At 46.5% G+C, this 70,572-nt stretch overlaps 4 protein-coding genes across 13 annotated transcripts in view; 2 read left to right on the top strand and 2 right to left on the bottom strand.

Annotated features, from left to right (window-relative positions):
- The window catches only part of PUM2 (pumilio RNA binding family member 2), a 67,288-nt gene extending 55,220 nt beyond the window's left edge, over window positions 1-12,068 (bottom strand). For 3 of the 8 annotated variants that reach the window (XM_021393164.1, XM_021393168.1, XM_021393167.1), the window contains exon 1: window positions 11,798-12,066. In XM_021393164.1, coding sequence (XP_021248839.1) covers window positions 11,798-12,064 — 267 coding nt within the window. In that variant the 5' untranslated portion in view covers window positions 12,065-12,066. Of the gene's footprint in view, window positions 1-6,431; window positions 6,579-11,610; window positions 11,671-11,797 lie in introns of those variants that run through there. The other 5 variants (XM_021393165.1, XM_021393172.1, XM_021393171.1 and 2 more) reach the window with 5 other exon arrangements.
- Window positions 20,392-34,319, top strand: LOC110396565 (b(0,+)-type amino acid transporter 1-like). Of its 3 annotated transcripts, none has more exons than XM_021392263.1 (9): window positions 20,392-20,529; window positions 20,684-20,884; window positions 23,960-24,090; window positions 25,045-25,811; window positions 27,260-27,393; window positions 29,110-29,239; window positions 30,908-31,032; window positions 31,443-31,530; window positions 32,445-34,319. In XM_021392263.1, the coding sequence occupies exons 4-9, from the start codon at window positions 25,068-25,070 to the stop codon at window positions 32,676-32,678; spliced, it is 1,455 nt and encodes a 484-aa protein (XP_021247938.1). In that variant the 5' UTR covers window positions 20,392-20,529; window positions 20,684-20,884; window positions 23,960-24,090; window positions 25,045-25,067; the 3' UTR covers window positions 32,679-34,319. The 3 variants fall into 3 exon arrangements, with proteins under 3 accessions (XP_021247938.1, XP_021247937.1, XP_021247936.1); XM_021392261.1 differs by having other exon boundaries at window positions 20,402-20,529; window positions 25,061-25,811; XM_021392262.1 differs by lacking the exon at window positions 20,684-20,884 and having other exon boundaries at window positions 20,401-20,529; window positions 25,061-25,811.
- LOC110396513 (ras-like GTP-binding protein rhoA) lies at window positions 45,481-48,502 on the bottom strand. Its single transcript, XM_021392160.1, has 2 exons — window positions 47,527-48,502; window positions 45,481-46,917 (listed from the first exon to the last, which is right to left on the bottom strand). Exon 2 carries the CDS (start codon window positions 46,913-46,915, stop codon window positions 46,322-46,324), a length of 594 nt encoding a protein of 197 aa, XP_021247835.1. The 5' UTR covers window positions 46,916-46,917; window positions 47,527-48,502; the 3' UTR covers window positions 45,481-46,321.
- Window positions 52,738-55,130, top strand: RHOB (ras homolog family member B). Its single transcript, XM_021392161.1, has one exon. It carries the CDS (start codon window positions 53,031-53,033, stop codon window positions 53,619-53,621), a length of 591 nt encoding a protein of 196 aa, XP_021247836.1. The 5' UTR covers window positions 52,738-53,030; the 3' UTR covers window positions 53,622-55,130.

Below are 70,572 nucleotides of genomic sequence, written 5' to 3' on the forward strand. Positions count from 1 at the left end.
ACCTGAAAATCAGTAGCATTTTTTGAGCACCATCTATGTCAGTATTGGAACTGCAGGACTAAGTGCTTCAAAATGAATTACAGGACAGCTTACAGAAGCAGTCCAAGTAAACAGCGCATGACCAAGACACTTAAGATGATCAATATTGAACTTTTAACTAATACTCTGAGCTCTAAATCTTACTTCTACCCTATATGATCATTAATGCACTCAGATGCTCTATCAAAAATCTAATTCAAATTTGTCAGCCATCAGCCAGCCCAGGTCAGCCAGCACTGGACCTCAGTGCTCCTCAGAGTGCAAGTTTCAGAAGTGATGAGAGCAATAAAAGCAAAAAAAAAAAAAAAAAAGAAAGTAAGACTTTAGAGCAGTACTTTTGTGTCATGTAGCAAAGAGATCAGCGCTGCTCAACACCTTTATCAGTGCCCTAGGCAGTGGGATCAGAGTGCACCCTCAGCAAGTTTGCTGAGGACCAAAGCAGAGTGGTGCAGTTGATACAAGAGAAGGAAGGGATGGCATCCAGAGGGAGCTGGAGAGGCAGGAGAAGTGAGCCCGTGTGAACATAATGAGGTTCAACAAGGCCAAGTGCAAGGTGTTGCACTTGGATCAGAGCAATCCCAGGTATGAGTACAGACCAGGAGAAGAAATCCTTGAGGGAAGTCCTGCAGAGAACTTGTGGGTTCTGGCCTACTAAAAGCTTGCTGCAAGCCAACAGTGCGTGCCTGGATCCCAGAAGGCCAATGGCACACTGGACTGCAACAGCAGAGTGGTGGCCAGCAGGGACAGGGACAAGATTGTCCCACTGACCCTCTGCTCTGCCCTTACGAGGCCCCATCTGAAGAACTGTGCCCAGGTCTGCGGCCCCCAGTACAAGAATTATGTGGAGCTGTTGGAGCGGGTCCAGGAGAAAGCCATAAGGATGAATGTAGGGCTGGAGAACCTCTCTTACAAAGAAAAGTTGAGGGAGCTGGGCTTGTTGGAGAAGGCGCCGGGGAGACCTCATTGAGGCCTTCTGGTACTTGAGGGGAGCTTACCAACAGGAGGGAGAGCAATTCTTTACATGGTCCGATAGTGACAGGACAAAGGGGAATGTCTATAAAAGAGGAGAGATTTAGGTGAAATACTAGGAGGAATTTTTTTTCTCAGAGGTTGGTGAGGTGGTGGCACAGGCTGCCCAGAGAAGCTGTGGGTGCCCCATCCCTGGAGCCTCTCAAGGCCAGGTTGGGTGGGCCCTGGGCAGCCTCAGCTGGTGGGGGGCAACCAGCCCACAGCAGGGAGTTAGAACTGGATGATCTTAAAGGTGCCTTCCAAGCCAAACCATTCTACGATACTGCAAAGAATAAACGTTCAACAAAAGCACTTTCCAATCTGCTAAAGAAGGCAAGTCACAAAAAGAGTATGGTCACCATAACATCTGACACTTGTATACACAGTAACCCAACTATTCGCTTGCTTGCTATTCTTTCTAGTCAGTAGGAGTGTCTGTAATCTGGTACCATGCATGCTGGAAAAAGGAACTTCCCAGACTCTCACAAACAGGAAATAAATATGTATGTACGTACTCGAGGCCTGCTCCAAAATAAATGCCTCCTGTTTCATTACGTTGGTACACGACATCAGAGGCGGATGTTGGTGGTATGGCGGTAGAGGCTGAACCTTCCCACCAATATCTCATTACATTTGTTGCCCTGTGACGGATGGCAGCAGAGGGGCAGGCTGACAGAACGGGGTCTGAAGCAAAGGTGTGTCACTGAATTCCTCCATGCAGAAAAAAAACTGCACCCCACTGACATTCATTGACACTTGCTCAACATTTATGGACACCAAACAGCGGATGTGAGCACAGTGAGGCAGCGGGTCACCTTCACTGGTGCCCTTTTTACAAGCACAGCATGCAGGCCCTCGTTCATTGCTGGAGAAAATGTACAGCTAAGGGTGGTGACTGTGTTGAAACACAGTGTTTTGTAGCTGAGAATTTGCTCTATCAAGTAGTGTTGTTGTGCTCTTTGTATCCATTGTAGTCTCCATGGAAATAATTAGGAGACATTACTTTCCGAGCAATCTACATAACTACACTGGATGTAATCTCAGAAGGCACTGCCAAAGCTGGCAGTTACAGACCTGTTTCCCAGTCCTCTACCAACAGACCTCACAAACCAAGTTTAACAGGACAGCACCTCCCAGGAAGAGGCAGAGGAAAATGAAACATCTTTCCACCCACTCCAATCCCATTTGGTGGTTACACAAGCCCAGCACCATTCAGAAACCTTGGGTTCTCTTCCTGGTTGCCAAGTGAAACACGCTCCAGGAAACACAAAACAGCACTCGCTCCTCACAAACAGCTCTTCTGCCATCCAGAAACTGCTCTCTTCCTCACACAGACTTTTACACCCACCTTTCCACCCAACAAGTACTGCTCAGAGAGCAGCACATCTGCCTGGCGGTTTTCTTGGTACGCTGGTCAAGCAGCATCACCTTTCTGTAACACAGCAGCAAGTGCTACAAGTGATGCAACAGCAATTGCAGAGGGACCTCACGAGGCGTTTCCAACCACCAGTATTTAATTCCATACTAAAAAGCTTTGTTAGGGAAAACCAACACTGTGCAGCTACCTCTCTTAGGAAGTGCGACATAACATTGCTGCACTGTTTGAGACATCAGCCTTCATTACTTTAGAGTTAGCTTTTATTGAAAAAAGTTCAAAAGTGAAGTATATGCTATAGAAAACTTAAAATTTGTCTTTTTTTGTCTTGTTTTCTTTTTCGGAAAAGTGATCTATGTAAGAACTAGAGATAATTTACACAATATAGTGTGATATTTCATTAATTGTTACTACTTCCTTCTCACAAAGAGGCAGTAACCTTTATTAAATGTGTTAACAATTGATAATGCATCAGAACAAGTAAAACGAATAAGATGTACACGCCTAGAATGAAGTAAAACTTTCTGTAAGTCAGCCTTCTGCACTGTAACCAAGACTTCCATCAGCTGATGCGTTAAGGCTGCTAACAGAAAAGGGAAAATAACTCGGATACAAGGGAATAAGGAACAGGAAAAACACTGCAGATTAATAACCAACGTACCCAAAGGGGAAAAAATCAAAACAAACCACGCAGAGCTTGGTCATACCTCCACCAATCGAACACCAATGGAATCCAACCTTCTGCGTGGGGTTTACACAGCAAGGGCTTGGCAGCAGGGGTGGCATGCTGCTGCAGGTGGGGGATCTCACAGTCCTTATCTCAACTACAATGCTTTTCTCTTCATATTTTCTCCCCCTGTTCATTTAAGGAGGAGGATCGAGAGAGCAGAGTGACTGAAAAGAGTTCCATCGGTGTGAAACCACCACATTTTCTCCAAGAGGATGCTGAAGCTGGAGATGAAGAAAGGGATCTGCCAAGTTCTTACACGGCAAGTTGAATCACAAAAGAGTACAAAGAGATTTGGAATTGTGAGCCTTCTAACTCCACTATGGAATTTATGGATAGCTACTTGTTTGAAGCACTGCTGCTGATAGAACACACACCTACTCTGCAGCGCCAACATACAGCAACAGGGAAGAAACAAAGTTTCAAACAAATGCCAGCTTCAAAATCTCCCTTGATTCTTCCAGGCGTTACACTCTGCATAACCTCATGAAAGGCAGAGAAGGTTACGCAGGGAACACAAAACCATGTTTGTTCCAACACTTTTTAAGAGTTACTCCAGGCAAGAGCACGTTTTCTACTTTATCTGTCTGTAGCAGAGAAATGCAGTTACAGAAATTGCCGTTATCAATTTTTTCAGCTGTTTTCTAAGGATGTTCTCTTTGGACGACACACCCACTGAAATTAGCACCAGATTTCTGCAGTCGCAGGGTGCTCGCGGGATAGCCTGAATAGGAAGGGATCCCCAGCGCCCACTGAGCCCAGCTCCTGGCTCCATACAAAACCACCCAAAATTCAACCCCTGCGTCCGAGCGCGTTGCCCAAACACTCGTTGAAGGCTCCCTGCCCTGGGGAGCCCCCCCAGCACCCACCCGCTCCCCAGCATCCAGCCGGGGCCTCCTGACGCAGCTCTGCGCCGTTCCCTCGGGTCCCTGCGCTCACAGCTGAGGTATCCGCTCCACACGCTACATGCTCAAAACACAAATCAGGTATCTGCAAAACTCAGCGCTCTCACTTTCCTCTCTCCAGCTAAGGAAATACATCACGAATTCCAAATGCTTTTCTGCTAAATTACGTATCATAAAAGACCCCATCTCAGCTATTTTCAATGAAGGAGATGGGAACAGTTACCTCTTCCCCTCCGGCAAAGTTTCAAGGCTGCTGCCAGGACTGTGGCAGTCACAAGCCCCTAACACGGCGAGGTCTCAAGCATGAATTTAAACACCGAAAAATGGAGGAAGACGGCACTTGTAACGAAGTTATCACAGAATTTGTTAACTGCAGAAACAGAAATCAATGACCTCCAGAACAGCTTCATAGATTGATGTAAACTTAGCGGGGAGAAGGCGGCATCGATGAGCTAACACCAACCTGGGCTCCAAACACGACGGATTTATGGGCTGCGCAGTTGCTTAGCACTCAAAAAAGCCTTAAACATCTGTTCACACAAGCCTTTTAAGAAAGTATAGATATCTATCGAAAAATTTACATTTTATTTTTAAATGCAAGTCGCTAAGTTAGGAAATCCAAAAATACGGTCTGCAAGATCGCTTAGGTTTCTAGGGATAGTTTTAAGTGGATTCTATAAATGGATGAACAAATGATCCAGGAAATGTGACTCCCACTCTAAGGTCAGGAAACAGATTATGTTGTTCCCAACTGGAACGATGAGACGATGTTCGTTGTTCCAAGGCATGTCTACATGACTGTCAAGTCTCATATGGGAAAATTATTTCCCAACTTCCATTGCACAAACGTATCTTATTTGAACAACAAGAACAATTTTATTGTTTAAAATCAAGGCAAAGTTTTTGCTAGCAATTGTCCATTTTATACCGGAGGCAACGATGCTAAACATTTGCACATTTTATTAATTTAATAACACCCATGCATTTGTTTTGGGGCTACATGAATTCTAACAGATTCCCATGCGAGTCACACTGAATACTTGCACAAACTGACCTACAGATTTCCTCCTCTGTACCAAACCAGTGCTAAAAAGCTCCCAAAGTCAGTGAACTTCTTAGCTCTCTGCATCCCCCTCCCCAAAGGACTGCGTGCCCCCAGCTACCTACAAAACTGCTCCTAAATCCTGCACCAGAAATGACTTACAGACACCGAAGCCTAACTAAAGAGTTGGGCAAAAATGGTTTATGTTCTGTTGAGTACTGCACCACTCTCATTAAGAAGCCTGAAAAAGGTTGTGGCATTTCTCAGAGACAAAGAGGTTGGAGCACACCGAGCTGCAGGATGTCAGTGTTCTCACCATCGGTTCTCACCTTCCTTCTCCCCTTTCCTGGGGGCAGACAGAGCAGGGATGGCTAACCTCGTATTCACATTTGTACCTCAATGTAACTGAGTTTGGGAACTGTCTATAAAGCTTTGCTGTGAGGAACTGTAGTAGACAGGACAGACGAGGAAGAAGACAGAACAAACATCGTGGACAGTGTCTCCTTGATGTTCCCCTTTGTTCAGCATGCAGCAAGAACATTTGCAAGTACTCTGACATCCAAGAAAGTATTTCCCAAACTTCCAAAAACCCACATCACCATTGTAAATCCAAGTATTACTGACTGCTGATCACTAAACCTACGTATCGTAGGCAGCTCTTCACACAGAAGCGAAGTGAATTAATGATGAACAGATTGCTAACCTGCCTGAAGCCCCACAGGGATGTTAAGGAAAGGATGATGCCACCACAGTGGCTAGTGGTCTTCCCCAGTGCGGGGCTATCAAAGAGCCTGCAGTGTTTTTTGGGTCTTGAGGGAGAGGAAGAAAAGGCAAAAGCCTGAGTGAGTCTGTGTGAATTCCAGATCAGCATCCATTAAGCCTCAGTACTGCCATGGAACTCCAGCATTCCTGCACTGTGAACGGCCTCTAACACTCACGGACACCTTCACTTCTCCATGACCTCTTAAACAGGACGCTGACAAAAGTTCTTCAGCATCAACAGGAGCAAACATTAAATACCCTATACTAGACAATGTTGTTTTGCCTTACGCTTACCAAGAGGCTCAGCTCTTCTGCAGACATTTCAGATGGCTTTCTGAATAACATCGCCCTAGTCTTACCAGGAGTTACCGCCTTGGAACTAATCAAGCATATTTATTAACTTATTATTCTGACTTGCTTAGAAAGGGTTTTTCAACTTCCACCAACCAATAGGAAGATTATTCAAAATCCACCAGTAAATGCAACCACGCTGGCAATGCTCCCGAAAACAAATCACACACAACCACAGCAACTCACTTCCACGGACCGCTCCATCCGTCAGAACTCACCTACCTCCTGCTACAGAAGGCAAAACACGGCTTTTCCGCACGCTGCATTTCCCTTAGCCTCCTCCTGAAGTCCTCAGGCTTATGCCAATTTCTTGCCACCAAACCAGCAGGGTTTCACACAAGCTAATCCCAAAAAGCAAGAAGTTTTCATCTGCTGGAAATAAGGATGGCTTCAGTTATTTTTACATGAACAATCCCTGCTGAATTGGCAAACTTACGCTTTTTATTTTACTTTCTATACAGATTAAGTTCCTAATGGAATTAAAAGAAATGGTTCACTCTTCCTATTTATATCTAAAACGCATTTTTACAACATTTTGGTAGTCTCACATTATGCGACTTCATTACAATGTGCTAAAAAAAATAACACCAAGTCCACAGTTTTAAGACACGCTTAAGACTACGCATGCTGAACAAGAAGATTTCAGCATCTTTATTTTTACTTCTTAAAGAACCTTTCTTCATCTACTATAATTATTTCTATTAATGCTCTTTGCCACCTCTCTAAAAGCATGGAAACACTTCATACTTAGTGAGCACAAAGGTGAGCGGTTCAGCTCCTGCCACAATCTGCACAAATCCAAGTGTGAGCAAACACATTCACCCAGCGCTTCCAAATAACACTGCTCAAACACTACAGCAAGATAAGAGTTGTTCCCCTGCACTCCCCACCCAAGTTACTAGAAAACACACATCTCGTTCATGATGTTCACCTGCTGGAGAAATGCAGCAATGTTTTGATGGACCTAAGCAATAATTAAACAAGGGCCCTGCTTACAATGCACCTCTGCCTCCCGCTGGGGATGGAAAGCAGGTGGCAGACAGAAGTGGGAAAATCTGCACAGTTGCCTGTATGAGACAGAAGACTGGCAAGAAAGGAAGAAAAAACATACCTACGTTTTTGCACATTTAAGTGGACAAGCAGGATACTGCGGCAATTTGTATTTGCACTGCACTAGAGTTTCAGTATTAATGCTATATAGAACATGATATAGCAGAAAGCCAAACGTGGGCAAAAACGGAAGGAAAAATTGGAATAGTAAAACCAGAAAAAAAAAGTCAAAAGAAATTCAAGAGTGAGAAAAACAAACAGATTAGGGAAAAACAAAACAACAGAACAGACAGCAGATAGCCCCGCATGTAAGAAGAGCCTTCTGAAAGCAGAACTATTGCTTTGGAGACACTCAAACCCAGCGGTACGACAGCCTTCCGATGGACAGCAGGAGCTCCGAAACACAAAATGCTTACAGACGTTCTAGGTTCAAATTGAGCATCTTGAAGCTTTTGCACGCAGTGCGATTTCTAACCGCTTTCAGCAAAGGAACATTTTCCACTTTAGATTACTGCAGGCTTTGAAAAAGTAGCTCAGCTCCTTCTTCAAGTTACGGAGCCTACACCAAAGGCAAGTGTTTCAATGACAAACACACGACCTCCCAACCATCCACGGCAACTCCTGTTCTGCCTGTGGAAGAAAGACCCAACCACAGCACAATCCTGCAAGGACCTGGGCAGTACCCGCCACTGCAGCAGTGGGGATGCTGTCACCAGTGCTCCCACATGCACCGGGCCCCGCTTTTTTTTTTTTACACTGTTACTCAGCACGACCTGTAAAGCCACAGTGGGTATCACCGTCTGATTTTCTGCATTTGTAGGCTATGAAATGAAACAGCGCAGGAACCTCGTTATCTGCAACGCATCTCATTCTTGCACGTCAGCTTCGGTTTTGCTTACAAACTTGGTATGCTATGCAAGATTCTAACAAAGGAATGGACATAAAACTTCTGTAGCCCGTGCTGATGCATTTTTGGGTTTTCATGAAACAAAGATTTCAAGCTCAGATTAAAATGAAGTTTGCCAAGTCATTTTCGAAGCATTTAACTCTTGGCTCCAAACAAGTATGGATGACAGCAATAAAAATCTCTCTCCAATGTTCAAAACTTCTTCTGCAGGTAGAAAATACTTATCCTCAGACATCTGAGCATCTCCACACAGATCCACTGTAACCAACGCATTATCAATCTTTTAGTAGGTCTTGAGGAACTCGATGACGACACACATAAAACCCCAAATCTCCTCTGCAGTCTTTAGCCGTGTACTTTTTGTGGCAACAAGTTGAGTGATTTCCACTTTCAAGGCCAAGAAATGTCTCACTTTTTGTGCTAAACATGAGTGTTATGTCCAAACAATAAGAGCTGACATAAGTGGAAAGCTGCTGAGTCGGAATAAGGACACTTAGATGAGAAGATGCAGACAAAGGGCAGTACAGCCCTCTAATCCCTCTACAACTTGCCTCTTCCACTACTGCATGGCCAACACTAAGGGAATATACGTGTGTGCATGTGCAGATACATGCTAGGAGGATGGATGTTAATAAACTTGAATAGAAGCGTCCATGTCACATAAGAACTACTTTCACTGCTGCAGTACGTATATGCTTTATTGACAACAGTTCCCAAAATCAGTTCTGCAACTTCTTTACACCACACGACAAGCTCAGCCCAGTATCCACAGAACTAGTTTAAGCAATGCATATCGTAGAGGATACGAACAGCGAGATACTTCACAAAAATCCTCCTCAAAATAACACGGGTGAAAACTAAGAGAGACATCCAAGAGCACGGCCTGGCACCGCCTGTACTTCCAGCGGGACTTACATGCTTTGCAGGAGAAAGACAATTAAGGTCCACCAGCTGCAACTGAGAGCTTTGCCAGTGACTCTGTGAAGCAAGAGGTAACCTACCTTAAAGCTATACAGTACAATCAAGCTGAAGAAAGATTACAAAATCGGATTACTTGTATCAGTGTAGACAAATACATGCCAAAAAAACAGCACAGCCTGTACAGGACAGATCCCCGCATTAACACTGCAAAGTTTAGTTCCAGAGTTCAGTGTAGAACTAGATGCAGAAATTTAGTTGGGGTTACTACAGAGACACTTCTCATTTCAGAGACTGTCACTGTAACACCTTCAGACACATTTCCTCTGGAAGGCAACAACTGTTCTTAAACAGGCACATTTAAGAAAAGAATCTGTTAACCACTAATGAAATCAAATCTTTGAAGATATTTCTAGGGATAACACCTGGCCCTGATTTGTAAGGCAAACATTTCCCAAACCAGCTCAGAAAGCACTTGCCTGTTAATCTGAAAGGCACAGCAGGTATTCTGAGTGGGATTTACACTAAACCTTACTATCATGCTTCGGTATCCAAGCCATTACTGTAAAAGAAATTGCATGCAGCTTGTTTGAAATTACACTGCAGACGGTAGAACTGAATACATTCTCCTGTTCTGATGCCATTTAAAACTCTTTGCTACCGAAGGATGGTGAAGTGCCTCAGACTTCATTGTTTGAAGCTCCGCACATGACCGCACAGCTGTATTTGTTCTTATGGGGGGGCTCTCGCATACCTACACGTAGGATACATGCAATGAAAAGTAATAAAGCACAACTACTCTACAGCTTTAAGAACAAAATCCAGTGTACTAACGCTCACTTCACAGGAGGGCTCAACCCAGAAAGAACACAAGAGAATGTAGGGTTCTCTTCACTGCAACGGGCAGTGCAGTGTTTTGTCCTTAGGCATGAAGATATACAGGCAGGAATTTAAACCATCTCCTGGGTTACCTGCCTCTGTGTATAACAACTTGCTCTAATCACGGCGGAGATTTATAAACCACTGTGCAAAGAATGGAAGTCAGCAAGGAGAAAGCTTTTACAAAACCCTACACTGCAGATGATTCTATGTGCGCTCATATATCATGTAATGGAGCAAAAAAAAAGCATCTAAAAGCAAACTAGAAAATGCTGTCATAAATCACATCCAGCCCCCTGTACACAATAAGCACATGTCCTGCTCGTGTGCCCATCCCAAACACCTGCCCAAAGAAACTCTCCTGAGAGCAAACTACGAGGCAAACACACACACACAGCTTCCCGTGTGCACCACAATCCTCCATAACATTTAATACGTGCTGCCACAGTAAGGGAGAACTTCTCATTACAACACAGGCAAGTCCAACTTTTTCAGCCAACCGCCTCGTGTGGAACCAACCACGACATCAGATATGGTTACAGCGACCTCAGCTCTGTGTCAACACCACAAACGTCGGAGAAAAACATTAAGTAGTGGAGCGATACTACAGAAAGAAAAAGAAAGCCATTTCCAATTAATACCAGGAAAAAAAAACAAACCTATTCAAATCCTATAGGTGCAACATCCACGTATTAAACTGCAGAACGTGCCCTATCAAGCAGTTTCTCACACGCATTTGCCTACTAACCACTCTGCTGGGCCAAATTCCAGATTTTGAACTCTCTGAACACTTGGGAGAGCTGTCAGGTGATTCAGGGCCATTCCTACACACGCAACCCAAAGTACACCGCCGAATTACCATCTCCCTTTTGCTCCACGCCTCCTTCTCCCACCAAGCGAACGCATCTGCGCTCACACAGGCACGAACTGAGCTGCTGGTCGGAGGGAGGCAGAAAATAATTCCCTCTGCTTCTCAGCACGGTGGCATGTGTCGGCAACGCTTCAGCCCCAGACGAGGCTGAGTACACCGACACAACGCGTCTTATCTACGAAAATGGGAAAGCGAGGTGGTAAATATACGTGAAATGCGTCTGTCTCCCGCTCATCCGAAGCACAGAGCCTCATCTCAGCCGGGAGGCAACAAAGAGAATAAAAGAGAAACTAAAAGAGACCTTCAAGCGCTTTGTTCGCGCGCCACACGTCAGTGACAACGATAAGGCGGACAGGAAAAGTTTCGCTCGTTCTGCAGCGACCGACACGGCTCAACACAGCGTTCCGAGAGCGGCGGACAAAGCCCTTCACGGCACCGTCCGTAAGAGCACGGGCACAGCGGCCGCTGCCGCTGCCGGGGGCGGGCAGGAGCGCACCGAGCGCCCACCGCAACGCCGCGCATCCCCGCACGACGACGGCCGCCTGCCCCAAGTTCTGTTAGCGCCGCCGGGTTCGAAGCAGAATGAAACCCCGAACCCTGGCGGTGCGGAAGCCACGGGAGCCCCGTCGTTCCGCCCTCAGCGCGGCCGTTCTCCACGCGCGCATCAGAAAGCCCCGAGCTCCCAGCGCTCCCTCGCCCCGAACAAAGCCCCCGCCGCGCACGGCCGCCCCCGCCCCGCTCCGCTCCCATCCCACCCCGCCGCCGCCCGCTCCCACCTCGGCGCCGCGAGCACACAAAGGCGGTGAGCCCGCCGCGCAGGCCCCGCGCCGCCCCGCCACAACATGGCCCCCTCCCGCCCTCTCTCCCCTCCCTCGCCGCAGACAAAAGGGGGCTGGAGGAAGGGAGAAGGGGGACGGCCCGCCCGCTCCGCGGCCTACCCCGCGCGGCCCCGCCGCTACTCACGGGCTGGCTGGCGGCGCCGCTCGCCGCGACGGAGCCGGAGCGGGCCCTGGGACACCGCCGCCGCCCCCCGCCGCCGCCGCCGCCGCCGCCTCCTCCTCCTCCTCTCGGCGCCTCTCCTTCCGGCCTCCCCTCCCCCCCCTCGTCCGCGAGGGGCTCACAACAACATGGCGGGAGGGCGCGCGCGGAGGGAGAGGGAGAGCGAGAGCGCGGCAAAGCTTCCCCCCTCCGCCACTGCCGCCGCTCGCCCCTGTCGCCACCACGGCGCATGCGCGCCCCGCGCCGGGAGGAGGCGGGGAGGCGGCCGCAGGCCCCTTCCGCCGCTCACCGCGCATGCGCCGCTGTCCGGCTTCCCTCCTCCCCTCAGAGCGGCCCCTGCCGCCGGGCCCCGCGGCTGAGTTCGCGCCCTCGGGCTCCGTGGACGTCGGTTCCTTTAGACTGTTTTCAGCGTTATCAGCTTCCCAGAGGGAAGGCCGCGGAGAGGGACAGGGCGTGTTGTTTCTACAATAAACAGTAAACGCATGGCCGGAGTTACTAATTAGCTGTTGTGCCTGTACGTGAGAGTCGTGGAAGGATTGAGTTCTTTCCTTCCCTGAGAGCGTGAAATACATGATCTCAGGTACAGCTGTTGATAAATACGTCACTGGGTGTTAGTAAGCACTGCTAGAACCACAGAATTGCAGGGATTGGACCTCTGGAGGTCATCGAGTCCAGTCCCTTGCTACAGCAGGTTCCCTAAGGCAGCTCGCGGTGGGGTTTGTTATCCACGCTGAATTCCAGTTCACATTCTTCTCAGTAGTATTTCTGTACCAGGGGGAAGAGCCCAGCCTGTCCGTGTCACTTCAAAACTCAGATTCTGTGCGGAAATGTGCTGTTTGTCTCCTGAGCAGGTCCGCTAAGCCTGGCTGGCTGCAGGGCACTCAGGAAGCCATCCCTAGATCACACCTATGGGTGGGACCCCGTTATCAGTCCCAGCAGGCAGCATGGTGCTGCTGCCCCAGCTCCTCCTGCCTGCAGCGGGCCTGCCTGCCGCCCCTGGGCTTGTGTGGTGTGCAACAGGACAGCAGCACATCAGTAGGGAGCACGGACTTTGCTGTGGCCTGCTGGGGAGCAGTGCTCTGGCCACCAACTGCCTCCTTAGAGGCATCCCGAAGGAAAAACTCGCTGTTGGGAACATAGAAGTTCCCAGTTCCCGATAAATGTTTTCCTAAGAAGTGAAAAATGATTTCTTCAGCCTAACACTAAGCAGCCGGACGCCTGGCTAATCCCTGTGATCACTCGTCCTGTCCCACTGCCACCTTTGTCTGCAGGGCTGCAGAGCCACTTCCTCTGCTCACTGGAGGAGAAGGCCTCCAAGTAGGCCTCTGAGTCACAGCCTTTGCTGCAAGCAGAGGCTGAAGAAAACCCTGCTCATGTTCTTGCTGTCCCAGGCAGATGCAACAGCTGGTCTGTATTATACCAACCCAGACCCTTCTGGGGGCCCGGTCTGTACTGGGTAATTCTGATCAGCAGCAAACTGCGTGTATAAAGCATTCAGTGTTCAGGAAGAGTTTGACGTGTATATGATAAGCTTGAAGGACTTCTGCATCAGTCTGCTCCTCAGCGCTGGAAAATCCAAACTGATCAAGAAACAGAAAAATGTTTAAGTGCAGGCAGTTCAGGATTTGATCTGAGAAATGTGATTGCTTTGTTATTTTCTTAATTATTTTTCTAGAAAGTAAATTCCATAACCACACACATCACAGTTTAATAATATCACTGAAGTTCTGGCTCACATGAAAAATGTTCAAGGAAAGTCTTTCTCTTTTACCTTTCCTCTGAGTGGAAGATTTAAAATTTCTTAGTACTTGACATACTTTAACTTAGTATCGCTCCATTACAAAATGCTTTTCTTATCTATTTCTTTTTTGTTAAGGAGATATTAACAGCTGACTGAGCTCTGCTCACACTCCAGATGTTTCTGATAAATTCCACCAATAGTCTGGCTGCTTTTTTTTTTTTTTTCTGTGAATGAACATCCTCAATGCCATCCAAATGTACCTCCTACTGTTTAGAAGAGTAGCCAAGGATATGGAAAATCAGAGTGCTGTTGCCTTCCTCCACAGTCTTCCTGTGCCATCTTAGGCAAGTTACCTAATTAAGGAGCTGCAGTCCCAACCACCCTACTCAGCTGGTGTTTAATCCTAATGGTGCCTACATTTTCCAAAACCACAAACATCAGGACCCAAAGTTCTCCATGTGAGCAAAATTTCTTTTGGTGTGCCAGGAGGTGCACGTCCTCTAGCGTCTCTAGCATACCACGCTGTTAGACCTAGCATGGCGGCAAATAATTAACTTGACTTAATTAACTTGGAGACATTTCTCCATGGAAATTAAACAAATTGATATGGTAGACCTTCTCAAAGCATCTCTAGAAAAGACGCAGGCCCCTACAGAAAGTTGCACTCTTTTAAACCAGTGTGAGTCCCACTATGCTTCTAGGACTGGGGATCACCCAGATTTGGTTCCTTTGCTCAAGACCTGCAGGTCTCTACTTCTTTACAGAGTCATGAAAATCAGCAGGCAGCTTTGTCTGTCCTCTACTGCAGGGAAGAACTCAAGAACCTCTGTCTCAGACCTGCTTTCAGTCTAATCACCATCCTACTGCCCATGAGGGGCAGTCATAAAAGAGTGAGCCTTGCTCAGCCTCTGAAATAAGAGCCACAGTTCACTACCTACCACCAGTCCCTCGCACAGAGGGACTTTCCCACCTACACATCCTTTTGCCTCACCTTTGCTTTACAAACACAGACTTTCCACACTAACTCAGAGTTGCTTTTGCCTATGCAACCTGTTCATTAATGCAGTTCCTACTGCAGCTTCTCCTTGCACTAATACTGCTGCCTGAAGCTTCATAGCCTACTCCTGTCCCAGTCCTCCTAATACAGAGACATTTGACCCAATGTATGCAACTGCCTGATTTTAATGTTGAAACCCACACATCTTTGAGCTCTTTTCTGTGAATGTAAGGAGAAGAACTCTTCTGAGTTACTTTAGCATCCTTCAAATTTTCCATTTAGCAGCACCAAAGCTGGCACAAAAAGGCCTTCCTTTAGTGTGATTCCTGTAAAGCACTTGACAGCAGCCATGCTACCAGTGTGCTGAGAGCCTATTCTGCTATCTTGCTCAAAATTGTTCCATTTGTTTCCCTTGCCAGTGCAACAGTAAGTTTCTTCAAGGAAGACCATCTTGGGTTATTTATTTATTTATTGGACTAGTCAGCAACTGGCATGGCACGATAGGCTAGTACAAATGAAAATGCTTCAGGCTAGAACCAACAGAAATGCTCAGCTGAGTAATAATAACTTTTGTTGCTAATCCCATTTTTGGACCTTCTCATTGCTATCCTGCTATTTCAAAATGTAGGGAGGCTGACTTGCTGTTCAGTAAGATGGATGGTTACAGTTGGACTAGGTGACCTTAGAGGTCTTTTCTAACCTTAATGATTCTGTGGTTTTATGATTCTATGACCATTGCTTCTGAAAACATTTCCAGCCTTCCAAAGAAGCTTTTGTGCCAGAGGTTTAAAGGAAACACACGAAAGGAGGTATCAGTGAACTGAGTGCACAGCCCTGCAGCACGTCTTTGTGAACTTGTTATAAGAAAGAAGTATCTCTTGTGGAAGTGCTTTGCCAAGTCTGTGCTAACACTGCCCAGAAGTCAGCTGAACACTGGTTTCACCAGTAAGACAGCTTTCGTCCCTGAGACATTCACCTCCTCCTAATTGGCTGGGGTGTAAACAAGGCTCGTAAACATACCTCAGAGTTGCGACAACCAGAGACAGCCACTGAAACAGGAGTGACTAATGACATCACTTCATGTACATAAATGGGAATAGCTGTGGAGCGGCAAGTCAAAGGTAATGCCAGCTGTTTTTTAGTTCCATATTCATCTCATCCACAACAGAGTGGCTATCAGTCCTTATCTTAAGAAAAAAGCTTGCTTGTCTCATCAGAAGTGTGTTTTTCTTTCCTTTGGAGGAATAAGTTCCAGAAACTTTACGTGCTAAATGCAGATTGTGGCTCTTAAAACTGAGGATTGCCTATTATATTCCATGCAAAGAATGAAGCCTCAAAGATAAGCATTACATTGATTCTCACTCATTTCATATATTACGCTGTAATGAGTAAACACTCTTATTTCTAACAGAAGATAAAGAAGTGCAAAGAACTATCCCGAGCAATGAAGTAATCACAAGAGCTCTTGAAAAAAAAAGGCAGTAATTTGTTTTGTGCAAGTAGATGAAGAAGATCGTTCATTCAGCCACATCAAAACAAAGGATAGGGGCAAGAACATATATTTTTTTTTTCTCCTAAGCAAAACCATTATAGGAACCCTAAGAGCACTTCTGGAAATTGTAATTAGGTTGCATAAAGTTTCACCCATTTAAATGATCTAGAAATTCTCTGCATCCTTACAAGTCAGGAGTCATAGTACTGAGGATACTCTAGAACAAATATCTGCAGCAGTACTTTGTGCTTCTATCACTTCTCTCTTCTCAGGTTCATCAATCCCCCTTACACCTCTTGCTGACTGCAGTACTGACTCTCCTACCTGCAGCAGGATCTTCTGATAGGGACCGAAAGAAGCAGCTCTGCACTAAGTGGAGCTTACCTAAGGTAACATCTGGGGACATCTGTGCTCATCTTTGCTCTTGTGTTGTAATTACTAGGCTATATATTCTTGTTCTTATGGTGTAAAGAGGGCTGGCCACAAGCAGCTCAACGTGTCTACATGACTGAACACATCATTTGAATACCAAAATGCAGCATCACCTCAGAGCTGGTAAAAGCCACCCTTCTGGCTTGCCATTTTGCCATGAAGGCATACCCACTGGCACATCAAGAAAGCAAAACATATTCTATGTCAAACATGCCTTCAGAGCAGCAAGGCACGGCACAGTGAATATGCAATGCCAGAAGGAGACTCAAGAAGGACAACACTAGCTTGCTTCCTGAGCATAAACAAAATGGTTGAGCACTGTAATACTGAAAAGTGGGTGTCAAAGTTATGCACGTATTGCATAAAGTATTGCATAAGTTGTGGCAGCGTGCTCATGCATATGTGGGCTTACCTTTAACTACATCTGCAGGTTTTACAGACTTTTAAAGTACTTCTACTGTTTCAAATGCATTCCTCTTCCTAGGCAGTTACTTAAGCACAGAACAAACCAAAAGAAAACAAAAACGCCATTGAGATTAAATAATGTGTTTTCTGACATTGCAGAATTCTGTTTTGGAATCGGCTCTTCCTCTCTTGCAGTACAGGACCCCTGCCTTCAGCTAATCTCCTATCTGGGGCCAACAGCTGCTCCTGCATCCACACCCCCAGCACACGGGTGGGAGCCCAAAGGGTGAGCCTGCGTCTGTAGCAGAAGAAGGAAAAGGCAGGGTGAGAAGGAAGAGCAGCACTTTGCTTTTGTGTGCATGGGGGAAGAAGCCACCATCCACCCAGCTATGCCTTTGCTGTTCTGTAACAATGGGAGTGAAGAGCTTTGCAAGTGGGAAGCAGAGATTAGCTGTTCAAAGTGGTAGCATTAATTCCCTTTCCCCTGGCACAGGAAAAATAGGTACTAGCCCACACCCCAGAGCCCGAGGCTTGCTTTACCTACTGGCTTCAGCTGGCTCCAGACAGGAATCCAGTTTAGCTGGAAAATTTCTTCCTTTCCTCCCAATACATCCTATTCGTGGACTGCAAAACAGGAAGTTCATATGCACAAATAAAAGTCCCTCTCCACTCATTTTGGCTAAGGGGTAAAAACTGGAAGACAGCACCTGTAGATTTCTCAAATGGCACCCAAGAGAGCAGTATTACTTCAGAGGGATTCTTGGACATCGTCATTATGTCACGAATTAGTCAGCTGACCGCATCACGGACAGGGGCAATTAGGAAGCTGTAATCTGGGACCAGGACGAGTCCTGCAAGCCTTTAAGCACAGTCCTTTTCTTCACGCAATCTCAAAATACCAAATGGAATTATAGCTTGGTAGGATTCTTTTCCCCTCTCCCACACATGCTTCCCCTGTAAGGCCCAAGAAAAGTTGTGTAATTCATTTCATCCTTTTATTCATATCTATTTATAACTTGAACCAAAGCTACAGATGGGAGCAATTACTGTATCAACACATCACTATCTTCCCAAGATCATTAGTTTTTCTATTGGTAAAGCTGTACAAGATTAAACATTAACTGCAAAATGTGTTTGTTGCAATTTCGTAATGCATCAGTCAGAGGTACATAGCACAGCATCATCACCTATGTGATTTTTCCAGGCAAACCTGTGTTTGTTTGTTTTTTCCCTTGACATTTGGCAGATTCAAAGTGAGGTTACAATTAAATAGGCTGTTAAAATTAAACCCTTATCTCGGCTCTTGGAGAACGTAAGCAGTAATGGCCATGGAGACAGGATGACCCCCCTTGTCCGTGCCTAAGCTTATCCTAGGAAATCACCTCCTCTGTGCCCAGGTACCACCTGGACCCCCTGGTGCACCCATGCCCACCCCACGCATGAAATGGTCTGGGCACGTGGGGGCAAATTCTGCCCTTGTGCTGTGCCTGGTGCTGCGGACATCCCACTCGGTGCTGCGGAAGTGCGGTATGGACCTGCCCCACATGTTGATGGCAGTAAGTGTGATGCAGGGATAAGCCTACCCAGCCCCACCCTGCGCTTACAGCATGACCAAAAGAAGGTACACGGGCAGAGAGGCAGCCCACAACATTGCCAAGAGCTACTGCAAGCCATATTGCCCTACTTTCCTGCCTGGCTGTGTTTCTCTGAGTGTCTTTCCAAACGGGCAGGCGGCTCCTCAGCCACTTGGGCTGCTGGGAGGAAGATGCCTCCCATGGCTGTGGCTGGCCAGGAGGAGCAGGCACAAAGTGCAGGGGTTGCACTGAGTGCAGGAATGGTCTCTATATGGGTGTAAAGCACAGGGCTGTAATTCATTTAACAGGCTGCACTTAGCCAGTCCTCTGGCCTGTTTTCTAATGGCTGGTATAACCTGGAATGTTGCTTGTGGTGCAGGGTTTTGTTAAAAAAATAGGCATTGGTTTTGGGAAAGTCTTTAAGACTTTGAGTTATATGCACGTGCTCACTGTGTCCCCTTTGAATCTAAGAGAAGCTGGCATGATTTGGACCAGTGACATTATGATATTTTTCATAAGAATTGTAGAGATGACACTGCTTTATTACAGAGTGGTACCTAACACAGTGAATCTAACGTTATAGACTATTAGTGAGTGTTGTAAAAGTTGGTTTTAGAAATAAGAAACCATTTAGTATTAGTAAAAGTGCAGTCTATTCATAAATGTAGGAATGCATTTTTGCCCAGGGAGGTGGGGGAGTCACCTGGAGGTGTTCAAGAAACATGGAGATGCGGCACTGAGGGACGTGGGCAGTGGGCAGCACTGCTGGTAGGTGGACAGCTGGGCTAGATGATCTTCGAGGTCTCTTCCAACCTGAAGGATTCTATGATTCTATAATTTCAGCGATTAAACAGCATTTGGGAGTTGAAAATGTATCCGTGTTTTAATTCTTTTTTTTTTTTTTTTAATCTTGCTTAATGAAAAGTTGTCGATGAGAATGTTAGTTGTTAGTTAGTTAGTTAGTTAGTTAGTTGTATTGTGGTACTTAAAATGACAGCAATCATTTGATAACGATTCTTCAAAACAGACTTTATGTAGGAGAAGTTAATCTTCAATTAAAGCTAATAAATAATTAAAAAAGAATTTCAGAATTTAAAAGGAATTCTTACGAGTACAAAGAAATGCAAAGAGATTATGCAGGCAAATGTAATGGTGTTCTAATGTGAGAAAAAGAAAATGGGACAGGTTTGGAAGACTCTGTGTATATACGTGTATAGATATATACAATCAGGAAATGTGGATATGAGCAGGAATGAAGGAAAAAATATTTCCTTAGTGGATGAAAGAAAATATAGCAACAGCACTTGGTACAGCAACTGTCTGCAATGCCAAAATGGGGAATCCTGGAGCCAGCATCAGTCTAAGGCTGCTACTTTTACTATTTGTTTTGTTTCGGTGATGTCGGTACTCCCCAGGCTGGGCAATGAACACTCACACACGTACTCTCCTGTTGCTGTCAATGGATCTCTTGGGATCTTCTGTGGTTGTACTTGTTTCTAATGTATGCAGCATCTATCGGCAAAAACACATTCTTTATTTGCCTGTTTAGCTTCAGAATGCTACTCTAATCGTATTAGAAGCAGAATTCTCTTTTCTAATTTTATTATAAACCTTTTTTAATGAAATTGTCTATTTTTATTTGATGTTTGTAAAATTAGGTAGCAACTCCTGACCTTTGCATGCAGCAGTGGGATCAGTACTGATGAAAGTTGTAATTATTTTCTTTTCAGCTATGATTCTTGTTTTGTATTACTCTATTGCTATTTTCTATATGAGTTCTTTTACTTAAGTGTCCTTCCATGCAGCACGGAGGACTTGGACTGTTACTGCCCGATGTACAGCTCTGTACATGTGGGCAGCACAGAACGTACAGTACGACACTAACAACTTCCTCCTGAACGCAGTTAGGCAACTAAACAAAATGTTCAGTATCTGACTGGCACTTCCTCATGCAAAACAAAAGCCAATATTTCAATTTAGCAGTTGCAGAACCAGAATGTGCTGAGGTCTTACCGAGTGACAGCGGCAGCCTGGAGCTCACCGTTGGGCCCCTGGGTGAGTGCAGGCTGGCTCCGGTAGCTGGAAGCCAGCAGCGGTGCTGGCTGGGGTCTTGGGAGGCGGGCGCCTGGAGTCCAACACCATAGGGCACCCCCTCCCCAGGGAGACCCCCCTAAGGGAGTCAACTTTTCCTTCTCCTATTTTCACACAGGGCACATGGGACACGTTTTCTCTCTGCCCCATTTTCTTCTTCTGGGCTGAAAATCTATTTCAGAGTTCCACTTTCCTGGCTTTTGTTGCCTCCCTCCTTTCAACAGATATTTCTACTCATATCACAAGTACAGAAGGTGCTGAGGCACTGGCACAGGTCGCCCAGAGAGGTGGTGGATGCACTGCCCTGGAGACGCTCAAGGTGAGGCTGGACAGGGCTCTGAGCCCCTGGTGGAGCTGTAGGTGTCCCTGTTCATTGCAGGGCAGTTGTACTAGATGGCCTTTAAGGATCTCATCCAACTCAAATGATTCTATGATTCTGTACCAAGATCTGCCTGCAAACACAGCTCAAAGCCCGCATTTTGGAGGTGAGGGCATTCTTGGATTTATGGCTTCCTGCATTCTCAAGTAGAGAAGGCCATGAAACCCACATCTGAAGTCCTGGATGAGTTCTGTATCCTGGATGAGTTCTCTGTTAGCTCATCTCAAACAACTTGATTATTGTTTTGTTTTGTTTTCTAAAAAAGAAAATCTTGATCTTTGTTCATTTTTGTAGGTATGAAGAAATGCTTGCCTCAGAAGTAAGTTACATGCTTTGGCCATTGACCTCAGATTGTGGGTTGTTTTTACTTCCCGTTGTGAGATTTGTAACTCTTTCCAAAGTACAGTACAGAGAGGAGACAAACCTATAACTGTGTTCCAAATGCAGCTCCTGGGGCCTAAAATTAAACACTGTAAAATATTTGTCTACGTGTTTTGTCTAGATCTCACTAACTGACATTGGCCTTTATGTTAAATTATTTTTCTATAGTCCTTGTAGCTATTGCTGGAATAAAACCAGCCCTATTGACATTAAGGACAATTTTCATTCATGAATCCAACATGCTTTCAATTTATGTTACATTAATATTTAAGAACTAATATTTGTTGCAAGGTTCCTGTTTAATCAGTAATGCAAGATATCAAACCCTCAAGTAGAGCGAGCTGTAGTTCACTGGACAAAGCTGCTTTATTGCTTAGAGACCAGTAGATGGCAACCACCCACTGCAATGTCAAAGGTACATGACTGGGAGAGTTGCTTGTGTAACTGATACATTAATTACATGACAGCTTGAATAACAAAGTTTTGCTACTCCCCAGAAGGAGAAAGCAGCACTTTATTTCTTACTCCTGTTCATACACATTTTTTGAAGTGGAGCAGTGAGATGCAATTTTACGTATCCAATCCTGACAAATGCTTTGATAATGGTGCCAATCCACTCACCTGCAGTATCTACGGCTACCTGCTCCCCACTGCTGATACCAGTCAAAAAAAAGAACAAAGTCAATGGAAAAAAAAAACCAGAGAAGTCATACCATCTTGGCTTCAACAGGACTAGCCTCAGGTTCTTATCTTATTAATTAGATTCATTATTACCTTGGGTAGGAGTTAGAACTGAGTGACAATGATCATGGGAATAGAAATAGACTCCCTTTAGGAACTGACTGAGGCTACTGACCTACCCATTAATAATCCCTGTTATCTGAGCGGCCTTACAGAAATTTTTTAGACATGATCATGTTTGAAGAAATTCTGTTTCTACAATATTAGATTAGAAGTTCGTTATCTCCTAGAGTCATTGAATGGCTTGGGTTGGGACGGAGCTCAAAGATCATCTAGTTCTATTTCTAGGAGCCAGAACCATAAAGGTTTGAAAAGATCCTCTCAGCTCCTCCACAGAACCTTACATTTACGCTTTGGAAAGGAAACTCCTTCATTAGAACAGAATAGTTATTGAAATACTTCTGTAACCTGACCAGGATACTCAACTACCTGTAGTCACAGTAAGTTCTCCTTTAATGTTGGTCTACCCATGTTCTATGAACACATTCTCAGATATGATTGGTATACATAATATATGTATGGTTGCACACAGAGGTCATCTATAGTGCAGAAAAAAACCTCAGATCTTTAGACCTCTGAAGGATTCCAGTGTTGCCTAATTGTAAAAAGATTATGCTACAGAGAGTTAAACGAGTTAACAAGACAAGCACTGTCACTTAGTAGCTGTAAACCAAAATATTCTGCATTACTGGGATGCCTGCTTTCGACTTTTCAAGCACTTTGCAAACCATTAACTCAAAATGAATTAATTTGCACCCTGGCAGTACAGGGAGCGTATTTTTATTCTTAGAACTCACACCTTTACTAGGGAGACTTAAAAAAACTTCTTTGATACAGACAAAGCAACCTTTCGTTTTTGTTAAAGCTACGCCTTGATCAGCTGTGAATGTTTATAAATGACTTTGAAATTACAAGAATCAAGCTGGGATCCATTTCCTACTGAATACTAGTGAGCTGGTATAGCAGACCAATGGGAAACACCTTATCTGTGGCATGCCTGGAAATGCCTCAAACACTTGCAAGATAAGACCATCGCCATGACAATAGGTGAACTGCGCAAGGATGTGGTCGGGGGAGATGGGACGCCTTGCTCTGGCCCAGACTCCCTGTTTGGTGACAATGCAGGTTTAACTGTGGGTGTGCTGGTCGTACAGAACCCGCAAATCTAGTGGGCAGAAAAGGGCGCTCAGGAGCAGCTCAGGTGGGTGAGCACTTTCAGACCAAGGACCCCCGCTGGACGGACCAGAGCTGCAACCCAGAGCGGTGATCTCTTGTTCTGTCTGTCTCTCTCTTTCCTTCTCTTAAGTTGCTCAGTTATACAAAGCTTATTTTGATTTCCTATAAAGCCGCATAGGTTAGCTGCACAGCTTAGACTTAATTGTAAGAGTGCCGATACTTGTAATTGTATTACAGGAATTCTCATTAAAATTGATGACCATGTTTGGACCTTGAATGTCATTTCACCTTAATCTAACCCAGGGGAGTTGCAAATCTGGTCACTCCTCTCCCTCCTAAGGGCTGGGACACGGCACTTGGTGTCAGGAATAACTCCTAGCGTACCTTACAAAAAAGAAAAGCTTTTCTAATGATCTCCTTCATCTGATAATAAGATTTATACTTTTTAATGAGATATCCTTTTTTTTCCATCTTTGAAGAAACTAAAACTTGATGCTGAAATTTGTTCAACTTTATTTGCTTTAACGTGAGCAATTGTATGGCTTGTTTACCTCCTTTTTCTTACGGGTGCATGAATTTTGCTAAGAGTTCAAGACTCGTCCATAGAAAGCTGCAAAGCTAAGAAGATGATTTAAGACTGAAAAAAAACCAACAGGGAAAAGGAAGGAATTTTTTCACAAAAAAATAATTCTGTTGATATTCATGCTCTTTTTTTAGCTCAGATGGTTCAGGAGGACAGGTCATTTTAAAGAATCAAGGTCTGCTGTGTCTGTGAAGCGCTGAGGAAGGTCTCAACCCCGTTTCCTGTATTCATCCCAGCAGAAGGCTGACAGGGACCACCAGGGACAGTAAGTCTCCTTCCTTATGGTTGCAGTCAGTAAAGTTTACTTTACATCAGAAGGAATCCTTCTGGACATCCCCTTCTGCTCGGTGCTTCACGTGTGTCACAGATCACAAAATACACCCTCATGCATTGTAACAGTCTTCTGATTTCCAGCAGAGCCCTCCCCAAAGCCTGAAATTTTGTTAGATAAATAGGAGGCAGAAGCATTGCCAAAAGCTGGTGCCTCTGCATTTCTCCTGAGTGCGCGCATTTCAGTGTATCTGACGAGCTCTGACAACATCCTCTGAACACTGTGGTCTGCTGTGAATCTGCACACCTCGTATACACTGACAAAAAGGGCCCCTAAAATTGTATTTGTTCCTTCTTCACTCTTCTCCTCCTGTGCTTCCTAAAATTTGAAAAAGCCAGAATTTCCCCCTACTGTTCTGCAAGAAAGCGGAGCCAGGGCTGCTTTTAGCAGAACACTTCTATGTCTTTGGTGAAGGCACTGGAAATATCGCTTGCTGAGCAGGGCTGGGTGGCAGGCTGGTTTGATCACTTTATAGTGGGGAGTGAAAATATAATTCAGCACTAAAGCAGGTACTTGATCCTTGACTTTAAGCCGAAGAATAAAGTACAGATTTGCATGGGGATTTTCCCTATCTTAGATCTGCTTCAGATGCCATTAGAAGCATAATTGGAAGGAGCTGTGACCAGAGGAACAGTTTGGTAAGGTGCTGCGTGACTCAGGTAGTGCCAAGCGCAATCCATTGCCATTACTGTAATGACAGTGAAAGATAATCAAACCTGGCATTATCTGAATCATTATGAATTAGCAAGATAAGATAGAGAATGGAAGAATGCAAAACAGGGGAAGAGCGTGTCCATTTCTTAACAGTGTGACTTATTAACTTAACCTTTAAGACCTCAGGTAGTTCTTATTCAAATGACTCAGTCTTATTCTGTATTGCCTCTGAAGAAACATCTCCTAACAGGTCCACAATGAGGAGAAGGCAAACAACAGATTCGCCTCATCCATCCGCAGATACGAGTGAAGGAAGGGAGAAATTAAGACTGAAACAAGAGGTCGGCCTGATTAGCGGCGTGTCATTAATTGCAGGCACCATGATAGGCTCGGGGATCTTTATGTCCCCTGAGTGGGTGCTGCATCACATGGGGAGCCCCGCCAGCAGCCTGCTCATCTGGGCAGCGTGTGGTCTGCTGGCCACGTTTGGAGCCCTGTCTTACGCTGAGCTTGGAACCATGATCAAAGAGTCTGGAGGCGAATATATTTACATCTTGAGGATTTTTGGTTCTTTTCCTGCTTTCCTTTTCGCCTACACTTCTGTCATCCTGGTGAGACCAGCTGGGTTGGCAGCTGTCTGTCTGAGCTTTGCCGAATATGCCGTCGCACCGTTCTACCCAGGATGCTCATCCCCGCAGATTGTCATCAAATGTACAGCTGCTGCCTGCATCCTGGTCCTAACTATCATCAACTGCCTCAACGTGAGGCTGGCAATGTCTGTTATGAACGTTTTTACGGCTGCCAAACTCTTGGCTTTGCTGGTGATCGTGGTGGGCGGATTGGTGCTGCTCGCCAAGGGACAGACTCAGAGCTTTCAGAACGCTTTTCAAGGCACGAATGCAGGTATCGGGACGATCGGAGTGGCATTTTATCAGGGGCTCTGGTCCTACGATGGCTGGAACAACCTGAACTACGTAACTGAGGAACTGAAGAACCCTGAGGTGAGTGAGCCGGGTTGTATTTGCCCAATGCTTCTCCACATTTGCTGCTATGGGTAATTGAAGGATTAGGGCATCAAGGAAAAATTGCCGAGCTTTCCTCCTGTTTTGTTGTTGTTGCTGTTGTGGGGCCGGACACCTATGGATGTGTCTGGAAATGTGACAGGACAGAAAAATGAGGCCCAAAGCACAATAGCAGCCTACCCGGAACAAAAGCACTACTAGACCCCTCAGTAGCTGGAGAAAGAGCTTCTAGACAGCACTTAATGCTGAATTTTGATCAGAGATCAGAGCATCTCACCATAGACACCCAGATTTATGCAGAGAAGTGTCACAGCCACCCTACTGCTAAAATTCATAAAGGTTTCTCAATACCACATACTCCTCAAAAGATGTAATCTGTAATGTGTGCTTCAGAAAACACTTGTCCCTTCTCATTGCACGGAGGGGAACTTCAGAGCAAGCCAAGCCTCACTGACAACGGAATCTAAGCCTCTGAACAACCCTTGTATTTAATCATCTACTTTCTAGGCATTGTTTAGTCCATGCTATAGGCACTGAAGTAGCTCAGCTGCATCTCACATCAGCCCTCCCTGTGCCGTACAGATCAGGGATGGGACACCACAGCAGTGTCAAGCTGTGTGAGAGCAGCATGTATAGCTTGCACTTTCTACCAGTGCAGTGTGCAAGATTTTACAGTTTAAATGAAAATGCACAGTTGAATATTAATCTAAATGGAAGCAAAGATCCTAGAATCACGTGGCACTCTCTCCCACAGGACTGTGCGTACTGATATTCAGAGCTAGACAGGGTGGAGGTAACAACATAAGGGACTGCCGTATCTTGTCATGTTAGAGTGGGGAATACAAAAATGGATATTTCAGGTTTTTTAAACATGAAATTGCTCTGAGATGCCTACGAGGTGCTCTTTTCTGGTGCTTTCAGTTGGACGAAGCAGTGTTTTTGGTTTTGGTGAACCTTAAAGTAGTCTGTGGGGCTCAAAGATAGTATCCTGTCATTAAGTAAAAAACAATTCATTCCTGGAGCAGATTTCCCTTGTGCTGTTACATGGGATGCAGCACACACACGTACTTCACCTATTTCTATCAGATGTTCATGTGGAGATGCAGCACACCAGGACTCATAAGCAGCAAATAAACCAATACGAAAATAATCAACACGTGTGCAATAGACTTCTTGGGCATCTGTGCAGCAAAATTTTTTGAATATGATTTATTTTATTCTGAGGAACAGCTTTTGAATTGTATGCCTGACACCTTTGGGAGTATGGTGTGAAAGCTTCCTGATGAATCTGGGTATAAGTCTTTTGTGGCCATATTCTGGGGAAAAGCATTGTGAGTGAATGAGTTTCAGTTCAATGTGGGTGGTAGCAAAGACAAAACTAACTCATAAACGTGCTGCATCTAACACTCTTGTCATCCCTTTCCCAGGTGACCCTTCCCAGAGCTGTGATGATTGCTATTCCTTTGGTTACATGCCTGTATTTGCTGGTAAACGTCAGCTACTTTGCGGCCATGGCTCCGTCCGAGCTGCTGACTTCAGGAGCTGTGGCCGTCACTTGGGGGTGAGCTCTGCCTGTGGTAACACAGCCTGTGTGGTTTAGCAAAGTGCAGGTTCTCTCCTGAATTTTGGGAGATTTAGATGCTGTTCCCATGTAAGCCCGATACAGTTGTATACCCAGACCTGAGGAGTGGAATTTGTCCCACATTTTAGGCGTTTCCAGAAAAGTGGAGAGGACAGTGTGCTGCCCCAGAAATGCAGTGGTTGGGAGTTAGACAAAAGCGTGTTGGTTCAGTTTCCCCATCTGCTTACAAACTGTTTGCACCTTCCGTCAACCCGAACTGTTGCGCAGAATCGCTTTGGTGGTACTGAACAGGCTCTGTGCACAGGATCCTGTGCAACAAGGATTTTAGGATAGGAGGCAAAGGACCTTCACGAGAGATGTAGGCAGCAGTGCCTTCGAACCAGGGGCTCCTCCACCAGAACAGCCAACTTCAGTCTAAGTATTTCTAAAGACAGAATCCATGATACCCCCAATGAGTTGTCTGGCAGAAACCATGACATATTATATCCAGAGATTATGTTCCTGCTCATTCTCTCATTAAAAAGTAAGTAGTGGCTTTGCCACTGTGTGCATTTCTTAGCATCTTCAGTTTGAAGATCCAAATGAGCTCTAGCTAGATGTGTTCTCTAGCAGCCTTTCATGTCATTACAAACAAGAGCTTTGAAAGGCCCAGTGCCTTGTCTGAACAGGTTACAAAGCCTCACTAAACTGCAGCGTCACGAACTTTCTCTGCACTTCCTTTCTCACCACTCCCAAATAACAACTAATTTATGAGCTCCCTCCTTTCTGACACATCCCCTTTTCCTTCCCAATTCGCCTTTTCACCGTGAGAGCACAACTAAGAAGCAGCACTGAACTAGCAACCGGGAAGCTCAGCAGCATGCTGAAGCCCTGAGGATGGGTGGATGGCCACAGGCTGAGGGGTGCGTGCTCCCTGTGGTTGGAGGGCAGCAGATGCAGCCATTCCGGCCAGTGAGGGAGGAGATGAGAGGCAGAAAGAAGCCAGAAGAGGACACATCACTCTTAAGTCAATTTATTCCTCTATAAGAGAATTGATGGGGAGAAACATGGTTGACTTGATGGAGTCTTGCGATTGCGGGAGATGGTGAGATTCCATCATTTTGAGAAAAGGAAATGGCTGTGGCAAATAGCTTGATAACCCAAATCCTGAAGGCCCATAACCCAGACAGTAAACTTCTAAACCAAGTTTGTAAACTATAAACTTGTAAACTGTGAAGTTACTGTGGCATGTGAGCAACTACCATAATTTTGGGAAGCCCAGCTCTTGATTTTTGAACATTTGGGATGACTGATTACTGAAAAGCCATACAGTTCGAATGGTGGTAACAGTCTTTCTGCATTTTCTATTCTAATACTGTTGGCTGTAAAAGCAGTACCTGCTGGAATCATGCAACAGCATGTATACACATAAAACAGTGAGTTCTGCGTGTTTTGACAGCTTTGTCCACCACTGCAGTGCGGATAGATTTAGGTGGAAATACACCAGGCAGGAAGAAAAGCTGCCTGTTCTGGGCAAGACAAAGTTCCTAGCAACTAAATATTATGGGAATGGGAAGAAGGCTTTCAATCTTAGAAAAGCTTTGGAAAAAAACGTTCAGTGAGAATAATGGAGTGAAGAGACCTGTTGGGTTCTAGCGTGAATATTTGGTACTCTCGCGAGCTGGATGTTATGCTATGAATTCTTTCCCACCTCAGGAACAAAGTCCTGGCTAGCTGGGCATGGCTCATCTCCCTGTCAGTGGCACTGTCTACATTTGGTTCATCCAATGGCACGTTCTTTAGCGGAGGCCGCGTGTGCTACATTGCTGCAAGGGAAGGTCATATGGTAAGGAATCAAAAAGGAGGTCTGTTTTGCTTTGAGCAACTTTATATTCTTCATAGCAATTGCAAGGTGACACTGATCCTTGAGACTTCCCTAGATGAGTTTTTTAATTAGCCTTGTTAGGCGGGGCTGAATCCAGTGACCTAACAGTGGCCACGCTGCCACAGTCCCCTGCCCCAGCTCCAGCTGATAGTGAAGTTGAGCATATGTTCTCAGTAGGTGCATACATACACAAACACATGTATACAATAGATAAGATACACATACACACATCTGGTACTTCTACCACATCTGGAAATTGGCTACACTTTCAGTGCTCGAGCTGCACTGCATTCAACCTCCTCTGTTTTGAGGCACGTTGTGTTCCTCTGTTCCTCCTGGAGCTTGCTGCTGCTTTGATTCTTCCTCCCCACACCGTCCAGCATTTCTGCTCAGGGGCAAAGGATACCACTCTGCATCAGCTCCGCTCCTTCGGCACAGGAGGGAATCTTTTACATATATAAATATAAAGGTTGGTATAATATATATAAATTATATATATAATATGAAGGTTGGTGGAGCTGACTGAGTCGGTGCCTTCCCTCTGGAGTTGGTGACACTCTCTGGAATTGTTCAGTCTGGAGAAGAGGAGGCTCAGGGCAGACCTTATGGCTCTCCATAACACCCTGCTGGAAGGAGGTTGTAGTGACATGAGGGTCGGCCTCTTCTCCCAAGTAACAGCGATAGGATGAGAGGGAATGGCCTAGGGTTGTGCCAGGGAGGTTCAGGTTGGATATTAGGAAGACTTGCTTCTCAGAAGGAGTGGTGATGCACAGGCACAGGCTGCCCAGGAAGGTGGGGGAGTCTCCATCCCCGGAGGTGTTCAAGAAATGTGGAGATGTGGTATTTAGGGACATGGTTTCATGGACCATATTGGTGCTAGCTGGGCAGTTGGACTAGATGATCTTAGTAGTTTTTTCCAACCTTAAGGATTCTATGGTTCCATGACAGCACCATTTGCATTGTGGCAAGCTGTGTGCTGAGCAGTTCTCAGTTTGAATTTCACCGTATGGGACTTAAGAGCTGACCTCTTGCGCAGTCCTGTTCTCAGACTGAGCACTAGCAGAATTACTTGCATGATAGAAAAAATAAGAATAGAAATTGAAAAAAAATCAACAAACTTTCTATTAAACACTCCCAATGAACCAAGAAATAAAGAAGCTAGTCATTCTCTCCATGCTCTGGAACCAATCTTCTTTTGCATTGTGAGTGGTTGCAAGTATATATTGGGAATAGTGACCCAGTTTTCCAGTTGGACCAGGAAATTCACAGAGCAATGTGACAGAGGGCAGGAGAGTGGGACCATGACAAAGCCACCCTGGTTTCCTGGTGATGGTCAGGAAAGCTCTGATTTGACTCAGTCTTCATCTGTCACACTGGTAGCTTGAAAACCTCATCCTGTCTGTCTAAACCCAGCAAATTTGTTGTGAAATCAGCAAGACACAAAATGTCCTTGCCGGGGGGGGTTCATGTTTACATTCCTCGCAACTGAACAGCCTTTATATCATGATGCTTATTTGATGAGTAAGAGTAGATCAGGCTGCGGGCAGAACTCCCCCTAGCAGCTGTGGGGATGAGCAATAATCTCCACATCCACGACATGACAGCACACTGTTCTGCTTTGGCTTGCAGCCAGACATCTTGTCCATGGCCCACGTGCGATGCCTCACGCCTTCCCCTGCTCTGCTCTTCACATCTGCAATGTCTTTAATAATGATAATCCCTGGAAACTTCACCAGCATTGTGACCTATTTCAGGTAAGTGTGGCCTGAAATCTTTGCATCCCCTGTAGTGCTGGGTTTTGACCTTTTTGAAAAGTATTTTCTGTTAATGCTTTTTTTGAACCTGGCTTATTGCTTTCTGACCAATACTGAGGAGGGAGGAGGAGAGAAGACAGGGCTTAAGAACCAGAATCTTTGCAATGCATGAATGCTTCTGGATGAATACTTAACTGGATGTGATTCATCCTCATCTTGAAATGAATCTGTCATATTCAGATCACTCTGAAGTTTTCATTATTTGTGCTGGAAAGGAAACGAATGCAAGAACTACTGAATTTATATCAATATTATCCTTTTTAATTGGAGATAGGTATACTTGGGACATGCAAAGCGGGACTGACATTGTTGGATGATCTCTCCCCAAATTTAATGTTTTTTTTTTCCAGTTTTATAACGTGGCTTTTCTATGGCATGACTATTTCTGGTCTCCTGTATCTAAAAATCAAGAAACCAGACCTGCCAAGACCTTACAAGGTGAAGTAATCACATAGAACTCCCTAACCCTTTTCCTTGACCATCCAAATGAATAAGACAGCATTCTGTGGAATGAGAAAGCACTGGGGTTTGTTGCTTACAGATTTTGCATTGTTTTCCTTTTTTAATTTCATGTTCTGTCCCAGACTGTGCACTGGCACAGGCTGCCCAGGGAAGCGGTGGAGTCACCGTCCCTGGAGATATTCAAGGAAAGGACTGATGTGGTACTGAGGGACACGGTGGTGGTGGGCTAATGGTTGGACTAGATGGCCCAGGTATGAGAGCCTTCCCAAACAGAAAAAAACCTGGCTGGAATGGCCCAAGTCCTCTGGCGTGGCCAAAGGATGGGTTTGCTCCCTACTGATTAGCTCAGTGGAAAGAAATCAGGAGTTAGCTGCTTTTCCCCCTGATGCCACGAGTGAGTCGAGCTGCAGGGCTTCCTTTTGGGTTTCATGGCATTCCTCCAGGCAGCAGGTGATTCTGTAATTCTCTGAAATGGCCTCTGAGGTTCCTTGTCCACCTATCTGTGAACACATGAAGAGACCTTTTGGCTCGAGGGTGGTAAGATTCAATTTGTGCACATCGATGTGAGTTTTATCTATAGCTCAGGTTTTGGATGCAAAGTAGTATGGAGAGCAAGGGCAGGCCTGGCACTGAAACAGCTGTCTGCATCTTCAGGTCTGGGAGGGCAGGGAAGACCAGGGGTTAGGGCACGTGGTGTAGCTTTTGCAGAGCTGCTCAGCCTCAGAGGAGGAGTGGTCTGGGAAACAGAATGCCTGGATTAACTGTGATTTCTGGGTAATACCTCAGGCTGTGGCAGGATTTCATCTAAAAAGCTTTCTGAACAAGATTCAGGGTTGTCCAGAGCTGGACTGGCCAAGGATTACATGAGTCTTTACATTCTGCTTTCACAGGTCCCAATTGTCATCCCCATAATTGTGCTAATTGCGGCTGTGTACCTGGTGCTAGCTCCAATCATCGACCAACCCCAGATTGAGATTCTCTATGTTGTGCTGTTCATGTTCAGTGGTATTGTCCTTTACTTCCCCCTGGTTCGCTTCAAGTGCCACCCCCGCTTCTTACAGAGGGTCACTTTGCATCTCCAGCTGTTCCTGGAAGTTGCTCCCACCTCTAGGGATGTGAACTGAGTTAACATCCTCCTGGTGTGTGGCTGCTGTCCTTTGTCACTTATTCCAACACTTTGGTTTTCAAGGTGAGGTCTTCTTAAGGGAGAATGAATAGAATTAAAGTGTCACCGAAAGGTTTCAGCTGAGAGGACCTAGACCCATGACTTCTCATGTTTCCTTAAAATTTTGAGCATGTATTTTTCTCATTTTTCAGCTCTGCCTCAGCAGATCTCCTACAGATTCCAAAGAAATGTCTTTCTCAGTTTTCCACCCTGAGAAGAGCTGTCCATCCTGAGCAGATCTAAATTTTAGCCCTAATATTTCAAGGCATCAGGCAACAGAAGACTGACAATGAAGTATTAATCCTGCAGTAGGTGGTGACCTTAAGCCATTCTTGGCAATGCCCTTTACTGTTTCCACCTAGCTCTGCCCACTGTGACCATGGTGCTTCTCCAGTAAATAAAACATGGGCACACATGCTCACAACCAAACAACCCTGGCTGCTCAGGTATCCTTTCTGGGAGTGTGGTTTTCCCTTGTTCCTTCCAGTCTCAGGTGCCAGTCACAACAGCCCTTTCTCTGTCTCAGAACATACTCGCACCACATTTAGCCTAAATCACCCTTAGCAACCTTAGAGAAACCTCTGACATGAGATGGGAAGTGCATGAAAACTCCATTAGTTCCCTCTACTAGTTGAGGGACCAAATAGGCTAAAAAGGTCGAAGTGTTCGTCCCTAAAACATCTTGCTGTCTGTCAAAATACCGAACGTTACGGAGGTCACCTTTCTGTCCGCGTTTGCTCTGCCTACCTGTACTTAACACTCCATTCCTGGAAGAGGGTCACTCGATCCTCCAGCTGTCTCAGAGCTGTGTATCTGATTACAATCTCACTCTGCAGTACCTCTCCTCTTCCCCACAACTGGTGACACCAGCAGCTACACAGGTGCAGCAGTAGTCTTTTTGTCCAAGCGTAGGCACAATGATACCTGGCAGTTATCATCTTTTTGGATTTAATTTCTATTCCTTAGATTTTTTTTTTAATGGAACCTACCACATGAGGCTATGCTTTCTTGAGGATCTACAGTCCATATCCAAAAAAGCAGGAATTTTAAGGCTAATTTAAAGGTTAGACATACACAATATATATGGGTTTGGCCAGTTATCATTGCATACTTAAGTAAAATTAGGGTTTTGTCTGCACAGAGTTCTTGTGGGAGAGGAGTTATTGCCACTATTGTACACTGTAGATGTGTAGTATCCTACAGGTGAGGAACAGACCAAAGGATGAATTATAGGTGGCTTCCTCAAAGTCACCTGAGAAACGTGAGTGTTTCTCCCAAGGCCCAGTCCAACATCATTTTGCCCATTCGTTCTCTCTGTGCAACTGTGACATGAATAATACTGAAGAACACAGATTCAGCACTTTGGATAGGTAGCTTTTATATATTACCAGCTTGTGCATGGATGTGGGGAAGCTGAGAAGCTGCAGGTATCATATTTTGCACCAACTTCATTTTCTGTAGATACCATTGTAACAAGATTTTATTTATGTTGCCTAGCGTTTACAAGCACAGGTGCTCATAATGCCAAAGCAAGATGCTGAAAGCTCACAGAATGGCAAGATGATGACAATAAAATGGACATTAAAATGAAGTGAGTTGATGTGGTTGTTTCTATTTTTCACCCCAGAAAAATAATTCCATAGAATTCTTACTGCACGAACATAAACGATCAACATCAGGCTCATCTCTCCTTGGATGGGAGGTTTAAATACATGCGTGGGTGGTTATACATGCGTACACTCATTTTTCAAAATGTTTGCTTATTTATTTCAACCCAGGCATATGCAAATCAGAATTTCTCTTTCCTTCGTTGGGTATTTGCAATAGAAGTGTCAGGAGGAGGCAGCACATCCTTACTGTTCAGCACAGCAGCCTGAGACAAACGAGATGCCAGGTAGAGCCTTATGGCTGCCTTCGTGTGTCTGCTGTGAGATCATGTTGGTCTGCCCAAGAGCTCCAGATCCCCAGGACCTGTGCTTAGCCCCTTCCTTCCTGGGCTCTGAGGAAAACAGGAGTGCCAGCACTGCCTTCCATTTCCTTCTGGATTGAAGTTCCACTGTTTGGCATGCCAGCCACTCCCTCTAACCCACTGCCATCCACAAATTTGCTAAGAGCACATTATGTCACATCACTCAGGTTCAGCTCTTGCAGCTCTCATCACCAGCTGCTGGCCAGATGTCAAGCTAGCCTTAGCCTTAGCCTTAGCTTCTGAGAGCTTCAACTGACTCAGTGAAAGGCGATGGCAATCCTTTATTTTGTACAGTTGCTGCTAGTATTAATGCTGGATGGGCTGCAATAAATCTACCCATCGGGATGAGTCAGTTTAGCAGCTTAGAGGGAGTTCAATCTCACACTTTGTTGAAGAGGTAGTCAAATATCATCAGGGTCTTTGTGTATGTGACTCATTCCACATGATGGAATGATTTTTGCTAAAAATGGATTGAGACCCAGGGTTGTAAAATAAATGATCATCTTTTTCTGCTAAAGGTTGGTCATTAATTGCTACTGTTCAATTTCATGGGCTGTGCTCTGGTCTTTGTACAGCAAGATGACAGTCAATGAGTGAGCAGAGAAATGGGAAAATGAGAAGTAGATCGAAAGAGCACTCCTGTGTGCACAAGTCTTGGCATGAATGTCCAAATTACCTATGTATAAACAGACACAAACAATACCTAAGCAGCTGTCATGGTGACAGACGCGTGCCCAGAAGCTCAGAAATGCCGGAGTAAGGATTACTTCAGGCGTTCCTTTCCTTTCTGTTTTTGCATTCTGGCCTGTCTTTTAAAACATTATCTATTCAGTGGTCACACTCAAGTTGCAATCAACATCTCGCTGCCCAGGTGGCGATCAGTGATGAGCAGTGTTCCTCAGGGGTCAGTATGGAGACTGGCACTACTTAACATCTTTGTTTGTGACACGGACAGTGGGATTGAGTGCACCCTCAGCGAGTCTGTGGACAAGACCAAGAGGAGTGGTGCGGTCACTATGCTGGAGGGATAAAGGGATGCCATCCACAGCGACCCTCCAGGCCTGAGAGATGGGCCTGTGCAAACCTTGTGAAGTTCAACGAGGCCAAATGCAAGGTCCCAAGCACAAATACAGGGTGGATGATGAGAGGATTGAGAGCTGTCCTGGGAAGAAGGACCTGGGGGCTCTGGAGGATGAGAAGCTGGACATGAGCCAGCAGTGTGCTCTTGCAGCCTGGAAGGCCAATGGGCTGCACCAAGAGAAGGGTGGCAGCAGGGAGAGGGAGGGGATGTCCCACTCTGCAGCCTCCTCCAGCTTCCCATAGGGATGTCTCTCCTCCGCCCCAGCACCCAGCCTTCCTCCTCCTGCCCAGCACCCCCTGCCTCCTTCCCCTCTCTCATTCAACTTACTTTGCACAGAACCAGCTTTCCTCGGATTTGCAATGCAAAAGACATTGGGGCTTGGGGCGTTGCTCTGGCAGCTGGGAGCTGTACAGATGTGCTTGTAGAAGGAATGCAATCCAGCAGATGGCAGTGGCAGACATCTGATGGGGCTCCCGCAGCATCCACCTCTCCCCTGTGCCAGTGGCAGGCAGCAGAGCAGGACTGGCAGCAGAGCAGTACTGCAGGAAGGCCCGGGAAGGCTACAAGTACAGTGAATAGTAGCACTTGGTAAAATGGTGCTGGTTCTTTGCTACTACACCAGGCAGTGAATGCTCCAGAGTTAACCATGCCTTATCTGGCTGTTCTCCAGCCCTGGGACACAGGCTGCCTGCCCTGTCTGTGGTGGGATTCATGCGCTGCAGGATGACACGCTGGCATTTTGTGTGCTGCTTTGGCTTAGGCTTGGGCTTCTTCCTGGGATTTGATGAATATCAAAAGGATAAGAAGGGAAACAAGAACAGAGCAGGGAGGTGAACCTGGGTCTGAAAGACCAAGTGACGGAAGAGCCAGAAGCCAGCCCATCAGAGCAGGGACAACGCTGCAGTCTATGCGGCCCTCAGCTGAGGGGCTCCCAATGGAAAGAAAAAAAGAGTTTGATGAGAACCAAGGTGATAAGGCTGGATGTCGGGAGAAGTTTTGGATGTCAGGGGGAAGTTCTTTACTATGAAAGTGGTGAGGTGCTGGGACAGGCTGCCCAGAGAGGCTGTGGATGCTCTGTCCCTGGAGGTGTTCAAGACCAGACTGCATGGGGCTCTGGGCAGCCTGGTCTAGTACCAGATCTGGAGGTTGCTGGCCCTGCCTATGGCAGGAGGACTGGAACTCAATGATCCTTGGGGTCCCTTCCAACCCAAGCCATTCTGTGATTCTATGAAAAGGTGGAGGACACACCCCTGGCTGGGGGTGGAAAAAACAGCCACAGTCACAAAACAAGGAACCCTAACCCAATGAAATACCTGCCGCATTTTAAGCACAAAGCTTTAAACAGAGCAGGCTGAGGGGAGCAAATGGGATCCAGCATGAGACGTTGCCTTGAGAAGCATTTTTTCCAGATCCTCCCCCAGATTTTTCCACTGGGGTTTCCCTGGCTCCCAGCCACAAGTGTCAGCATCCTAAGGGGACACAGCTGAACTGCTGCCTTCAGCCCTTCTGCAGCCCCTGCCCCATGTCTCCCTCTTAAAACACCAAAGTCCTGATGCATTTACCTACAGTGATGCTTCACAGCCCACAGAAAGCAGAGGAAGGGGATGAGGAAGGAACCTGGGTTTCTTACAGCCTCTCCGCCCCATGCCAGAAATGACGATGAAATGTTTATTGATCGCAGTGAAATACCGCCGCACTGAGAGCCGAAGCAGCAGTCTGCGTGGCTCAACATTTTAAATCCTTCACCTCAATCTTTCCTCCCAGGCAGCACAGTTAGAGGAGCCCAAGGGGCTCTTATAACTTGGACCCATCCTTGGGAGCTGCACCAGAAGCCCTCTGCTGTTGCAGACTCATCAAGGCACTCCTTACAGCTGCATCCTGCTTTTCCAGACACCCCCCAGCAAGAGCACTGGGTGGGTTGCACGTAACCTAATATCAGCGCTGTGTCATCTTCTATGTTTATTCAGAGAAATCAGATTTTCATACATTAGTGCAATAGGAAAATTCAGCTTGGGAATTCGTTTGGGGAAAAGAAATATGCCTGGGACTCCAGCGTTGAGGAATTTAAATCAAAACCTCTTTCAATGAATGCAACCCATTAAGAGTCTCTTGATTATCTATTTGAATATTTCATATGAAAATGCTACTTGGAAAGTGTAAATAAAATTTTCTTCACTTCTGCAAATTAAATTTATCCTCAGCTAAAGTCCATTGAGAGCTACCCCATGGGTGAATTTACCCTACATCTCATTTCTGCCCCGGGGTGTTTTCACAGCAGCCTGAGTCATCCAGCGCTCCCAAGCTGAATTAATTCCTGCTGCTTTCCGAACCTCACAGATGATATCCCGCAGACAAAGCCATGTCTGTGATTCAGAAAAGTGCCGATTAATACTGAGCAGGAAAAAGCTGGCCATTGCTGTTTGCTCCCGGCCGTCACCAGCCGGCTCTCTGGAGCTGGCGTGGCTTTCTGAAGACCACCAGAGCTCCCAGGTGGCTCTGGGGAGAGGCACAGACCCATCGGATGAGACATGGAAGCCACAAACAATACAAACAATAGCAGGAGGGTTCCCTTCCCCGGGACCCAGGAGCCAGCTCCAGCCCAGCAGGCCACACTGGCCAGCACCAGCTGCTCCCAAATGCATCTCCAGGTCTTCAACCTCAGCTATGCCCTCTGCCAACCCAGCCGTGCTCCTTGGGCTTGGCTCCAGGCTCCCCATCCCACCCTTGCTCTGCAGGAAAGGTCCTCTCTGCTTTTTGCCCTCCTGCGGGCGGTGCTGCGGCTCTCCTGTTGTGCCTTGGCACATGGGCAGATGGTGCCTTCAGGATGATTAACAGCTCCCAACCCAGTTTGCCAAGAGCCTATTGATTTTCCAGAAGGGTAACAAATTTTCTCCTTATGTACCAGCACTAAGCCTGACATAATTTGCTGTATAGCAGGAGGGAAATCAGCTTTCAGCATGATTTAGGGAGGGTTGTGTTGCATCCAGATACATACCAATACGATCTTTCTCGAGTGCTGTTACATACCGCCTTAATAATTAATTAGAAATAAATAACATTAATGTACGACACTAATTTGTAGCTTAGTTAGTAGGGCAGGCTGAATGCCAGGATCAGGTCCCGCACTGGGTTGAAGGCTCCTGGTGAGGCGCAGTGAGCAGGGAGTGATCCTGAACTCTCCCGACTAGGGGTCCTTGTGATCAGGTGTATGGGCACACAGAGAAGCACCCATGGCTGGCACTGCGTTAAGCTCTTCACTGATAGACTGACAGTCTGGGAAGAGCTCCCACTAGAAGAATTTACCAGACCTGATTGCTTGCTTTTTGGCTGAAAGCATTTGGGCTGTGGACAGCGAGCAGTACAAGACTGAGACACATTGGCACACACTGGGTGCCGTGCAAACACATAACAAATAGAGTTTGCAATCTCATATCTTGATCCATCAAATCATAGAATCACAGATTCATAGAACATCCTGAGTTGGAGGGGACCCACAAGGATCATAGAATCATGGAATGGCTTGGGTTGGAGGGGACCTTAAAGATCATCAAGCTCCAACCCCCTGCCGTGGGCTGGTTGCCACCCACCAGATCGGGCTGCCCACGGCCCACCCAACGTGGCACTGAGCACCTCCAGGGATGGGGTATTCACAGCTCCCGTGGGCATCTTGTTCCAGTGCCTCACCACTCTCTGAGTAAAAAATTTCTTCCTAACATCTAACCTAAATCTTTCCTCTTTTAGTTTAAAGCCGTTCCCCCTTGTCCCATCACTATCAGACTATCAGATCCTCCTCCTGTTTGTAAACTCCCTTAAGGGTCATCAAATCTGACTCCTGCCTTCTCACAGGACCACCCAAAACTCAAACCCTGTGTCTGACAGCATTGTCCAAACACTCCTTGAACTCTGACAGTCTCAGCTGTCCCAGCATCCCCTCACAGGAGAGGTGCTCATTCCCTTGATCATCTTGATGGTTCTCCATTGGACTGTCTCCAGTATGCCTATCTCTCTCTTGTACAGTGAGGCCCAGGAGTGAAAATTGTACTCCACATTACTCTCTTTCTTACTAGGATATTCTTCTTCATATCTGCCTACTTATAAATCCAAGTCTATCTGGTGATGGCAATCAAGCTGTCTGGATTGTAGAAGAGGAAAATAACAAGTCTGGTTTGGAGATGCTGAATGCCACTCATTGCTGAGCCCTTGGCTTGGGTCTTGGCTGGGTGCTCATGAACCCTGCTCAAGGCTGGAGCACTGGCATGGCATGGCAGGGGCTGACCAATTCGTGTGGGGCTTGAGCTCAGTTGTGTGGGAAGAAGACAGAGTGCTCTTTCCCATGGAACTTGGGTGAAGAGAAAGGTCTCAGCATCCTCTCTCATGTTTCAGAGCACCAACATTGCTGGCAGTTTAGTACTAATGCAGCATATACCACGTTAACAGCAGGTCACTGGAAATGTACCTGGACCCATCATCATTTTTAATAGCTGAGGAGTGCTTCTGTGCAACATTAATTTAAATTTACCCTCCCGCAGAAAACTGGTAGTCAGAGAGCCTTCTGAAAGATACATTTTTATTAGCTTGCTCTTCTCCATATGGCTGCTGATAAATGTTTATGTAGACTCTTCCTGCCAAAGGCCTTAAACACAGCCACATTTCATTTCCTTCCAGGGGAAAGTGGTGGCAAGCACTACTGAATGATGGACTGGGCAGCGGCAGGCAAACCCCAGAGTGTCTTCCCATGGTGGTGAGGGAGCATCGCTTAGCCTGCGAGCACAGTGGCATGACATGGGGAGGAACCTGAGAGAGCTGGGGCTGCTCAGCCTGGAGAAGAAAAGGCTCTGGGGAGACCTGATAGTGGTCCTTCAGTATGTAAAGGGAGGCTGTAAGAAAGAAGGGGACAGAATCTTTAGCAGGGACTGTTGTGATGGGACAGTGGGAAATAGTTCAAAACTAAAAGAAGGGAGTTTTTGACTGGATATAAGGAAGAAGTTTTTTACAATAAGGGTGGTGAGGCACTGGCACAGGTTTCCCTGAGATGTGGTGGGTGCCCCATCCTTGAAGACACTTAAGGTCAGGCTGGAAGGGGCTCTGAGCACCTGATGGAGCTGTAGGTGTCCCTGTTCACTGCATGGGGGTTGGATTAGATGATCTATAAGGGTCCCTTCCAACTCAAATGATTCTATGATTCTATGGTCTACATACATATATATATGTGCTGATGATGCATGCCTGTGAGCATGGGAGAACACACTCAGCCTCACGGACAGCTGGACCTGGGGCTGAGAGTTGTAGCAGCCTCACCTCTGCTGGGGTGCTGGGTTCAGCAGGCTGTAACAACATAGAATCATAGAATCACGCTCTCTTGGGTAGCAGTTGGGTTTGTGCTGAGGGTAGGAAGTCTCTGCAAAGACCCCAGATGCCTGAGAGAAAGGATTTGAAGAGAGAAGATTGTTCTTTTTAATGCCTTCAGGCTTGCAAACTCCCTTTCGAATTTGGATGATGATTGGCAGCTAAATGCCCCTTAGTGCTGAGGCACATCCGCCTTGTGACAGTGCCTGGCTCAGACACACCTGAGCTAACAGAGTTGATCCCAGTTGCACTGAACTACTCAGAAACCAGTCACTGGTGATTCACGGATCAGATGTGCCTCTACCAGCCTGTGTCCTACCAGGCACAGCCCACCGGGTGTGCAGACACTCACCCCAAATGTGGTCTCACTGACACAGGAGGCAGCTGGCAGAAAGCATCTGGTTGGGAACCACAGGGCACAGGGCTCATGCTTTGCTCTGAAGAAGAGTAAGGACTTGAAAACCTCTTGGCCACCAAGTCCTGCCTCCAGCCCTCCCCATTATGAAATATCGGATCAATCAGATATACTTGCAACATAAAGGGCAGCGAGAGGCTGAAAACAGTTGGATTAAAGAATCTCACTGAACCCTTGGCATGAGACTGGACTGTCAGCTGACTGCCACATCAGCAGCGTGACAGTAGTTCTAGTGAGGCACATGTCCATGAGCAGCAACAATGCTGAACACGGAGGATTTAAAGCCTTAATGATACTTAAAATTTAGTTTTGGCAAATAAAATTCCAGTCCTTCTGCCTTTTTATATGCTCCTCTAAGCTGATTTGAGAGAATACCACGATCCAGCTCCCCGTTTCCATCAAAACACAATAACAAATTACAGGCTCTTGTCTCAGTCTGTCACTCTGTGAGTGACTGCAGAGAAACACTCTAAGCTGATGAATTATTTAAAACAGATGCCGTACATCTCAGGCAATGGATTCAATTAAGTGGCAAAACAATAGTATGAAGAAAACTGAGACAAAAGCCTCAGAGAATCTATTTTCATAACATATAGCATGCTTCCTAGTTGATTATAATTTTGAGTAAACAGATGAATTAGTAGGTAAACTGAGAGACTGGCTACTAGAAAGACCAAATATTTACACAGGAAATTAATATTAAATAGTGAATGGCCTTGCTTAGCAAGACGTATTACCCTCCTTCCAATCCATTCCAAAAAAAAGCAGTGAGCAGCCTGCAGACAGGAAATAATGTATAGGCTTTCTGTTATTTCAAACTTTTCTTCTTTCCAAAGCCCTGCCCTGTGCACTGCGCAGCGTGTTTTCCATGTCACTTTGTAGATGATATTGAAGCTTATACGTTCTGCTCAAATCACTGTACAAAACCTGTTCTAGATAGTTATGGCTCTTGTGACTCACCAGAACATGCAGAGCTTTATAGAGAGGAGTCAGGTCCTTTATCTGACCAGATCTGGAACAGCTGTCTGAGGACCTGAGTGCCCAGGAGCTTGACTGCTTTACTTCTTTTTTCCAACCAAGTCAGCGTGTCTACAGAACTTGTCTTGACAACTTTCTTAGCATGAAGGCTAAAGCATCACTATTGCATGAAACACAAAAACTATCTTTGCACTGAAAATGGAAAATGGCTCTCTTATATTGTCTTAGTAGTGCTGTGTGGTGATTTTACTTCTCTGTATTGTGCTTTCTTTCTCTTTCTTTCTTCCTTCTTTCTTTTTCTTTTGAAAGACTTATCATTTATTTGTGTAATTCTTTCATTGACATTGCAAATAAGATCTCATTGAATCGCAGTGCATAGCATCCTGCTTGCATAATACAGTATAAATGAACCCTGCTGTTTTAACTGGATGTATATCTTAAACTGTTGTGGGGAAGAAACAATGTATTTCATCTTTGAAATAGCCCTGTTGAATGAATTATGAACATTCAGTTAATTTCATAGAATCATGGAATGGCTTGGGTCGGAAGGGACCTTAAATATCATCCAGTTCCAATTCCCTGCCAGAGGCAAGGTTGCAACCCATCAACTCAGGCTGCCCAGGGTCCCATTCAGCCTGACCTTGAACACCTCCAGGGACGGAGCATCCACAGCTTCTCTGGGCAGTAGTGCCAGTGCCTCACTGACATCTGAGTGAAGAATTTCTTACTAACCTCTAATCTAAATCTCCTCTCTTTTAGCTAAAGCATACCCCCTTGTCCTATCATTATCTGGCAGCGTAAAAAAGCCATTCTCCCTCCTGTTAAAAGCTCCCATTAAGTACTGGAAGGCTGCTCTGAGCTCTCCCCCAAAGCCTTCTCTTCTCCAAGCTAAACGAGCCCAGCTTCCCCAACCTTTCTTCATAGGAGAGGTGCTCCAGCCCTCTGATCATCTTTGCGGCCCTCCTATGGACTCGCTCCAAAAGTTCCATGTCTTCGTTGTGCTGGGGGCCCCACACCTGGACACAGTACTCCAGATGGGGCCTCACAAAGGCAGAGCAGAGAGGAACAATCCCATTCCTCTCCCTGCTGCCGCCCCTCTTTTGTTACAGCCCAGGATACCATTGGCCTTCTGGGCTGCCAGAGCACACTGCTGGCTCATGTCCAGCTTCTTGTTCACCAGGACCCCCAAGTCCTTCTCCACAGCTCTGCTCTCAGGGAGCTCTTCTCCCAGGCTGTACTCATACCTGGGATTGCTCTGACCCAAGTGCAACACCTTGCACTTGGCCTTGTTGAACCTCATTATGTTCACACAGGCTCACTTTTCAATCCTGTCCAGGTTCCTCTGGATGGCTTCCCTTCCTTCTCTTTTATCAACTGCACCACTCAGCTTGGTGTCTTCATCAAACTTATTGAAGATACACTAGATCCCACTGCCTAGGTCAGTGATAAAGATGCTGAAGGACACCATTCCAAGACAGACCCCTGAGGGACACCACTTGTGACTCACCTTCACCTGGACAAAGAGCCACTGACCAGCTACTCTTTTCTTGAGCAAAGCACCCTTCTCAAGAACAAACTGCTTGTCTTTTTGGATTGAAAACAAGATTCTGGTCAATATGCTGACCCCTATCCTACTAAACAACAGGCAGTGTAACTTCAGATTCACCAAAGTGGTTTGTGCTTTCCAAGCAGTGGGAGCAGACAGTGCTTAGCACCTTTGCAAAACCATCTTTCTCCAGCTCAGTACCCCACAACAGAAGCACATGAGACACCTGTGTTCTTTAACCTATCTGCAGTCTAATCCTCCTCACCCACACATACATATATAAAATGGAAATAACAATTTAAACCTATCTACATAAATACAGCTCTTTGAAATGCACTAATGTGTGTCATTACCTGAATCTGTAGAGCACTTACGCACGGAACACACAGCCAAGGAGGAAGGGGAAAAACAGTTTTAAATTTGGGTGCAGTATCAAGTTGCACAGAGGGGATTATTACAGACAGAGAGGGGAAGAAATTGAGGTGAAAAATTGTCTCTGGAGGGAAAAGGGAAAGGGTGAAGAAAAAGAGCAAATAAGACCAGGAACTCTATGTAGTAGATGGTTCACACTTACTTTAGGCAACAATTTAAGTTTCTCAGTTTTGAAAATGGAAATAACAGTTTTCACAGACAGATAGATTTGTAATTCAAGTTGAATAGCGCTCAGAGATTCTTTGGAAATGTAAAGTATCATCCTTAAAACATTTGTTACTCAAACTTACTACTAAAAAGTAGCAGCAACCCATTCAATAGTACTTGGCCAACTCTAGTACTTCTATCCATGTTACCATCAAGAGAGAAATGTTGGTGGGAAGAATGGGTAAGAAAAATATTAAGTGTATATTTTACTAGGTTTGTCATCTGGGAAAACTAGTTTGCTAAGGGTACAGCTGCAGGTTGCATAATCAGCTTAACATTCTGTGTTTAGTCTTGTTTTGTTTTCCCCTGGGAAACTTTAGACAAGCTGCTGAGTGATGAAACCACCACCAGGTAAGTCAGCAAAAGAAAGTATTACACTTCCACATTCTCCTAGTTCACAACAGTTATGCTCAATTAGCCCTGACCCTTTATCGGAAGTTTACCTTTGAACTTTTTTTATGTTCATTTACTGTTATAGCATCTGTCTCCAAATCCCGTAGTTACATTATTTTCTATCTCCTAGACTTGCACCTATAATGTCAATCTGTAAATCAGTTCCTTGGGCTGGCAGCAAACAGTGCTTCGGAGAAGGGAAGAGAATGGAGATGCACCCAGAGTCTTTCCACCTTGCTTTGTCTCTCTGCTTCTCTGAGATTCTCTGCTGAGGTTGACAGCATGTCTTAGCCTCTTTCCAGATTGTCAGTGACTTGCAAAGCAGAGTGTGGTTGTCGGCATTCCCTTTACTTCATGTCTTCTGCCTGCAAGTGCTAAGGAAAGGTAGGAAGATCTAAGATACATTCAAACCATGGAGACTTCTAAAGAATTTTAGAAATTGAAGCCAGGTCTCTTTGCTTCTCTCATGTTAAGGTAAGACTTCTGTCAAGAAAGGGATCTTAACTCAGAGCCAGGCTGCTTTATACCAGTTCCTTGGTAAACTGATTTACCTGCACCTGAAGAAGTACATAGCACTGCCTTCCTTGCACCCTATACGATACATTGCATCCCTCATGCATTTATGGAACCAAGCCAGGTCAGGTCTATGAATGAATCCTGCAAAAAGTTAGACCTGTTACACCAGTCAGAAAGCCACTCCTATTAGCACAGCAGACTATTGGATACATGTGTATGCGAGTGTCTGCACAGTGACTCTGTTCCCTAAGGGCATGCTTCAAGGAAGCACATGGAAGGGAGTGCACACTAGCAAACCTTTTCAGCACAGCTGCATGCCACCAAGCCTTGCTACCAGGAAGTCAGGATTAGATTCACTGAATTCCATGCAGTCATGATTGTCTCAGTAGTGCTCTTTCAGTTTCTTGTCCTAGTCTGAGTATATCTCCCTTGACCAAGAAAACTCTGTGAAGAACTGTAGCTTGTCCATTTGCATTTCTGGTGCTCAGCTGGTGCTCAACTCAAACCTAGAATTTTGTTCTTCAGCCTACTTTGGAGAAGGAAACAAATCCAACTTTTCAAGTGGGAGATTCTGCAGACTTTCCATCCACATGAGTGATTATTTTTTTTTCATCTTACAGCATAAAAGCAACCCTTATAGCACCCACACAACAGCATCAAAGACATCTACTTACCCTTCCACATAACAAAAATTAAAAATAAAATAATATTTGTGCCTCTTACAAAATCTGGCAGGACCTATAGTGCTTCTTTTTCCTCTTTTCCTCATTTAATGCACATTGGCTAATTATCTTCAGGGCGGTATCAACACCTTCTTTTGTCTTGGCAGAACACTCCAGGTAAGCATATGCCCCAATCCTGGCTGCTAAAGCTTTTCCTTCTTTAGTGTTAACTGGCTCATAGCCTTGAGTAGCTAATTTCTTCCTGATACCTTCATCATCCCTCAGTTCTATCTTGGTAGCCACCAAAATAATAGGAACTGTGGGGCAGAACAGTTTGATTTCTGGAACCCAAAGGTCAAGGACGTTTTGCTGTGAGTCAGGCCTGTCCACTGAGAAACATATTAAAATAACGTTGGTGTCCTCATAGAATACTGAGCGGAGATTTCGGTAACTGACTTCATCTTTCCCTGACATGTCAAACAGAAATAGTTTCATCTCCTTCCCATCTTCCTCTATGTCGGTGGCATACGTGTCACACAGGGTTGGCTCGTAGAATGTGGGGAGCTGATTGTGACGCAGAGCAAAGAGGAGGCACGTCTTACCAGAGCGGTCATCTCCAACTACAGTAAGCTTTCTCCTAACAGCGGCCATTCCTTCAAAACAAAGATGAAGTACAAAATGGGTTATTCTTCTTTTGTGGAGGGTAGATGAAGAGGAGAAGGAATCCCATTAGTTTGGAATTCTTCCCCTTCTCTCCTTTTTTCTTTCCGTACTTCTTTCTTACCCTTGTTTCCTGATTGTTGCCCTTTTCGTTTCTCTAGTATTAGAATCTTCTGAAATTGAGAGCACTTTGCTTTCGATTTTTATTACACATCCAAAAATGAAGGTGTAAACCAAGTTTGGGTGTTACAAGATTCCTGCAGCGTCCTATATTTCTGTTTTATCATCTTGAGCATTACTTATGGTCAATGTTCAGTCCATAACAGATTTAAGTCAGATTCAGTCCATAACATTTTCTACACTGAATGCCTTAATTTTGTGAGTGAGATGGAGCATAGAACACTGTACTGAACAACTATCCAAACTGTCTATGTTTTTCCTGCCACTGTCTGCTAGTGGGATACTACCAATGGTGACATCTATCCTGCATAAGTCCACGCTGCTTTTGCTCACAGATCAGTTGTCATATGAGAGTTACAAAAGTGTTCTCTCTCTTCATATATTCATGGACATTTTACACAAGATAGAAGTGTTAGACTTACAGGATAGTAATTTCCAGAATCAATCTTCTCTGTCTTGATATTCAGTATGAGTCTGGCTTCTTCAAATATTGCTGCCACATCGGCTTCCTTAGGTCATTGTTTCTCCTCTACAGAGAACTTACCACCACTCTTCAAAGACTGTCATGATGAACACTGTATTTAAAGGGATGGGTTGATGTTTCTTAATATAGCCAACCAATCAACAAAGAGAACCCAATGACATTGCTTTTTAAAGAATCTTACTTTACTGGTAACAAAGTGGAAGTTACACAATTCACGAACACATCATAGCATGTTTGCTTTAGAAATTTCCTCATTCTTGTTGCAAAAGACTCATCCTGAGTGAGCATTTCAGTATTAAGTCTGCCAAACTGCTTTGAAGGGCTGGGGCTGATGGTACTAGAGAGTAAAAGAGAAGGAGATCTGTCAGCCAGACCCTCAGGACCCTCAGATTTTCAGATCTGCTGACGCATGCCACAGAAATGAACTGCAGAATCAAAAAAGGGATGAGGTGGGAAGAGATTTCTGGATATCATCCGGTCCATCATTGTGCTCCACCAGGGTTGAGTTTTGAATATTGACAAGGAAGGAGAGACCACAATCTCTCTGGGCAACCATTTGCAGTGTTTTATCATCCTCAAAGCAGCAAAATGAGATACATCAACGGGAGAGTCTAAAGAGAAAGAACTGTCTAGTGTTATGGATACTATCTTGGACCCCAGAGATGGAAACTGAACTCCCTGATACCTTGTCAGCATTGGACAGTCATTTCTCCTAGACTCTGTCAGTTTCCTTGGTAGACAAAGACTGTGAGGTGCTTGCATCCACTAAAACCAGAACCAGAAATGGATTAATTTGGTTTCTCTGCAGAGAGAACTGTTTGCAAAGGCATTACTGGTGATGCAGATACTTAACTACTGATGTGCAATTATGTAGTCAGCACATTAATACCTTAGAGCAACAGAAAAGTTCTTCAACTGAGGGTTTTGCTTTTTTTTAAATTCGAGAGAACTGAGACCAGAAGGCAATCAGTTTTCTATGATGATCTAATTTTACTCTGCCAGAGTAATAAATATAATCCTGCCAGAGTAATAAATAATTCCTGCATCCCATTCAAGTAGAAGTCTGATAATCTTGTCAGAACTTGACAAAACTGAAGTCATTGGATTCTGGCATCTTCACTTACATCCTAGAAGAGCAATGTCAGTGGGTCCTGCAGATTTCTTTTGGACAATAAAGGCATTTCCTGTTTGGAATGATGTGCTTTCACTTGTGTTTCCCTTTTACCTAAGCAAAAATACACAGGTCTTCACCTTCTCCTTTTGTGCCTTGGCATTCCAGTTTTTATGTAGATCAGCCTGGCCTCCCGGCAGACTGCACTGATCACAAAAGAATCTGAGAGTTTAAACCAGGTTTTCAGCAGGGACATTAGAGAGCAGTGAACCTGCTTTGACTTGAAACAAGTGGCCTAGTTGGTATATATGCCAGAAACTGTAACCAGCGTAGAGAGATGGCCACTTACCATTTCTGCCTGTTCTCCAACACCTTCCCAGAGCTTTTTAATGCTAGACTGTCATCTGCTCATATTTAGCAAGCTCTTACTTCCCTTATTTCACTGAGAAGCTTTGCATGAGGACTGCAGGATGCTTGTTGCTAGCGTTACAGTACAAGTCAGCGTGCAGGACTCGGTATGCCGTTACTGGCACATACGGCTCCCTCAGCATGTTATGCCACAGTAGGCAATGTACTTACTTGCCTACTTATTGACAAAAAAGAGAAAGATCACCTTCCCCACTGAGCTTTCATGCTTTTGGTGCTGATTTATTCTTGAACATAAATTATCTGAGTTAGAGACATGCCATTTAGAAAATCTGTTTAGCAAAAAGAACAGGGAGGAGGCATATAATCTGGAAACAATCTCCAGTAAGGAACTGGAATTGCCTTCTCAACAATAAAAAAAATGCCAATTGGATTAGATCAAGTAAAAATCCAAATGGCTGAGTTTTGATCTCAAAACCACTAGCACAAGGAATGAAAGCAAAGATGTGGTGCCTTCTTCCTCTTACTCATGCTTTCTTCATCAATCATACAGATGTATGTGGTGCGGCAGAACTAATAAATTCTCTGCCTAGATACTGCACACTAAGGGATTACTGGAAGTGAAGTTTCAGTTTGCTTAAAGAAGTATAGCTTAGCATATCATGCACATTTGATCAGGAAATATAAAAATTAGAAGATAGAGTTCAAAAATGTGTGAGATGGTTACACTTCTTGGTGCCTTCCAGACCACAGCCATGCTAGAATACAGAATTGATCCTGTAAAAAAACATCCCTTAGGTGAGAAGAAAGCCACCTAATCCCAGAGCCTATTCTCTTATTTTTCTTTCCAGATTTTCCATCTCTGCTCTCGGTAACCACTTGAAGGAAGAAGCCAAGTACTTGAACAGGTTATCATCCAGAATGTTCAGTTACAGGATTGCTGCAGTTCTGTTGCACTCACAGCACTATAACACTGTTCAGATTCCTATTTCCCCTGATCTAAGCAGGGAAAAGGAAAGGATTCCTATGTACAATTCTAGTCCTGATCTCCACTGTTCTCAGAACTGACTCATTTCATGCTTTTAAGTGTGAGCTGAAGAGGATGCTCCAGAGAAGAGAAGCAAATATAACTGAAAAAAATAGAAATGAAGGCCTCCTCGCTCCCACTTAGCTCAGTGCACGTACTACACAGTGCGTCCTGCAACTTCAGTGCAAAATCAAACTGAGGAAATTGATGATGAGGCTTTCTGATATTTATGGGCCAAATCCATTGCAGTGGAAAGGTGTCATGTAGCAAATTTACACTAAGTATGAAACCCAGGCCATCATTAAGTAACAGGTATTACGCATTTAAGACTCAATTAGGGCCCATTGGCTTAGGTGTGGAAGACTTTACTAGTGAATTAAGTAAGCAGTTATGGTTCAGGCCATCACTGAGTACTGGAACTGTGTCTGCACTGTTCAGTTAGAAGAATCCCTGCTGTAGGTATGACTTGGGTTAGTCAGACCTTTTCAGAACATTTCCTGAGCACAGCTTTGAAGTTGAGATGAGCAGACTGTTCAGATAAGGCCACCCTGTCTTGAAGTCTACAACACTGAAGGGGTATGCATGAGGGCTGCTTAAGTTGGCCTTCTGCACACTGAGGCACACAGATAATTGCTCGCAGCACTCTGGGTGAACAACAGAGCTGTGTGCTTTGATATGAATAAGCTACATATTTCCCTACCTTTCACGGCGCAGCACAGATGAGATGATCAACATAACTGCTCATTCGGGTGGCTCTTTTTTTTCTGTTTAATGAAGCGCTGTGCTGATGAAAAGACAACATCAAATATTCAGCCACGACTCCTCATGCAAACCAAAAGTCAAATCATAGATTCATCGTTTGAGTCGGAAGGGAGCATTAAAGGTCATCCAGTCTAACTTCCCTACGATGAATAGGGAATAAAAATGAATAAAAATAAAACCGAATTCAAAAGCATATTTAAGCAGCACCTCCCACGAGCTGTCAGGCACTCGCAGCTTCTCCTGCGGCTCCCTCGGAGGCAGGCCGGGCTCGGCAGCTCCTGAGCCGTGGGGAAGGCGGGCATCCCCGCCAGCAGGGCGGCCACCAGGGGGCACCGAACTCCGGCGAAAGAACCACCGCCGCTTCCGAATTGCTGCAAGGAACTGGAAAACAGCAAACGTATGAAGATTTACATTCTTCAGCAAATTAACGACGCTTGCCTGTCAGAAGGGTTGTACATGCTTGTGATGTTATTAGAGAAAATAGCTGCACGCCGCTCGTGCTTCATCATGAAAAGGACATGCCAGCATGGGAAAGAAGACTTCAACGCAGGTGACTTCCGTTGGGTTTGGGAAGAACTTGCAATTGTGAGCAGTGATAATAAATGTAAAGGGACAACGGAAATCAGAATTGTAGCCTGTTGACAGTTCAAAGGTATCAGAAAACACTGATGACTGTGGCCACACTTTCACAGTCTGCTTTTTTTCCAAACAGAACACTTCACATGAAAGATGCTGTACGAAGTAAGATCAGGTACGCATCCACCCATCACCAAACCGAGACGTGCTCTTCTAACAGGGAGACATGGGAATTACAAAAAATCTCACAGGAGAGGAATTACATTTCAATGCTTAGCGTTAAGTGAACCCTTACACAGGGCTCCATAACACTCCACTGAAAGTCACAAGCTAAGCAGTGTGATGTGCTCAATGGCGTATTTGGTCTTCAAGCGGGTATTTCAAATACAATTTTCAACAGCAAACACAGTGTTCAAATCTCTCCTTTTTGTTCTTTTGCTGTCTAGCAAAAGGATTTGGGCCCAGCCCTGAGCAGCGAGGCGGAAAGTGCTGGGAGACAACAGCCAGCAAACAGCGATAGCTGCACCGGGTGAGCACCAGGAACTGCGCGGTGCGAGCAGCGAGAACCATCTGCTCGTGCTGGGGCACACACCCTGCGCTCCCAGCGATCTCATACTCTGGGGCTTTTGCGCTCGTTTATTTTCCACGTTCATTTTTTCGTGACTGTGACTTCTGATATCTCCGTGAGTTGCGAGCAAAAGGGCATCTCGGTTCACGCCCACTCGTTCTCCCGCTCCGTAATTCCTCAGCCCCTTTCCGGCCAAAAGCTGGCAGGAGAGACTCTCAAACATGATTATTTGTTTCCATTAAAGAGGGGAAGTGGCTGAGCCCTGCGTTTTTTCAACAGTGACCGAAAGCGAAGGCTTTTTTGCACTAAACCGCCCGAAGCAGCCTCAGCTCTCCGCTTGGGTTTGGGAGGTTACACCCGGGACGCGGCGGTTTTCCTTCCTCTGCTTCCAGCCTCTCAGGAGCAGGGCTGCCTTGAGGAACAACGGGTCGGGGGCTGCCCTGCCGCAGAGCCCCTGTGGGGTCCCAGCGCACAGCGCACAGCGCACAGCCCCCAGCCCGGCTCCTCAGCCCCACAGCCCAGTCCCGTGCCCCACAACCACCGCCCCCATCCCGCCCTCAGCCGCCCCTCAGCGCGGGGCCCCTCAGCCCCGCCGCGCGCCCCCTCCTTCCTCGCGCCCCGCCTCCCGCCCGCAGGGCTCGGCCAATCGTGGCGCTCCCCGCCGGGGATGACCTCACTCCTTGCCTTCCCATTGGCTGGCTATATTAGGAAAGTCGGAGAGCCTTTAAATAGCGGCGCCGCGTTCTGCTTGCGGCAGTGGCGGCGCGGAGAGCTTTGTAGCTGTTTTGTTGTTTGCGGGCCGGCCGGCAGCTGGAGCGGGTCCCTCGCGTAGAGTTGGACTGACCGGCGGCTGAAGCGTGTCCCCGAGGCAGCGGACGGAGACGCGGTGCCAGCTCGGGGAGCCTGCCTGCGCGGGCCCGGCTCGCCACGGTGCCCTGTGAGAAACGAGAAGAAGCGGGAGGCGGCGGCCGCGGGGAGGAGGGCCCTGCCATCGTCCTGCTGCACGGCAAGGCCAGCTTGGCGAGCCTGGCCATGGCCGCCATCCGCAAGAAGCTGGTGGTGGTGGGGGACGGCGCCTGTGGCAAGACCTGCCTCCTCATCGTCTTCAGCAAGGACGAGTTCCCCGAGGTTTACGTGCCCACCGTCTTCGAGAACTACGTGGCCGACATCGAGGTGGACGGCAAGCAGGTGGAGCTGGCCCTGTGGGACACGGCCGGCCAGGAGGACTACGACCGCCTGCGTCCTCTCTCCTACCCAGACACGGACGTGATCCTCATGTGCTTCTCTGTGGACAGCCCGGACTCGCTGGAGAACATCCCGGAGAAGTGGGTGCCCGAAGTCAAGCACTTCTGCCCCAACGTCCCCATCATCCTGGTGGCCAACAAGAAAGACCTGCGCAACGACGAGCACGTGCGCAACGAGCTGGCCCGCATGAAGCAGGAGCCGGTGCGCACTGAGGATGGCCGCGCCATGGCCATCCGCATCCAGGCCTACGACTACCTGGAGTGCTCGGCCAAGACCAAGGAGGGTGTCCGGGAGGTCTTTGAGACCGCCACCCGGGCGGCCTTGCAGAAGCGCTACGGCACTCAGAACGGCTGCATCAATTGCTGCAAGGTCCTATAGGGCGCGGCTGGAGCGCGGCGCTGGGCATGGCGCCTGGGTCACCTGTTGGCAGGCGGAGAGGAGCTGGGGCACGCATGCACACAGCATCTGCCTGTCCCCTCAGCTGGGGGCTGGCAATGAATGGGGGTGGGGACTGAGGGAGGGGGCACGCTCCCTTAGCCGAAAAGGGTTGTGCTGGCTCAGCCGTGGGGACAGAGGGGAGGGGGAGGGATTGCATGCCCTGAGTCTTGGGAATCGGGTGGGGAGAAGCCTTCTCCCGCCGCCGGCCCCTGCAAGTTGATCGATGACTCTCAACAAGAAGCTGCTGAGACTGGATTGAGCAAACGTTGCACCCAGCTCTTCACCTGTGCCCACCACCTGCGGCTCCCGGCTCCCAGGCGGCCTCCTCTCTTTTGCAAGAGGAGAGCGGTGGAGCTGAGATGCTCGAAGGGACTTCTGCCTCCTGCATGCATGTGCCTCCCCCCAGGCGAGCTGGGGAAGGGGCAGTGTCTTTCGGGCTGCTTGCAGCATCCTAGTGTCTCCTGCAGGTCTTCTGGCCTGAACCTGACCTGCTGTCGAAATTGGCCCTGAAGACCTGGACTGGGAGGGGAGGGTCATCCCAAGCAAAGCCTGTATATATCTTACTTTTTCTGTCTTGTGCAAACCGGGGTAGTGCAGGGGTGCTTATTTAAAGTGAGGTGGGGTGGGGGTGCCCAGCTGGGACTTCTGCTGTGCAAAGGAACTTTGCCCGGCATGACCGATGCCTGCTGGTAACACGAGCCTTGAATTGTCTCCAGCTGCAGAAGGCACCGGGCTGGGAAGTAAAGCTGGGCTGCTCTGTTCTCCTTGCTGGATGCTGCCCTCCTGATGGATGGGGCAGGGTGAGCGAGGGGGACAGAGCGATATTGCCATATTATGATCTTGGTGCCTGCTCCTTCATTTAATGTTGTCTTCTGCAAATGCATTGATTTGGATTTATTTAAAAGTTTTGTTTTGAAATGAAATGACTTTGCACAACTTGGATTTTTTTTTTTAAATACTCAATGCACTTGTCATCTGCGTTCAAGGCTGTAGCATTGGGAACATTCTTACTCAGTAACCTCATCTGGGCCTTGTTGTAAATTGTGACTTCAACACGAGTAAATGAAATCACCGCATCTTTTTTGCCTTGGAAAAACAAAAAGATGAAAACACTGTTCCTTATGCATCGAGTGTATCAGACTTTAATACTAAAGGGCAGATTAAAGAATTTAGGTGTATTTAAAACTTATTTTCACTGGGTAGAAGACCCAGGTGAAAATAATACTGCGTTTCTCTGGTTCAGAGAACAAATTTACCCATTTGTTTGTTTCCTTTCTCTCCCTCCCTCAACAGTGGTACTGAGACTGGTTCTTTTTTTTTTTTTTTGCTGTTGTTTTTAAAAATTTGACATGGCGAAAACTGAGATGTATATGATGTTTACATAAAAACTATGGACTGTGTATGCAGTTTTTTATGTAAAGTATTAAAAGATTCTATGCTGACTTGTGAGAAAGCGGTGTTGTGATTTCTGGGGGCTGCCTTCAGCAGGGCTGGAGCAGTTGTGGCAAGGCACCCAACGATGATGAGCTAGACGAGTTTGCCCTGTGCTTGCCTGCGCTTACACTGGTATTTTCTCTGCTGGCTGGCAATACCTGTCGGGCAGCTTTCAGGGCCATGGGGGTTTTGTTTCCCTTTAGGGAAATCCCACCTTCAGCTTTTCGGTCCTGAAATGTCTTTTAGCAAAAGAACAAGAAAAACCCTCAATTTGTAATGCTTAAAGGGCCACTGTTAAAGAGCCCGTCCTTGCCGAGAGCTCCAAAGCCAGGTCTTACACACCCTAATACACATCCTAATGTTGTTCCATGTAGTGCCAACAAGGGATATTAAAATCAGCATGGGGAACCTTTGCCTTAAACCAATTGCAACAGCTGCAAAACTTACAACCTCATTAGACTGCAGCGATAAGTCATCTTCTCAACATCCCCGATGAGAAAACATGAATATTTGTATTTTAAACACTAGGAAATGACTTAGCACTGCATCTCTGTATAATTAGCTCTACCAATATTTTCCACTAAGGTGCTTACAAGGTAATTACATTCATTATTTCAAGCTGGACTTTTGCCCAAGTCAAGGCTACAGTGTCTTGCCTGGAGGGGGGGAAACTAAGAAAGCCCATTTCAGCTGTAACCGAGCGTGACCTTCCTGTGCTGCGTGTGGGGCTGTGAGTAAGAGCACGGGGAGGCAGTCCTGCAGGAGTCCACCCATCGGGGTCACGGCGTGGGATCTGAGCAGGGATCCATTAGCCACACGAGGTGTGGCTCGTCCCACCAGCCCTGACTCAGCCTCGCTGAGGTGACCAGGCCCCAGGGCCGGGCTGGGCTTTGCTCAGAGCACATCGTGCTGACCAGCTCCACCCCACAGCTACGTCTGCCCGGGTGTAATACCGAGGGTCTGCCCACCATCAGGGTGCACTCCCTGTGCGCTCAGAGGCTCTCTCTGCTGTGTCCACAGGCCCACGCAGACGTCCCAGGCTGAGGAAAGGTTGCACCTTCCTTCACCTTGTTCAGTTAGCAAGCATTCTCAGTACGGCGTGCCAAAACGCAACAAGTCATCTTTGGTGGAAGAAAGCAGTCAGTAAAAATCCTGGGTGGTTTTGGCAAAAGGGGTTGTAATGCCCTTCTTATGTGCTGAAATAAAACCCCATGATTTTGCCAGTGTCTTTAGAACTCTCACACTCCCCACTCTGCAGTGGGGTTGGTAAGTGGGAGCAGAATTTGAAGCAATGTCTTCTTACTTGGCATCTTGGTTTTGGAGCAGTAACATAATGCAGCTCTGTGTGTCCTACAGTGCATGGAGTGGGTTGCAAGTCTGGTTTTGCAACTCAGTAAAGAATGGACACAAATTCCCTGTAATAGGAGGAAATAAAACAGTGCTTTGAGGAAGATTTACTACAAGCAGTCACCACCACCCTCGTGGATTTTATTCCTCGAATGTAGAAAATAAATGAAAAAAAAGACCGGTTTCATCTTTCAGATTACGGTGAGCTCATTGAGCAAACGGGAAGGGTCAAAGACAAGGCTCGAGTGGGACTTGCTGACGCTGGGCCAACCACCCCGGATCAGGGTGAAGGAAGTTTGTGAGGATGGTTGCAGCCACAGCATCACGAGCCCAGCTGCCCCTGTGTGTAAAATCCCCGTTCCCATTCTAGGGGACCAAGCGGGTGGGATTTTACCGTAAAAGCTCGACTCGGTTGCTTTCAGGCAACCTCATCAGCATTCAAGGGCTAGAGGGAGGAATTTGGAAACAAAGTGGGTTTCCTGGAGGGCTCATTTGCACGATAATGTCCCTTCCCCCGGGAAGGGGAGGGCGGTGGCAGCCTGGGGACCCCCGGGGGTTCCGGATGAGCCTTTTCTCCTGCTTCCAAGCTTTTGTGTTGTGTTTTTTTTTTAGTTTCTGCATCCAAGGAGTTTGGTCCTATAGTCCTTGCTGTGTGGGGCTCTTCCTGCTGCACAATTTGGGATGGCAGAACCAGGTCCTGCTGCGCAGCCTTCTCTGGGGCAGCCTGACCTGCCCGGTGGCAGCTGCTCTTGTCCTCCCATGGAAAGAAAGTGAGGTTCAGACCAAGACTTCTCATGATGTAAATGAACAGCTAAGATGTGGACACACTCTCTGGGTAAAAACAAACAAACAAGCTAAAAAAATGAAAATCCATCCTTTTGCTTTTGAGATTCTTATAGGAGTAAATGAGCAGTTGGTATTTGCAGCCTCAACAGGTCCTGAAGATCATAGAATCACAGAAGCATAGAATCATTTGAGTTGGAAGGGACCCTTAAAGATCATCTGGTCCAACCCCCATGCAGTGAACAGGGACACCTACAGCTCCATCAGGTGCTCAGAGCCCCGTCCAGCCTGACCTTGACTGTCTGCAGGGATGGGGCATCCACCACCTCTCTGGGCAATCTGTGGCAGTGCTTCACTGCCCTTATTGTAAAAAACTTCTTCCTTATATCCAATCTAAATCATTTCCCATTGTCCTATCACAACAGACCCTGCTAAAGAATCTGTCCCCTTCCTTCTTACAGCACCTTTTAGATGCTGAAACACTACTATCAGGTCTCCCCAGAGCCTTTTCTTCTCCAGGCTGAGCAGCCCCAGCTCTTTCAGCCTGCCCTCGTAGGGGAAATGAGGACAGCTGTGGTTGGAAGGGATCTCAAAGATCATCCAGTTTGGACTACATGAAGATATAGAGGAACATCACTGCTTGGTGTGCACATCTACCAACAATAGAAGCTATACAGTCACTCTGAAAGATGAACACACACACGTATACCTAAAGGGAAAATAATTGGCACGTTTCAGGTTTAAAGGAGTGATGCCTCCATGAACATCAGTGTGATGACACTGGATGCTTCACACCGCCCCTGACTGCAGGTTTCCCTTGTAGCACTTCCAGGGATTAACTACACCGAGGTGCTGGCAAGACAAAGACACGCATATACGAGTAAAAAGGTGAGAAGGGAAGCAAACTGTAGTAATTGCCTTGCAGACAGGAATTTTGCAAAGGTCTGCCTAATGCCGGGCTCCGTGCTGACAACTTGCATGGCTCCCACGCCCGGCAGCATCTCCTCTTGGGTGGGCTCGGTGATTCACACTGCCGCGTTAAAATTCGGAGGTAAATGCCAACATTTCTGACTTGAAGTAGGGCTTTGGTGCCTGGGGGCTTGTCTGCCTTTTCCAGCTGAACCAGTGGGTTTAATGAAAAGCCGTTCTTCCTCCACACATTCTTCATTTGAGATTCTTCTTAGTCCTTCATCATGCCAGGGAAGCAGCCACAGTCAAGAGGATATGTTGAGTGCATGCTCTTTTTTATTAGCACTTTTTAAATTAGGCATTCCCCGGTGGCTGCCTCACAAACTATGAGGGCTGCTCCGAAAATAAGGCCTCCTATTTTATTCTGTTGGCCCACTACGTCAGAGGCAGATGTTGGTGGTATGGCAGCAGAGGTTGAACCTTCCCACTACTATCCCATTACATGTTGTTGCCGTGTGACAGATGGCAGCAGAGGGGCAGTCTTACAGAATGGCATCTGACATGGAAGTGCAGATGAAGCAAAGGTGTGTCATTGAATTCCTCCATGCAGAAAAAATGGCACCCAGTGACATTCATCGATCCTTGGTGAATGTTTCTGGAGACCACACAGTGGCTGTGAGCACAGTGAGGTGGTTGGCAGTGAGTTTCAGCAGTGGCAACTATGGGTCACCTCCGCTGGTGCAGATTTTTATGAGCACGGCATGCAGGCTCTTATTCATTGCTGGTGAAAATGCACAGCTAATGGTGGTGACTGTGTTGAAAAACAGCGTTTGGTAGCTGAGAATTTGCTCTATCAAAGTGTTACTGTGCTCTTTGTATCCATTGTAGTTCCCATGGAAATAAATAGGAAGCATTACTTTTGGAGCAGCCATTGTAGGTGGGTGATATTTGTCCGGACAAAAGCGAGGTCTGCAAAATCATATGCAAGTAGCTGTGCTAGTGGCATTGTTTCATCCATAATATCTGCAGGCTTCAAATTTTCCAGAATTTGTAACTTTCATGACCATTCTGCAGAATTTCCTGATATCTCCCGTAATGCTTTTCAGCCTTCTTTTTAATATTTCAAACAGTTCACCTTCTTGCACTTAAAGTTTGATCTCCATCCTATGGGTTGTGCCCACTCGTTAATGTGCCAAGGTTAACGAAGCATTTCCCTAGTATAGGAAAAGCATGTTGCTAAATTACCAGCTGCAATTTTTTCCTGTCTGTACGAACTGAAAGGAGCTATCGGATCAAATCAGTTCTTAAGTGGGAGGCATTCAAATCCCACACCTTGCTCTGAGAAAAGTGTGTTTGTCACTGACATTCTCACATTTCTTGCATACCACCCCGTCCTTCCTGTCTGACTGTTGTTCTCCTTTTTTTTTTTCTTTTTTCGGTAAGAAGGTAAATGTTACTTGTCCTGGCAAGCACTTGGGTTTTTAACCTTTCCTAAATGTTCTTGGGAGGAGCCGTACCCGGTGGATGCTCCGTTCTGTGAATCAGCCTTAATGAATGGAAAATTTCCAGCCGGACTTCTAGGGAAATGTTTCAGTCTCTGCTTTTTTTCTTGAGCATCTCTAGAGGAGATCCACCATCGCTGTGGTGCAGCGTAAGCACAAACAGACAAGCTCTTGGACTATTAATCTTGACTATTAATCCCGTCAAACCCTCTCACCTGGGTTTAACGATGCTTTTGTCACAAGGAACAATACGAATACAAATATAACATGCCCCTCCCAAGCAGGGAAGACAAGCAGGATGATTCAGGCAGCTGCACCCCAGGGCATGTGCGGGGAGGACACAGCCGGGGATCCGGGGCCACGCTCAACACCTGAGCCCCACTCGCTGCCATGCGCCTTGTCAATGCCTGCTGCCAGCAGCGAGGCAAAATCAGGGGAGGGAAGGGGAGAGGGAGCTGAGTCACTGCTGGTGCTCACACTGGGCCTGTTTTTGTGGCCTAAACAGCTGCTTTTATTTTCCATAGATGTCAGTCATGGAAAGCAGCTTTGTTTTTCTGTTCTAAATGAGGAGCTTTTCAGCTGAAAGTCTGCAAACACCTATTAGTGATCAGGACTGATGCAGCTAGACTGTGCTGGTAAAACATTTATTCCTCCTACACCTTCAGGAACTCAGCTTTGCTCTGAGATCAACAAATCACTCATGGGAAGCGTGCTGCCCCCCGAGGCGCGTGCCTCCCTCCCCGCTCTGGCTGCAGGCAGCAGTGTACGGATGCAATGCTTCCTAGGTGAACTAATGAAGTGTGTGCAGAGGATTGCTTGCTTTTTAAGCTTAGTCCATGTTTTAATCAGCTCTGGAAGCAAGTCGTATGAGCTATTAATTTTTTTCAGAGGTCAGCTTTCAGGATCCATATCTTCTCCTCCTCCTTTGCAAGCTTTTCTGCCCCTTAGTTTTGGCACATGTCTGGGTCTGTGATGTCCCAGTGCCCTGCAGTCCATGAGCCTCCTGCAGCCCTCCCTCTGCCCCATGCCAGCGGAGACAAGCCAGGTAACCCACTGAGGCTGAGACCTGCTGCTCTGTGCATCTGGGTCCCTTGCCCACATTAGCAGCTTTAGTGCTTGGTTTGGAGGGCTGGTGGCAAGGTCTGAGCTGGTGGGAGCCAGGGGGCAGGACGCACAGCCCTGCAGCTCTGTGGCGGACTGATTTTCTTGCTTTGCCTTCAGACCAGCTCCTCTCCTTTCTCTAAATCAGGAGAAGACCCCCATTTATCTATCTTGGGCTTATTTATAAGAGCTACCAGAGAAAGAAAAGAGTCTCACTGAAGCCATCGGTGTGGAAGGGGAGGATGGTCAGCTGGGCACTGCTGGGTCTGCAGCCAAGCAGTGCAAGAAGATGTGAGCTGTCCACTCGTTCCACATGAAACCAGTGGCTCACCTGCCAAGATCCCCATCAGCACAATAGCTGGATAAAATGTGGCACCATTTTCACCTCAGCGGTGCTCTTATCTGGCCACAGACACTACTGCCACTGGATTTGCCCTTCACTCATATGATTTCTGTGCAGCTGAGCAAACTCCTGGTTCTCCCTGTTCATGTTTTTCCCTAGTAGATAAGAAGTAAATGAGGTTAAGGAGATCCCAGGTGTCCTTCCTCTCCTCCTGTTCCTTTGTAGATGTCTCACAAGGGATGTTTTTCTCCCTCTAAACATTTATTCTCCTTTTGATGAGTGAGTTACTGTTACTTGCAGGACCCAGAAAATGTGAGGCAAAGGAGATACAACCACGGAATCAGGCAAACAGCTGTAAAGGAACTGGATTTTGCATCCTTCTTTCTTCCCCTTACAACATATTGTTCTCCCTACTGCATTTCTTAGAATCACAGAATCGTTTAGATTAGAAAGGGCTTTCAAGATAAAGTCAACCATCAAACTGACCTGAGTACCATCATGCAGAATCACAGAATCGCCTGGGTTGGAAAGGAAAGGTTGGAAAGGTTCTTCCTTTCAGGGGGCAAGGAGATCATGTAGAAATTGCTGAGATAGCTCTGTATGTGAAGATGCCATCCCATCCACCAGTTAGTTTGTTTCCCTCCCACACGGGTCCAACTACTACACATTTTCCTCTGCATCACTGCCTCTCCATTACAGGGTTTGTATTTCTATTTCAGTGCCACTTTTTGATTGGAGGCTGGGGGTCACCACTAGCAACACCCAGGCTTGTTCTTACCTCCCTGCTCCATGATGCTGCTGGACCCACAGGTCTCTCACTTTCCCTGCTCCCCCCCTTGGTTTTTCCTTTTCCTGAAGGCAAAATTCAGCTGTGCCACCATGCTCCTGCGTGAGTCCCCATTTCTTCTCAGTAGGGCTGTGGCAGCTCAATTACATTTTTAAAGGCACTGCAGAAAGCAGCCATGCTCACTGATGCTGGAAGAGGAGCAGCACTGTGCTGCAATAAATGTTTGGACTCAGGAAACTTGCACAGAGATATTTATAGTGTGGCTCCTTCCTGAGAGGGAGCGAGGCTTATTTCTGAATGCCAGAGAGCAGAAATAGGCCAGCTCTGAAGGTGAAAAGGTATGGACTTCTATTTGGGGAACACTGCATGACTGGAGTTGCAAGAGGAGGGAATGAACGGTGAGCAGAGCCAGTGCAGCCTCTTCTGCCTCAGCCTGAGACTTCTTTGAAACCTTGAGGACACATTCTGTCCCTTTGCGCAGTGCTTTTACCTGACCTGAGTAGCAAAGGTGAATCTGGCCACTCATTTAGGATTTCTCCCCACTTTGTGCATTGAACCAGATCTATGCTGAGCCCTGAGTACTCCTTGAGAGGAAGTAGGACACTCGATGCCAGGTGTTGATGCCAAGGGTTGACCTGCAGCTTGCCGTGGGCAGGGATCTCAAAGTGCTGCACTTGAGTCAAGGCAATCCCAGGGTATGAGTACAGAGTAAGAGAACTCCTTGAGAGCAGCCCTGCAGAGAAGGGCTTGGGGGTCCTGGTGAACAAAAAGCTGGACATGAGCCAGCAGTGTGTGCTGGCAGCCCAGAAGGCCAACGGTATCCTGGGCTGCATCAGCAGAGGGGTGGCAGCAGGGAAAGGGACAGGATTGTCCCCCTCTACTCTGCCCTCTTGAGGCCCCCCATCTGGAGTATTGCGTCCAGGCCTTGGGCCCCCAGCGCAAGAAGATGTGGAACTGTTGGAGCAGGACCAGAGAAAGGTTGAGGGAACTGGGCTTGTTTAGCCTCGGGAAGAGAAGGCTCTGAGACCTCACTGCAGCCCTCCAGTGCTTGAACAGAGCTTAGAAGCAGGAGGGGGAATTAATTTTACATGGTCTGATAATGATAGGACAAGGGGAAATAGGTTTAAACTAGAAGAAGGGAAATTTAGGTTAGATGTTAAGAAAAAATTTTTTACTCAGAAGGCATTGAGGCCCTGGCACAGGCTGCCCAGAGAAGCTGTGGGGGCCCCATCCCTGGAGGGCAGGTTGGCAGGGGCCCTGGGCAGCCTGAGCTGGTGGGTGGCAACCCGCCCACTGCAGGAGGTTGGAACTGGGTGGTCTTTAAGATCCCCTCTAACCTAAGCCATTCGATGATTCTATGATCTCAGGGGCTGTGGTGGGGTTTCACCCTGTACGTGCTATAGCTGATGGAATTACATATGGGATACTTGCTGCCTCTCTATTACTGTTATTATTGACTGGGACCAAAGTAGCCCTTTAAGCAAGGGCTGCTACCCATGTTTTCCAATTTTGGATTTTAGTCATCACCAGCTTATAAATTCCTTCTTCAGAGGCTGAACCTGCTGAAAAGCTTTCCAAGGAGCTGACAGAAATGTTTTATAGAAGCAGCCCCTCTTTTCTCATGGGGAATTACAACCGTATAAGTCTTCATTTTCCTTGACATTCCAATTTGCAGCTTGGATGCCACAAGAAATGCCTCAGTTTTCAGTTTAGCAATGGAACTAGTGATAGGGTAAGCGTAACAGAAAAATGAAGATCTGTAAAGTCCCAGTTAAGCTTTCCTTTGCTAATGTACATAGCCAGACAAGAAGAAAAACCTCTCTTCAGCTGGGATGTATTTGTTGTCTAACCAGAGAGCCATGCAAACATGACTGTGGTGTCTGGTTGCAAATATTGCAGAGAGCCTCGCACCTGTGCCAGACCAGACACTGTTGCAGGCCGAGCACAGGAGGAAGGTGCCACCAGGCTGGTAGGCCTTGTGCCCTTGGCCTGGTGGACATGGCTGCAGGGCTTGGAGAAGAAGTGATGTCTCCACTCAGTGAGCCTCCAGTGCAGCTCAGCCTCTGCAGTGCTTTCCTGATTTTCTGTTAGCTCCAGCTTTTGCCAACTGGAATGACTCCTTGCAGTCTCAGCAGGGACTTGTCATCACTCTGACGTGTCACCATGCCCCGTTAAACATGCTCTGCCATGTGGCAGTGCCGCTCCAATATTTGGTTTATGCTGCACTTGGTCAGTATGTGGGAACAATACATTGCAAATACAGGTGTTCTCTTAGGTTGGGTTGACCGCAGCAGAGGGGAAAAGGAAAATGCAGACAACTGTATCCATCCCCAGATGGGGAGTGATTTGCTGCCTTGTTTTACTTTCTCTGCCTGTGGGCTGCATAAACTGTTTGCCAGCTGGAAGAGCACAAGGTGGCCAAGGGGCAGCTGGAGAGACCAGAGCCTGAGTTTCATACCAGAACACTTCTTTTTCTTCCATCTAGAGGACCTTCCTCGGGCCTGAGTGGCTTGGCTGAGAAAGTCACTGTCACAAAACCATGGCTGCAGTGAACTCAAGGTTGCCTTCCTGGTGTGAGGGATTCACCTGAACATCATTTCAATCTCCCTTCCTCCTCAGACCACGGAAATTTTCACAGGAAATGACATTTAAACTAAAAAGGGTGGGATGGAAACTAGCTCCTTGAAGCCCAAGAACTGTCCATATTTTCTCTCAATTTCTCTGTTACCTTGAGTAAGAAGAATTTACTTTGATCTACAAACCCTCATCTCTCCTCCAGCAACCATGGCTGCTCTAAAGCCAGCTGGAAGGCAGGGACATCTGAGTGGACTTCTGTATTATTTTCTTCCCAGCCACTGGCAATGTTCAGCCCCAGAAGAGCTGACTTTCTCATCAGAGAGGTGCCTGGGAGGCAAGTGTGCTGTGTGTGAATGTTGTGAATGGAGATTTATCTTCCCCCTTTTGATCATGTAATGGGGAGAACCTGATGCATGGAAACACCCTAGATCTTCCATCTATTTAATCCCTTATTGAAGGTTTTTGAGGGACTTCTTGCTCTTGGCAGTGGGCCGCTGGGATTGTGTAGAGGGACAGAGCAATTTTCTCTTGGTGCTGGTTTGGTCTGTGTTTCAGGGCTGCTCATCCCCCCTGCAGACATGATACCTCCTGGAAGAGGTGCTTCTCCCAGCAGGCAAAGGGAGTGGTAATGCTACTCTGAGTGATAACCTCAGGGTTGGATAAAGGGAAGTGTTGTAATGCTGTACAGATCTCCCTCACCCTGCCATCCTCACCCCTGCCAAGCTTTCAAGTGGTAAAGATACCTGCTATTCAGCTGTGACCTTCATTTCTCCAGATCATCCTTGCTTTTTGCTATGCAGAAAATGCAAAAGGAATAGCCTTAGTAATTAAAAGCCAAATGAACCAAGAGTGAGAAGTGTTATAGATATATGTGCTGTGGGACCCTGCATTAAGGTCCCTTCCAACCCAAGCCATTCTATGATAGTATGTTTTTCCACGCTCATTACCTTCAGTCTGCCTCTGCCGTTTCCCCCAAAATAAGAGTTGAAGCAATGAACCAGTAAAACTGGTCTTCTCTCCACACTCGCAGGCTGATGGAGGAAGACTGCATTTTGAAGTGGGACCCCAGCACTGGAGCTGGTTCCAAGCACGAGCTCTTGGCCTCTCCAATCCATGAGCCTTCAAGGGGAGCACTTGTTTGAGGTAATGGCACAGAGCTGGGCCTTTTAGCCCTGAAAAACTGAGGAAGGTGCCCTCTGACAAGACAGCACTGTCAGCAGGAGCAAAGATCACGTCTCACCTAAGAAATGGGGACATTATGGCTTCTCTTTCCAGGCAATCTCAAGGGTTGTATCCCTGTTTTTGGATCGTTGCGTGATCAGTAAGCGCAATGCTAGCTGTATGTACATGTGTGAGGGATGAATCTGCCTGCTGCTATGGTGGACTTAGCAAGCAGATAGGTCCACATCTCCAGAGAAAGGCAGCACTGTTGCATGGGCACGTGGGATTTTCCCCATCTCAAGGTTCCCTGTGGGCTTTACAGCAGCCTTGGCTGTCCTGGTCCAATGACCTCTGCAGTCTGGATCTGCTCAAGCAACCTCCTGCCAGCAACAGCACCTTCTTGCTAACACATGCAATATCCCATTCAGGTGGGCCAGAAGATGTTCTCCAAAGCTCTGTCAGCTGCTGAATTCATGCAGAATTAGTTGTGTGTATGTAAGCCCTGACTAAGTGTAGGTTACTTATCTGATGAGAGCTTCTCCAAGTGCCCATGTCCTAAGGATGGGAACTGCTTGGCACCATAATGACGGAAGGCACCTACCTTCTCAACACAAGTTCCAGCAGGGTGCTGTCTGGTTTGGAGACTGGGCTGTTGCTACCAAATTAGTGCCACCAGCATCACAGCTGAGCTCTTGGGGATTTCAGAGAGGAGGTGCCAAAAGAGTCCTAAACAGTCACCTTCTTGAGATCAGTTACCTCTCACTCAGCACAGATCCAGAAAACCACATGAGCTCTTTGCCAGCAGGAATTGCCAGTCTCACACACTGGCACAACACATCCCTTAGTGGATCTGAAATCACACCGAGTTTGTGTTCAAACAAAATTGACTTCTCTTCTTCTGTGGGTCAGATGGCTGCAAATAGATTAAATTAGTCCTCTGTTCTCATGGGAATGTATGAGAAGTGGCTGAGGGAGCTGGGATTGTTCAGTCTGGAGAAGAGGAGGCTCAGGGGAGACCTTATTGCTCTCTACAACTCTACAACGTTGTGCCAGGGGAGGTTCAGGTTGGATATTAGGAAACATTTCAGAAAGAGTGATTGGGCACTGGCACAGGCTGCCCAGGGACGTAGGGGAGTTTCCATCCATGGAGGTGTTCAAGAAACACGTAGATGTGGTACTTAGGGACATAGTTTTGTGGGCCATATTGGTGCTAGGTGAATCATCAGTTGGACTAGATGATCTTTGAGGTCTTTTCCAACCTTAACGGTTCCACGATTCTATGAGACTATAATTGTGGAAGATATGCAGTGTTTGCTGAGATGGTCAAAGCTCTTTGCTTGCCCTGAGGCACCCAGGGAAGCCCTGTGCCATGGGGTAGGCTCTCAGGAAGAATTTAGCATTACAGATCTAATTAAGGTCTGCCTTAATTAGCAAGTTGCATAATGCTTCATCAGGCACAGAATACCTGGATTGTGAGTTTGCGCAGAAAAAAAAGCAAGTGGGTGAATTAAAAAAAAGGGAATTCTATAATTAAATCCAGTCTATGTCATATGTCACGGTTTGACACAGCACTCTGAACACGTGCCTAATTTCACTGTGCTTTTTTCAGCCTCTCCTATTTTTTTATGTATATTAGTCAGTAATGGGCGGATGTGTAGATCTGTGTAGCAGAGGAGATGCATGAGGAAGTGCCCATGAGGAAATGCCTGTGTGTCGGAGGGCTCGACAGCAGCACCATATGTGCCTCAGACATGTTTGGTGCCAGGCAGAGGCTGAGAAAGGAGCACGGCCATACCTGCAACACTGACCTGTCCACTCCTCATCAGGGATTTCTTTGACATTCTCCCTCCTCTTTCACACAGTCCTGCCTTTTTCCTGATACAGGGTTCAATGAGGGGACAGGAAAACCAGCTAGGGAAAAAAAACCAACAACCCATCACACAGGAGACTTTTCTGCTCTGACCTTCCCACTGCGTGTCTATATCCCAACATCGCTGCTTAACCTTAAATGCTTCTGAAGCTTAGAAGTGGTCAGATAACATTTGCATTGCTGTATCATTTTCCTTTGTACTGCTAGATGAAGCTGCAAGCAGGGCTGCCAAGTTCTCAGAAGAGTAGTTTCACTCACAATGCATCTTGCCAGGAACACACACAGCAGTGCCAGGGACCTGCAGGAAAGCCCAGCTGTGTGAGGCTGCCAGCCTTCATTTGCAAAGGTAGGGTTCAGGTTGATATCCAGATCCCTCATGATTTTCCTAATCACAATGCTAAATATTCTGATAATTATCCACCACTAGACGGATCTTGCAGGCGCAGTAAGCCAGTTAGGCTAGCCTTACATCATTCTTCTGTGAATAATCCTCATTTTCATGTGTATTTAGGATGTGCGAATTTTCACCCTTCTTTAAAGGACCCTGATGCTCATTCTGACACTAAACAACTGAGTTGTGATTAACTGCTGTTGAAGTTGCCCCAAAGTCTCCGGCTTTGAACAGAAGCTCTTCCAAAGGCAGACTGTGTTCAGACCTTATTACTAACTCCTTCCAATCATTACAAAGTCGCTACTTCTGCCCACGGAGCTATCAGCTGTCAGCTTTCTGCTGAGTCTGCAGCACATTCCTTGCTGCCAGCTACCAACCAGAGAGCTCCTTCACACCCTGTCACCATGCTGAGAGTTAGAGGTGGTTACCAGCTCCATCACCACCTTGAAACACATGCAAGTGTAGAGGTGAAGTGTTTGAGCGCACCAGGAAAATGCTTGAGGCCTTCTGCAAAGGCTTTGGTTTTCTGAGCTCTCCAGGAAGAGGCAGGAAAAGGTCCCTCTCCATCTGTGGTGAGGCCCTGGCACAGGCTGCCCAGAGAAGCTGTGTTTGCCCCATCCCTGGAGGCATTCAGGGCCCTGGGTTGCCTGAGCTGGTGGGGGCAACCAGCCCCTGGCAGGGGCTTGGAACTGGATAATCTTTGAGGTCCCTTCCAACCCAAACCATTCTGTGATTCCATGATCTCTGCTGGTTGTACTACTCCAGGGGCTGCACCCACAGCCACGCACTGCTTTAGGAAGGTGCTGGGACCAAAACGACCTCTCATTTCCATCTCTGCAGCCCTGGCAGGTGACTCACCCTGTCCAGGAGCTGTTCCCCAGAGCAGCAGTGGGAGCAAGGCGTCAGGAAGTGAGCTGAAACAGAAGCAAGGCGCAGGCCCAAGAAGGTGTTCTTCTGCCGTGGGTGGATAATGACACTGCTTCCACAGTCACGAGGCAGAGCAGCACAAAGCCCAGGCAGAAGGATGAGAACTACTTAAAACCAAAAGGCCGCGTTTTGGATTTTTATGTGGAACACCCAACTATCAGGACTTAAAAATCCTCTCAGTGCAGCTACTTGGGATGATTAAGTGCTGGGTTGCTCACAACATGGAAGAACACTCCCAGGTTGTTCCAAATGAAGTGTTTAAGGACCTGCTTCCTGATCCCTTCTCACATGGCCAAACCTTTCTTATGCCAACAGCTTGTGGAGACCACGGCTGCTGTGCTGGAAATCTCTATTTGGCAGGACCTGAGCACTCAGTTTGGTTCCAAAGCTTTGCTCTGAGTCTTCTACTGCGGCAGGGGAGCGGGTGGCACAGGACAGGGACAGCTGTCCCCTTGGGCTTTTAGCAGGGCAGAGCAGCCAGCATTGTCACTGCTCCTTCCTGGCCACCCTCGGCTGCCTGGCACCAGCTCTGGCTGCTGTGCTTGGTGCAGGCTCCAGTGCAAATCAAGATCTGCACAACCCATGTGGCGCAACTGCCTGTGAACACAGTTAATCCTGACATGGGATTAAGCACTCCTAGTCTGTCTGAAATCTCCCTTTCGTGTCGAGGAGCCCACACAAGTTTGCTAATAACCAACCCCCCTTCCTCTTGCTGCAAAGATGGTTTCACTTTACCTTTCCTCCACTTTACCAGGGGAATAACTGATTATTGCCCTTTCCACAAAAAGAAGAGCTCCAATTATTTACCCTTTAAGCTTCCTCCTTGCTAGACAAAGCAAACCGCAGTTCTTCAGCCTCTGCCTGTAGGTCATACTTGGGAATCCTTTCACGTGCTGGCTGCCGCTCCTTAGTCTCTCCAGTTGTGGCTTCCTCAGAGCAGACCAGAACAGAGTAATTGCCTCCTGTCTCACGCAGAGCCTCATATTATTGATGTATATTTGTTTTCTGATCCATTATAACTCCAGGCCCTTTTCTCCTGCACCGCTGCCAGCCTGCTCATTCCTCGTTTGTGCTTGTGCCTTTGGCTCATCCTTTGGTCATTCAGTATTTTGTATGTTTATTTATCAAGTTAAATATTGCAAAGTTTGGTTCATTCCTCTTTTTTTTTTTTCTTCTTCTTTTTTTAGGCTTTTTGAGCTCTGAACTTATCTACTGGGATGTTCTTGATGCCTGCAAATTTTTGAAGTATACCATCTGATTCATCATCCAAGTCATTCACAGAAATAGGGAGCACTATCAGATCTCAGGCAGAGTGCACAAGTCCACACTTGAAATGCCATCTAAGTTAGGCTTGCCAGATGATCATAAAGACCTTTGAGGACCGTTGTATGACACTACCTGCTCTGCAAATGAAAACCAAATATTCCTGTAGAAGTATACTTTGCGGTACCAATGAGGATTCTCAGATTTTTCTGTTCAGCTGTCAGCATTAGTGGCAATCACAGACATGATAGCACTGAGCTGTACGGGCAGGCTTTGCCAAGCAGAGATTTCCTCATGCGTGAGCCTGAAATACCACTCACGGTGTGTATAGCACTCTCTGGAGAAGCCTGGCTGGCATTTCTGTGTCCTCATCCAAGCCAATTTTCACATGCCAAACTCAGCAGTTACATGGAAGGGACAGGAAAAAGGATGAGACTTCCCCCTGAAAGGAGTGATATTCCTTTGAAAAAGCCCTGAATTCACAAACCTACAAGTT

This window comes from Numida meleagris, chromosome 3 (genome assembly GCF_002078875.1).
Source record: "Numida meleagris isolate 19003 breed g44 Domestic line chromosome 3, NumMel1.0, whole genome shotgun sequence".
Classification (NCBI taxonomy): Eukaryota; Metazoa; Chordata; class Aves; order Galliformes; family Numididae; genus Numida; species Numida meleagris.

Bases quoted from the DNA above. Each gene is read 5' to 3' on its own strand.
- RHOB (XM_021392161.1), top strand. From the start codon at position 53,031: ATGGCCGCCATCCGCAAGAAGCTGGTGGTGGTGGGGGACGGCGCCTGT.
- LOC110396565 (XM_021392263.1), top strand. From the start codon at position 25,068: ATGAGGAGAAGGCAAACAACAGATTCGCCTCATCCATCCGCAGATACG. The intron at 31,033-31,442 runs GTAAGTGTGGCC...TTTTTTTTCCAG, and splicing joins AGCATTGTGACCTATTTCAG to TTTTATAACGTGGCTTTTCT. The intron at 31,531-32,444 runs GTGAAGTAATCA...CTGCTTTCACAG, and splicing joins ACCTGCCAAGACCTTACAAG to GTCCCAATTGTCATCCCCAT.
- LOC110396513 (XM_021392160.1), bottom strand. From the start codon at position 46,915: ATGGCCGCTGTTAGGAGAAAGCTTACTGTAGTTGGAGATGACCGCTCT.